General features: G+C 52.0%; 1 protein-coding gene across 1 annotated transcript; it reads left to right on the forward strand.

Annotated features, from left to right (window-relative positions):
• Positions 1–24,043: 24,043 nt before the first annotated feature.
• TRIM29 (tripartite motif containing 29) lies at positions 24,044–50,150 on the forward strand. Its single transcript, XM_079708589.1, has 9 exons — positions 24,044–25,004; positions 33,290–33,385; positions 34,152–34,385; positions 35,577–35,775; positions 38,411–38,512; positions 40,838–40,921; positions 43,091–43,186; positions 46,099–46,175; positions 48,977–50,150. The coding sequence occupies exons 1-9, from the start codon at positions 24,201–24,203 to the stop codon at positions 49,037–49,039; spliced, it is 1,755 nt and encodes a 584-aa protein (XP_079564715.1). The 5' UTR covers positions 24,044–24,200; the 3' UTR covers positions 49,040–50,150.
• Positions 50,151–70,742: the final 20,592 nt, after the last annotated feature.

Below are 70,742 nucleotides of genomic sequence, written 5' to 3' on the forward strand. Positions count from 1 at the left end.
CAGTAACAAGAACTGACACTCACCGTGCATCTCCCTTGTGCCAGCAGCTGTGTGTCCACAGTCCCTCCCAGCGACCCTACGCGGTAGATCCGTCATTTCCTCCATTTGACAGGTGAGGAAAGTGAGACACAGAGATATTAAGGAACTGGCACAGAGCCACACAGCTGGAAGACAGTGGAGCCAGGATCTGAGTGCAGGCGACTGGACTCCACAACCCACACTTGTCACCATTACACCTTCCTAAGGGGTAGGATGGTCGGGCTGGACCGAAAGTGGGGCTGCGAGGTCAGTGGGGGTAGAGTTGGAGCAGGAAAGGGGGCTCCAGATCCTGGGGGGGGGTGTGAGGGCTTAGGGAGATGGGGGCAGGCTGTGAGGAGGGGAAACCCAGCCGTGTCACTGGACCTCCCTGTGAGAGGCTGCGCATGCTTGCTCAGAAGGGCTAGAGCTTGTACAGTTCCACCTGCCCAAAAGCGGAGTTCCCATCTGTGGGCAGGGCACACTGATGTGCCAGGAATGAGTTACAGGTGTTCTAAGACAGAGATCTCCTCCATCCGATCCTCCAGATGGTCCCAGGTTCCTGGGGCATCTGCCACCCCCTCCCCCAGCTGTAGCCTCTGGCTGAAAGCAGCCCCTCACTTTACTTCAGCGGGTCATGCCATGCCATGTCGCCGTTTTTCTCATGTGCCGTGCTGTGACAAAGTTTGGGAAGCTCTGTCTCAGACAGGAGCTCACACGGCCTCTGAATCTTTCTGGGAGCTCAGAACATCAGAAGCTGCTTCAACAGCTGCTAGTACTGCTTCTCCGGGGTCAAGCAGAGAGAGCCATCCCTACACTGGAGTGCTTGGGGACCTGTTGGTGGGGTGGCATGCGCCTGGCTGCCAGGCTGGGCTCTCTGACCTGGAGCTGGCTGGGGAAAGCCCACGAAGCTCAGGGAATCTCCCGTGGGAAGCTCATTGCGTCCATCCAGTGCCTCTGTGCCTGCTTGCTTCTAGCTGCATGGTCCTGGGCAGGTGACCTCCCTGGGCCCCAGATTCCTCATCAGGAAAATGAAAATAATAAACGCCTCCTCCCCCCACCCCCCGGAGGGTGCTTGTGAGCATTAAATGAGCGCATGTGCCTATTCAGCAAGACTTTCCAGTCTTGCTCTGGGCCAGGCAGTGGTTGGTGTCAGGGATGGGAAGTGAGTTAGTACACCGCAGTGTCTCTGGGCAAAGAGAGGAGGGGACCCGGGGACAGGGAAACAGACCGAGAGACAGAAACCCAGAGACTTAATAAATGGGGCTGCGCACAGAGCCCATACGAAACGCACCACCAGTAAATCACCTGCTGGACTTCCCTTTAGAACAAGAATGATCGGCATCGTCCCGGTGACCCGCCGGACGTTGGACCTCAGAAGCGCCCTCTGCCTCCCTGCTCAGTTTGGTCCCTCCCCGCACTCACCCCAACCCCTCGGGGACCAGAGAGAATGTCCTGGAGCCCGGGTCCCTGCCACCCTCAGAGGCTCACTGGGCAGCAAACTCAGGTCCCCGATTCCCGGTCGCGGGGAACCCGTGGGCAGACACAAAACCTATTCCAGCGTTGGGCATGAAACAGGCCTTTGTGCCGGGCGGGAGCAGCCATCAAAGCCGAGCGAGCGGGCGGGGCCAGCCCGGAGCGCTGAGAGCCTGGGCGCCGCTGGTTCCCACCGCGCGTCTCCAGACACGCGTCCTCGCCCCTCTGCCTCCCGTTTCCATCCTCCCGCTTGTAACTTCAGTGATGAGGCCGCTCTTACTTGCGTTGCACGTTTACAGCTTTGGGGAGCACCTTTCACTCCAGCTGACTCATTTGCTCTGCATCCCAAACTGAGGAGGCATGAGGGTGCCACTCAGAGCTGTCAAGTGGCTCATTTGTTCAGTAAGCACCTGCTGTGTGCTAAGCTCTGAGGATACAAGGGCAGGGCTGGACTTTGCAGGACGTTGGGCCATCTTAAGGCCCGGGGTCTTATTCCTGAGAGCTGTGGGGTGCTACTGGAAGGATTTAGGTAGGGCCAGCATGTGAAGAAGGGAGGAGAAGGCAAGTTCAAAGTTATGTTTCAGAAAGACCCCCCTGGCTGCTGCATGGAGAATGCATTGAAGTGAGCCAGAGGCATTGTGGGAAGCTCCTGAGAAGGCCAGGGTGGTGATGGGGACAGGGTCACACAGTGCAGAATTCGATGAATGACAAGTGTTGTGGGATTCAGCCCTTCGTCCAGCCCCTCACACGAGATTCAGGGTAAAGCTGTTTGTAGGGTGAGAAGAGGGAGGGGTATGGAGACATTTCAGACTAGAAAGTTTCAGGGGAGGCTCCCCATCAGTCGACTGTGGTAAGACTTGGGTATTGAAGTTGATTATTAGCCACAAGACTTTGGGCCAGTCACATAATTTCTCAGTGCCTCAGTTTCCTACTGTGTGAAAAGGGATAATATAGTTCTGGCTTCTAGTAATGGAAGAATAGCTTTGTGGGACTTACCCATCCGCCCACCCCCCAAACAGTCACCGGCAACAGATAACAATTATAAAATCTGGGAAAGTATTTAAAAAAATTATTTGAAGACAATGGGGAATGACTAAAAGCAGGCTTCAAATAAATCTCTCTCTATCCATCTCTCTTTTTCTTTTTCTTTTTTTTTTTTTCTTGCAGTACACGGGCCTATCAATGCTGTGGCCTCTCCCGTTGCAGAGCACAGGCTCCGGACGCGCAGGCTCAGCGGCCACGGCTCACGGGCCCAGCCGCTCCGCGGCTTGCGGGATCTTCCTGGACCGGGGCAAGAACCCGTGTGCCCTGCATCGGCAGGCGGACTCTCAACCACTGCACCACCAGGGAAGCCCTCTCTTTTTCTTTTTACACATAAGAAAACATGGATAGATAAAGAAATATTGTTATAGATCTCCAGTAGGTTCTATTTCTATTAGGTCTCTAAGGCAGTATTTAAACACAACACATAGGAAAGCTGGAGTAACTATATTAATCTCAGACAAAATAAACTTCAAGTCAAAGATTATTACTGGAAATAAAAGGAATATTTCATAATGATAAAATGGTCAAAACATTAAGAAAGCATAATAATTATAAATCTGTACTAAGATATAATAATACTTAAAATAATTGTTTATAATCTGTACTAAATCTAGTAACAGAGCTTCAAAATACATGAAGCAAACACTAACAGAAGAAAAGAGAGAAATAGACAAATTCACAATCATAGTTGCAAATTTTATCACCCTTCTCTCAGAAAAACTGGGCAAAAATTTAGTTAGAATACAGAAGATCTGAAGGACACAATAGACTCCCTCAGTTGAATTGACATTTATAGAATACTACCCATAACAATTGCTATACACATTTTTCCCCCAAATGCCCATGGAATATTCACTAAGATGGATTATATGCTAGATAAAAAGCATCTCAATAAATTCCATAAGACTGAAATAAGATTGAGGATGTTTTCTGACCAAAATGGGATTAATTTAAAAATCAATAAGATATTTAGAAAAATTCCAAATATTTGAAAATTTAAAAATACAGCTTTAAATAACTTGTGGGTCAAAGAAAAAACTAAAAGGGAAATTTTAAAGTATTTTGAACTAAATAATAATGAAAATACAGCATATCAAAATTTGTAACATGGTATTTAGAAGAAACTTTACAGTTTTAAATTCTTCTATTAGCTAAGAATAATGGCTTAAAGTCAATCATCTAAATTTTTGCCTTCAAAAACTGGAAAGAGAGGAGAAAATTAAACTGAAAATAAGTAGAAGAAAGGAAATAATAAAGGGCAGAATCAATAAAATAGAAAACAGATGATAGAGAAAGACAATGAAACCAAAAGTTTTTTCTGGAAAAATTAATAACATTGATAAACCTCTATCAAGACTGACCAAGAAAAAGAGAGAAAATATCAAGTACCAGTATCTAGAATAATAGAGGAATATCCCCACAGATCCTATAGGACATCAAAAGGATAAAAAGGGACTATTATGAACAACTTTATGCCAATAAATTTGACCACCTAGATGGAATAGGCAAATTCTTTGGAAAAAAAGCCAACAGACCAAAATGGACATAAAAGAAACAGAAAATCAAAATAGTCCTATACCTATCCAGTACACTGAATTTGTTATATAAAACTGCTCTACAAAGGAAATTCCAAGCCCAAGTAGTTTTACTGTTGAGTTCATTACATATGTAAGGAAGAAATAGTACCTGTGGTCTTTCAGAAAATGTAGAAGAAGGAACACTTTTCAGTTCTTTTCATGGGTCCAACATAACCTTGAGCCCAAATTTGACAAAGACAAGAAAATTATAGACCAGTATCTTGCATAAACATATATACAAAAACCTTTAACAAAATATTCACAAATTGAATCCAACAATATATAAAAAGGATCATATATCTGACTATATGAGGTTTATCCATTTCATACTTGTAAATCTATTATAATCCACCTCATTTATAGAATAAAGGAGAAAATTCATATGATTATCTTAATAAATGCACAAAAAGCATTTGACAAAATTCCACTCAGTCATGATAAAAACTCTCAGAAAACTAGGAAAACAAGAGACTTTCCCAGTCTGATAAAGGACACTATATGAAACCTACAGCTAAAATCACCCTTATTAGTGAAAGACTGAACACTTTCCCTGTAAGATCAGGATGTCTACTTTTATTACTTCTACTTAACATTGTACTGAAGATCATAGTCACTGCAACAAGGCAAGAAAAAGAAATAAAAGACACAAATATTGGGAAAGAAGAAGTAAAATAATATGTTTTCACAAATGACAAGATAGTTTATGTGGATAAACACCTTACTAGAACTAATGAATGAATTTAGCAAAGGTGCTAGATACAAGGTCAATATATACACATAAACTATATTTCTACATACAAGCAGCAAACAACTTGAAAAATTCCACTTAGTATTATAAATAACAAGATACTTAGGAAAGTCTTTAACAAAAAATATGCAAGAACTGTGCACTGAAAATTACAAAATATTCCTGAGTGAAATTTAAAAACACCTAAATAAATGGAGAGTTATATAACATTTATAATTGAAAGACTCAATCTTGATAAGATGTAATTTTTGCCAAGTTAATATGGAGATTTAATGTAGTTCCATTCATAATCCTAGAAGGGTTTGCTAATAGCATTTTATACGCTATTCTGAAATATATATGCAAGTTCAAAGGACCAAAATAATCCTAAAAAGAAAAACAAAGATGAAGAGTTTATAGTAGATTATTTTAAAATTTATTATAAAGCTGCAGCAGGGACTTCCCTGGTGGTCCGGTGGTTAAGAATCTACCTTCCCATGCAGGGGACGTGGGTTACACCCCTGGTCGGGAACTAAGATTCCCACATGCCGCAGGGCAACTAAACCCGTGTGCCGCAACTACTGAGCATGTGAGCCACAACTAGAGAGAAGCCTGCGTACTGCAACAAAGAGCCAGCATGTCACAACGAAAGATCCCACATGCTGCAGCGAAGATCCCATGTGCTGCAACTAAGACCCGAAGCAGCCAAAAATTAAATAAATAAATAAATATTTTTTAAAAGCTGCGGCAATCAAGACAGTGATGTATTGACATAAGGATAGACAAATTGATCAACAAAACACCATAGAGATTCTAGAAATAGACTTGCACTCACACAGTTAATTAATTTTGAACACAGGTGTTAAAGCAGTTCTATGGAGAAAAGAAAATATTTCAACAAATGGTCCTGAAACATGTTTATCCAGAAAGAATAAGCCTTGACACCTGAACTTTATATCATATATCAAAAAATTAGAGTTGGATCATAGACCTAAATGTAGCAGCTAACACTACAAAGTGTTTTGTTAAAGCAAGCATAGGAGAAAATATTTTTGAGACCCAAAAGCAGGCAAAGAGGTCTTGAACAAGACCCAAAAGTCAATAACCAAAAAAGAAAAAAATGATAAAGTAGGCTTCATTAAAATTAAAAAAAAAAAAAACTTTTGCTCATCAATGAACACTTCTACTTTCATCATGATGGAGTAATGGGGACCAGATCTACCCTGTCAACTTAAACAAGTAGAAAATTGGAAAAAATATATGGAACAACGCTTTTCAGTTATGAGATAATAGCACAGGGCTGTGATCCTTGAGAGAATGGAAAAAATGAAGTGAGCCCTACAAATACCTTACTTTATTGCCTGGAGGCATTTTCTAGGTCACAGAACAGGGAGAGGGAAACCAAGCAGTGCCTGTTGATCTCACTGAACTGAGGAGAAAGTGACTGGAGGTCAGGGAAACCAAGGAGCAGAACTTGCAGGGCAGGGTACCAAAGAGGGGGGAGCTACAGAGGAGAGAGAGCTCTGGAGATCTTCAGAGGTGTCCCTTGAGTCTTTGACTGGCTATTGATTTACAGTGTGTGAGAGGAAATGACCCAAAGCTAAGGAAAGGATTCCCAGAAAGGAGTGAGCAAAACAATTTCTAGAGCCCACATAGAACTTGGAACTTGTGTTCTCACCAACCAGAGTTGAGAAACCTTATAATGCATGGGACATTGGGTTAAATGCTCAGAAAGGTATTGCCTTAGGAGTGGAGCTAAATCAATTCTGGTCTAAAGGTTGCTGTGGACCCACGTTAAAGAAGCTTAGACACAAGTCTTGAAAGGCTTCAACTGATTACAAATCACTTACCTGTGCATCACAATAAAGTCCAGCACTTAAAGGAATGCAACAAAATTCAGCACCCAACAGATAAAATTTACAATGCCCAGCATTTAATAAAAATTTCCAAGCATGAAATGAATTAAGAAAAACATGACTCATAATCAGGAGATAAACTGGCCAATAGAAAAACAGAGAAAATAAAATGAACAAACAAGAGTGTTAAAAGCATATTATAAATATGCTTCATAGATTTAAGAAGGTAGAGGAAAACTAACATAATGTGAGAAAAATGGATAATATAAAAAACCCAGATGGAACTTATACAGATGAAAATATAATATCTGAAATAAAATATACTTTGGAAGGAACTAAATGCAGGTTAGACACTGTGGAAAAAAGGAGTAATGAGCTTGAAGATCCAGCAATATAAATCATACAGAATGAAACACAGAGAGAAAAATATTGGGGGGAAAAAATGAACAGAGCTTCAATGATCTGCAGGATAATGGCAAGCAATCTAATATTCATGTAACTGGAATCTCATAAGGAGAGAGTAGGGCAGGGCAGAAAAAGCTCAAGCCCAATGCAAGAAATAAGAAAAATGAGAGCAGAAATTCCTGAAACAAAAAGAAAAAAATCCAAGAAACCTAAAGCTTACTCTTTGGAAAATATTTTGATTTCCCCCTATTCACCCAGTTGGTGAGACAGGGATTCTTGCCCACGAGTTAGGAAAATGGTGGAACACGTAACACCTGACACCAGACAGATGCAACAGACAGGAGTTTATTAGTCACATATACTCACAGTCGGGGGAGAAGGACACTGCATGCCATTCAGGGCTGCATAGGGGTTGCACTTGGGAACAGAGTGAACACCAGGGGCTGTTGGGAGGCAAGCTTTGCAGTACCAAGTGGTTGAGGTGCCCCATGATTCCTAGGATGTGATTGGTGTGTTTGAATAATTCCACCGGCTGTCAGGGAACTGAAAATTACTATTCAGGGACAAATAGGAACTGCACATGGTCCTCTTGATAGGGTGGGTTGTTTGGCTAGAGGACCTTATTCACAGGAACAGAGTGGGAAGGGGAAGTTGAGGTAGGGCCAGATGAGGCCCTCCTGATTTCACTAGGTGTCAAGGCAGCACATAATATTGGACCTGAATTTTAGGCCTTACACCATAGAACCATAGAAAGATCAACATAATTGATAAAACTCTAGCCTGACTGATCAGGAGAAAAGAGAGAAGACACAAATGACCAATATCAGGAGTGAAAGAGGGAAAATCTCTCTAGATTCTACAGACATTTAAAAAACCTAAGGGAATATCATGAACAACTATATGCCAATAAATTCAGCAACTTAGATGAAATGGACATATTCCTTGAAACACAAGCTACACAAGTCACACAATAAGAAATAAATAATTTGACTATCCCTATATTTATTAAATAAACTAAATTAATAGTTTAAAAAAATCCTTTCTATAAAGAAAACTCCAGGAATGGCTTCACTAGTGAATTCTACCCATTGGTGTGCTGGTAAATGTTTCACCTGTGATTTTCCAAAGGGAAAAAAATTCCCTGGTTTGTAGCATTTGCCAGTTTCCACGGTGTAAATATTCCCACCATGACCAATTTCAGGTTACCAATGTGATGTCACTGATCATGGAGCTGGGAGAGATGTGCAGTAGAACACCACATGGATAAAATAGTCATAAATGTCCTCAAGAGCACTGCTACAAATAAAATGTAGCAAAAATAATTAAGAAGTGATGCACAGTCATTCAGGATTTATTACCTTTGTTTTTAATATAATTTATTTAATTTTTAATAATGGCTGTATTTAACAACAGTTCACAAAATTCCTAAAAATTTAACAGTAGGCTATCATGAGCCAATACAAGCCAGTTCTGGTATACCGATGATTCTACTAAACATTTAAGGTAAAAATAATACCAATTCTATAAATACTTTTATAGAAAATAAAAGAGGAACGAACATTTCCAAACTTACTTTAGGAGGCCAGCGTTACCTGGATACCAAAACCATACAAAGACATTATAAGGAGAAAAAAAAAAGCTAAAACTACAAACCACCGTCACTCAAGAACATAGATACAGAAATACTTAACAAAATTTTGGCAAAGAAGTTTCAGCAATATGTAAAAAGGATAACAAATCATGACCAAATGGCCTTTTTCCCAGGAATTCAAGGTTGTTTTAATATTCAAGAGTCAATCTATGCTTTATCATATGTGATAGACAGAATATCCATTTCTTAATCCCAGAACCTGTGAATATGCTGCTTTCTGTAGCTTAAGAGATTTTGCAGATGTGATTAATTTAAGGATTTTGAGATGGAGTGGGATTCTCTCCTAGAGCCTCTAGAAGGAAGATAGCCCTGCCAACATCTTGACTTTAGCCCAGTAGGATCCATTTTGAACTTCAAACCTCCACATTGGTAAAATAATAAATCTGTATTGTTGTTAAGCCACTGTTTTTAAGCAGCAGGAGGAAACTAAGTAGAAAACTAACGCATCATTTAAACAGTCTTAAAAGAAACAACATACAATCATGTCAATTGATGCAAAGGAAGTTTTTGACAAAATTCTACATAGACCCATGATAAAACTTTAGCAAACTAGGAATAGAAGGGAACTTACACAACCTGAAAAGAAAGGATGTCTATAAAAATACCTAAATAAAGATGCTTAAAAATTTTTTTAAAAACAAAAAAAAAAACAACAAAAACAAAAAAAACACACCTACAGCTAATATCATAGTTAGTGGTGAAAGAATGAATGTTTGCCCTCTCAGATCTGAAACAAGGCAAGGAAATCTGTAAAAACTATTCCCCCCTCCAGTTTTATTGAGATATACTTAGCACATAAGATTGTACTAGTTTAAGATGTATGACATAATGATTCGATGTATATATTGCAAAATGATCACCACAATAAATTGAGTTAATTTATCCGTCACCTCACATAGTTACCTTTTTTGCTTGTGATGAGAATTTTAAGATCTATTCTCTTAGTAACTTTCAAATATACAATACATTACGGTTAACTATAATAACTATGCTGTGTATTACATCCCCAGAACTTATTAATACTATAATTGGACATCTTGGCCACCTTCACCCATTTTTCCCATGCCCACCCCCCTTTTATAAATATTTCTATTCAACAGTGTACTGAGAATCCTAGGCAATGCAATAATTCAAGAAAAAGAAATAAAAGGCTCGTTGTTTTGAAGGGAAGATTCAATATTGTCTTTGTTTACAGTCAACATGATTGTCTATCTAGAGAATCTTAAGGAATCTACAGAAAAGTTAGGGTACTAGAACTAATAAGTAAGTTTGGCAAGATTTCATGATACAAGTTCAATATACAAAATGAATTGTATTTCTATAGACTAGAAACTAACAACTGGATATTTACATTAAAAGTAACATTTATAATAGCATAAAAACATGAAACATTTAGGGGAAAATTAGCAAAATTTATACAGTACACTGAAAACTAAAAATTATTGCTGGGAGAAATTAAAGAAGATCTAAATAAACAGAGAGATAGACCATGTTCATGAACCAGAACAATTGATATTGTTAAGATCTCAATTCTGCCCCAAATTAATCTATAGATCTAATGTATTCCCACTCAAAATCCCAGCAGGATTTTTGAGAATTTCACAAGCTGATTCCAAAATTCATGTGGAAATGGAAAGGACAAGGATAGCTAGAAAAATTTTATGAAAAACAAAGAACAAGGTTGGAGGAATTACTACCTGATTTCAAGACTTACAATAAAGTTACAGTAATTAAGACAGTGTATTATGGTGTAGAATAGAGATTTGGATCAGTGGAACAGAATAGAGCATCTAGAAATACTTACACATATACAGTTAATTGACTTTTCACAAGGGTGCCAAGCTAATTCAATGGGGGAAATGGCAGTCTTTTCAACAAATGGTGCTGGAATAATTGGATGTCTATATACAAGAAAAAACAATGACCCTTGTCTCACACCATAAACAACAACTTGAAATGGTGGGGCAAAGACCTAAAATCTTTGTGATCTTGAGTTAGCCAAGATTTCTTAGATAGGACACAGAAAGCACAACCTCTCTCTAATGAGAAAAAAAAAATCAGTATTTTGGACTTCATCAAAATGAAAACCTTTTGATTTTTAAAAAAGACATTGTTTAAAAAGTGAAAAGGCAAGCCACAATGGGGGAGAAAATATTGCAAATCATATATCTAATAAAGGACTTGGATCCAGAAAATACATGGAAAACTCTTCCCACTCAGTAGAAAGACAAATAACCTGGTTAAAAAGTGAGCAAAAGATTTGGAGAGACATTTCACCAATAAAGGTAAACAGAGCAAATGAGCATGTGAAAAGAAGCTCAACATCATTTGTCACTAGATAAACACAAATTAAAATTACACTGAGATACCACTTAACAACCAGTGGAATGGCTAGGACTTCAGGAGACCGATTTTACCACGTGTTGGCAGGGTGAGGAGAAGCTGGAAGTCGTGTGAGTTGGTGGGAATGAGAAATGACACGGCAGCTTTGAAAAACATTTTGATAGTTACTTATAAAGTTAAACATCCTCTTATTACATGACTCAACAAACTCACTCCTAAGTATTTTCCCAGGGGAAATAAAAAAGAAACACATAAAGACATTTATGTAAATACTCATAGCAACTTTACAGAAACACCCAAATGTCCATCAAGTGGTAAATGGATAAATTGTAGAATGTCCATACAATGGAATACTATTCATCAATAAAAAGGAATTATTTATATAGGCAACAATGTTAATGAATCTCAAAAACATTATGCTAAGTGAAAGAAGCCAGACAGGAAAGATAACATACTGAGAGACTCAATTTATAGAAATTCTGGAACAGGTGAAACCATGGTGCCGGAAAGCATATTAGTGATTTCCAGAGCCTAGGGGGATTCACTGTAAAGGAGCACAAGGGATCTTTTCAGAATGATGATCTTTTCAGAAATTTCATAATCTATTCTAGATTATGCTTCTCATGCTGGTTATATGACCGTACACATTTGTCAGAATTCTTTGAATCGTATACTGAAAACGGGTGAATCTTATCTAAATTATGCCTTGATAAATCTGATAAGAGGACACCACTAAGAAAATTAATAGGCAGGCCACAGATTTGGAGAAAATATTCAGAAAACATATAACCGACAAAGGACTGACTACAAGAATAAACAAAGAACTCCCATGATTCTATAATGAAAAGACAAGCAAGTCCATTAAAAATGGGCAAGAGGCTTGAACAGATACTTCACAAAAGATGTAGGAATGCCAATAGCAATGCCAATAGCACATTGCTTGACATCATTAGAATAATGCAAATTACAAGCAGTACATACCAGCCAGCATGGCTAAATTTTAAAAGCCTGACAACCACCAAATGTTGACGAGACCATAGAGCAACTGGAAAACACACACGTTGCTGGTGGGAATGCAAACCAGTACAACTGCTCTGGAAAAGGGTTTGACAGTTTTTCATAAACTTAAACATACACCTGTACACCTACTCTTTGACTCCTTAATTCCCCTCGTAGGTATATATCCAAGAGAAGTGAAAACATATGCCCACAAAAACAAATGTTCATAGAAGTTTTATTCACAGTAGTCACATACTGGAAACAGCTCAAGTGCTCATCAACAGGAGAATCACTAGACAAATTCTGACACATTCCTACAGTGGAGTACTAGTCAGCAATGGAAAAGAAACCAACTACTGATGTATGCATCAAGATATATGAGTCTCAAAAATAATATACCGTGAGAAAGGAGCAAGGCACTCAGGAGTACATACAGTATGATTCCACTTATGTGAAGTTCTAGGTTAGGCAAAACTATTGTTAGCTACAAATTAGATCAGTTTGGGGTGGAGGTAGGTGGTGGGATTGACTGGGAATGGACATGGAAAACTTGCCCGTGAGATGGTAATGTCATATTATGACAGGGATGCGGGTTACTTGGATATAAACATTTATCAACATTATACAGCTATATTTGTACATGTTAATGTATGTAAATTTTCCTAAAAGTAGTCATGTCAAAAAATAATAAAAATTGAGTGGGTGAAAATATAGTGAAAGGAAGAATGGCACAGTGAGATAATTGTTACAGTGAGGCGATGTGTGCATAGGGATTTAAATTATACCATTATGTCTACTCTGTGTATTTTTGAAGTTTTCCGTAATAAAAAGTAAAATAAAATAAAAGGAAAGAACAGGATAATGATACCACCTGGAGCTGTTGTGCGTTCATTTAAGCAGTGTCGGGGAAAGGGTTTTGCAGTCTGGGAAGTATGTTTTGACACAAGCTTTCTCCAGCGGATCTGCCTCCCCCTCCCTCTCATTTACGCACTCTAGCTCTTGCTGTCTGCTGCACTCTTGTTCTGTTTTGTTCTTCTTGTCACTCTGCTTTCTTTTTCTTTTTTTTTTTTTTTACATCTTTATTGGAGTATAATTGCTTTACAATGGTGTGTTAGCTTCTGCTTTACAACGAAGTGAATCAGTTATACATATACACATGTTCCCATATCTCTTCCCTCTTGCGTCGCCCTCCGTCCCACCCTCCCTGTCCCTCCCCTCCAGGCGGTCACAAAGCACCGAGCTGATCTCCCTGTGCTATGTGGCTGCTTCCCACTAGCTATCTGTTTTACGTTCGGTAGTGTATATATGTCCATGCCACTCTCTCACTTTGTCACAGCTTACCCTTCCCCCTCCCCATATCCTCAAGTCCATTCTCTAGTAGATCTGTGTCTTTATTCCCGTCTTACCCCTAGGTTCTTCATGACATTTTTTTCCCCTTAGATTCCATATATATGTGTTAGCATATGGTATTTGTCTTTCTCTTTCTGACTTACTTCACTCTGTATGACAGACTCTAGGTCCATCCACCTCAATGCTTTCTTTTTCATTTCCCACCTGCCTAGCTCCTTCCCTTCCCCTGCCTGCCCATTGCCCTCTGTCCACTGATGCCTCCAGATCTGCCGCGTTGGGGCTCTGGTGGCTGCAGACTGAGTGAGGGCGGTGTCTTGAAGATGTGGCCGCACAGCAGCAGCCGGCTTGGGGAGGTCAGGGAAGGTGCTACTTCTTGATTTCTCCTCTTGCAGCCCGCAAGCTCGGCCACCCTGTGTCTCCCAGGCTGCTCTGCTTGCCTTGCAGCCTGAGAGCCAGCACTCTAACCAGATGGACAGGCTGCCATTGCCCTGACAACGTATCCTCTACTTGGCTTCCCTGAAGGGTGTCAGATTTGAGGGAATTTTTTTTTTTTTTTTTTTTTTTTTTTGCGGTAAGCGGGCCTCTCACTGTCGTGGCCTCTCCCGTTGCGGAGCACAGGCTCCGGACGTGCAGGCTCAGTGGCCATGGCTCACGGGCCCAGCCGCTCTGCGGCATGTGGGATCTTCCCGGACCGGGGCACGAACCCTCGTCCCCTGCATGGGCAGGCGGACTCTCAACCACTGCGCCACCAGGGAAGCCCTTGAGGGAAATTTGAGCCAGGTTCCCAAGCCCTAAACCCCAGCTCATCTCCTTTCTGGAGCCACCCTGCCCGACTCCGACCTCCACGGGGTAATTGCCTTCCGGCTGCCGTCAGCATCTCAGCCCTTGTACCCTGATCTGTTCTTGCCAAGCCTCAGCTGAGTGCCTGGCGATGCTCCGGAAACTGTGGGCTTCGGGGCAGGATCCACAAGACGCCTACAGTCTGCTCTTTCTTTTGCTCTGTTTTAATCATCCGTTAACTCAACAGATATTTATCAGGCCCCCACTGTCTGCTGGGCACCGAGTGAGACGCTGATGGCCGTAGAGCTGGCCTGGTGGTGGGAGGAACGGAAGGCTACAAGGCAGCGTGATGGGGTCAGCCACCAGGGAACTCGGAGGAGGGGGGTTGGGGGTGGGGGGGAGCGGGAAGGGAGGGGTCGCTTGGCCTGGATTGGGGTGACAGGGTGTCAAGAAGCAGTTCTTGGAGGAAATGCCAACTAAGCGAAGACCCAAAGTGGGTGGAGTGGCAAAGAAGCAGCGTGTGAAACAGCCCCAGGGTGAGTGCTCCTTGCAGGGCCTTCCGGGAGCTACAGAAAGTTCAGTCTGGTTAGACTTTGGGTGTGAGGGCGGGTCCAGCCCGCACGTGAGGCCTGGAGACCCCCCTGCTCCCCGGCCAGAGCTGCTGACCAGCCTCCCCGGGCGCCCCTCCCCGGGCAGTGGTGCTTCTGCCTGGACCAGGAGGACTCCAAGGTGGCTGGCGCCGGCCTCCCCTGAGCAGCACAGGACTTGAGTGGGACGGTGCCAAGCAGGGGCCTGGGTGCTCCTCCACTTGCTCCCCCTCTTCCTCAGCGGTCCTCCCTCCCTGAAGCCCTCAGTGACTCAGGCAGAGCTGGCCTCGCCTCCTTGCATGTGACTCACGCCTTGTGCCTCTGTGGGGTCAGGCAGCCTCCTCTGCCCTCTTTGCCTTTCAGGGAATGCTCTGGCTTCCCTTCCAGTTCCCGTTCCAATTCTTGTTCAGGTTCCAGCTCTGGTTCTGGGCTCAGCTGTACCCACAGGTGAGGCCATACACAGAAGCCAGGCCTTGCCAGGGCCAGGAGAGCCTATTCTGACCTCAGAGCCTCCTCCTGGGGAGGGGCCTCCCCCATCCCTGAGCCAGGATGGGGGCAAGGACTGCCATGGGGTGATGAGACAGACTGTGGATGGACTTCCCAGAAGTGGAGGCTGGAAAAACATGGAAGATATGGAAGGAATTTTTAGTGACATCACAAAGGTAGCCATTAGACTCTAAAATCAGTTAGCATGCTTGGCTCAGAAGAAAAAAATTTAGCAGTATAGTTTAAGGGATTAGAAGGAGAGCTCTGGAGTCAGATTATGTAGAATTCAAAACTCAGTTCTGCTACTTATTAACCTTGTGAGCTTGGGCAAGTTACTTAACCTCTCTGTGTCTCAATTTCCTCCACTGTAACATGGGAAGAATGACAGTACCCACCTGGTAAGATTATGGGAGGCCTGAATCAGGTAATTCATATTAGGGATTTAGCCTAGTGCCTGTTACATGGTGAAGGCTTCATACATAATAATAATAATAATAATAAATAATAATAATAATGCTGTTTATTGGTATTATTCTCTCCAACCCCTCTGATAGACGGGTGAGTGACTCTTGCCTGGCACCCACTGGGGGCTTCACAAGGGTTTACTCCCCCCTCCTCCCACCATGGGATGAGAGAGCGGCAGAATGGGGGTTCTGCTGGGATGTATGCCATCACTGGTTAACAGCTGAGTGACTGAGGGCAAGTTGCTCAACTTCCTGGTCTTAATGGGTCTTAATTTCCTCATCAGTGAGATGGGGATAATGCTGTCTCACTTGTGAGTAGTAAAGGTTGTACTGTATGGATGGATGGCACCGAGCTGAGTTTCAGCTCTGCTGTGTGAACTTGGGCAGGTTGCTTCACCTCTCTGGACCTCTGTTTCTTGGTACTGTGTACCAGGGAGAGTTGTGAAAGTGGGGATAATCTATGTAATGTGCCTGGCAGAGAGTATGACTTCAATAAAAAAATAGGCGCTAGTATTGTTATCCTGATGATGCAGATGGGGAAGAAATTCAGGGTTCTGGGAGGGAACTGGTTGCTTCTGGGAGGGAACTGGTTGCTTCTGGGAGGGAACTGGTTGGATCTACGTGTTCCTTGGGAGAAAGAGCTACTTATCGCAGCCTCAGAATGAGATGTGCGTCTTGTTTTCCTTCATGCCTTCCTGAGATGTTAGCATTGCCGGAACCTGGGCAGGTTCACGTTCAAGCTGTGTGGAAGGGATGGGGAAGGAAGGTGACCTTGGAGGTCTTAGGAGCAAACCCAAAGCAGAGGCTTCTCTGTGGCCGACCCCCACCTCACTTTGTGGGGCTTGTGCTGACCGAGCCCCTCATCCCCTCCAGGCCTCCCCGGCTGACAGTCCATGCAGGGCAGCGGAGTGCTGCTTGGACCAGCCCTGCCACACCCGTCCTGTCTGCTCTCCGGTGTTTGTTTGTTTGTTTTTTTCCTTTCCTCCTATCTTTCACAATTCTGGGGAAATTAGTTTCTAGAATTCAAACAGCCGGGAGAAAACCCGGAGGTTATCCAACACATTTCCTACCACAAGGCAGGTCTGCAGCAATCCCATCCCCCCATCCCCCCTCCAACCCCGCGCCCCGCCAAGTCCTCTAAAGGAGATGGTATCTTGGGCGAGGCAGACAGCCTGTGGTCTGTCTGACCTCAGTCCTTCTAGCTGGGCTGTTAGCCTGTGCCCTCTTGTTTGGCCCTCTAGAGAGCTGGAAAGAAGCTGGCCAACCTACATCCAAATAATCCTCCTGAGGTTAAGAAGGGTGTTATTAAGGCATCCCTTCTCCAGGCTAAATAATCCTAGTGCCTCTAACCCTTTCCTCTCAGGTTCTGTTTGCCAAGTCTTTAATTATTTTCATTGCCCTCTCTGTAATTTAGGATGCCACCCTATAATCATAGAATTCAGAGCTGGAAGATTCCTAGGAGAGGTGTGGAGGAGAGCCGGTTGCAGAGGGTCAGGCCTCTACTTGCCCAGTCGCCAGAATGGGAAGGAAGACCAGTAGGCTCCCCTTCACGACGCCCTTCCCCACCCCTCTTCCAGCAGGGGAGAGCCCTGCTCATTTGTCCTTGAAGCAAAAATTGACTGAGCCGTTCTGGTGGGCTGTGCGCTGTACAGGCATTTTCAAAATTGTGACTTCCTTAATCCTCCCACTGTCCTGCCAGGGAGCCTCATTTTGTAGGCAAGGGGACTGGCTCTGAGAGATTAAGTAACTTACCCAAATTCACACATGAAGAAAGTCGCAGGCCCCTCCACCCAAACTCCCTTCTCCTGCTACACTCACCCCAATCCCAGTGGTGCCCACAGAGTCAATTCCCACAGGCCTTTATGGAAGCATCTCTCTCCTGGAGAGTCTGTCAGGCTCCAGGAAGGCCAGAGCTGGGCTGTGGCAGGAATTGTCAGGATTCTCTCTCTCTCTTCATATATATATATATGTGTATATATATATATATATATACACATCTTTATATATCTATATATATTTAAATAAAGAGATTCATTTATATATCTTTATTTGTGTATGAAGAGATTTATTTCAAGGAATTGGTTCATGCAGTTGGGAGCTGGTAAGTGCAAAGTCCGGAGGACAGGCTGGCAGGTTGGAAATCAGGCGGGATTTGATGGCACAGTTTTCGAGGCAGAATTTTTTCAAGAGGAAACCTCAGTTTTTACCGTTAAAGCCTTTCCACTGATTCGAAGAGGCCCAACCACATTAAAGAGGGTAATCTCCTTCACTTAAAGTCAACTGACTGTAATGTAACCACATCTACAAAATACCTTCGCAGCAATACCTGGATTAGCATTTGATTAAATAACTGGGTATTATAGCTTAGGCAAGTTGACACATAAAGCTACCCATCACACGCTCCTTTATGGGAGTCGATGGGGAGAAGTTGGCTTGATCCAGTGGGCCTTTTCCCCAGAGTCCCAGGCAAGTGCTGGGAAGGTGCCAAGGAGGGCAGAGAGAGCCCTGTGTGGACCTCCCCATTATGAAGGTGCTAGGTCCCAGGTCAGGGTTATCCCAGCAGATCCACACCAGAACGCTTTCCCCTGGGGATGTGCTGCCTTCGTCTGCTTGAGAGCTGCATTTAAGACCCAGGGACTTTTCAGGGGGCAGAAGGCTTAGAAGGAGCAAAGGGCAATCCTCAGAGTAGGAGCAAGAGGACTGTTGCCTGAGTCCGAGGGACCAGGTAGGCCAAGAGCCCTTGAGGGTGCGGACCGTGTCTTATCTCTCTGTATCCCAGGGCTGGGACCATGGCCCACGGGAGATGTGCTACAAATGTCTGTTCCTTTCCCTTCATCAGGCTCCCCGATAGGTGCCTAAAACATTCTAGGCAGGTAGAAATCAGACCTGTTTTTAAAGTTCTTCCAATAAGAAAATTTACTGATAACAGAAATAGTATTTCCCAGTCTAGAGAGTTGTTCTCCTCCCCCTCCCCCTCCCCTTCCTCCTCCTTCTCCTCCTCCTTCTTCTTCTTCTTCTTGTCAAAGGGTATAACCTTTCCTTTTTAAAATAAATAAGTCCTGGGGATGTAAGGTACAGCATGGTGACAATAGTTAATAATACTGTATTGTGTATTTGAAAGCTGTTAAGAGAGTAGATCTTAAAAGTTCTCATCACAAGAAAAAAAATTAGAGAGTTCTTCTCAATATAAAATCAAAACCCCTCCAGTTTCAGGTCAAACTCTGTAGGACTAAGATAGCAGAAATGAGTAAATTAGACTTCAGAGATTTTATTGTTGCTCTAAAGTTTGACCCACCACAGCCTTCTGGCTGCTGTTTACAACTAGAGGCACACCAAAGGACAGAGATACCGGCAATTCAGAAGACCCATGCAAGCACTAAGATTGGACCAGAGCCCTCCTCTCACAGACACAATTGCCCCTCATCTTGTCTTTCGCAGGGCTTGAGGCTCAGATAGACTCAAAGAAGAAGTTCCTGCAGCAAACAGTCCTAAAGCTTGAAATCAAATGGCTAAGGGATCTTGTGAAGTCTTTTTCTTTGCAGGTCTTTTTTTTTTTTTTTGCGGTACGCGGGCCTCTCACTGTTGTGGCCTCTCCTGTTGCGGAGCACAGGCTCCAGACGCGCAGGCTCAGCGGCCATGGCTCACGGGCCCAGCCGCTCCGCGGCATGTGGGATCCTCCCGGACCGGGGCACGAACCCGTGTCCCCTGCATCGGCAGGCGGACTCTCACCCACTGTGCCACCAGGGAAGCCCTCTTTGCATGTCCTTTAGAGGACTTTTCTAGATATAGCATTTCGCAGAGGCAGGGAGTGGACCAGCTGGCCGCTCCCTCTCAACTCTGGGATTCCAAGGGAACAGGAGTTTTCTCCTTTTAAGGGGTTTCCTCTTTCACCTGGAGGTGGTTGGTGAGAGAATCAGGTGTTGCCAGGGCACAGTAGTGGGTGGGTGAGGCTGCCCCACCCGCTGAATCAAGGGAGACTTCCAGGAGGGGAATGGCTTGGAGATGCCTCATGAAACAAGCCTGGGAGGAGGCTTGGGGTTGGCTGATAGGTGGGTATGGGAGGAAGGGATTTGGTGGGGACTGGCTGGAAGCGCAGGCCTAGTCTGAAGAAGCAAGATTCTCCCCAGCTTCATGGGAGTCCTTCTCTGGAAGCCATACCTGTCAGCTCTTCTTACCTCCTAAACCTTGCAAGGGATGGGGTTGCAGCCAGTGACATTCCACCATCTCTTGGTACAGGGAGAAATGTTGCAGCAGGAAGGCTTTAAGCTAGACCAGAGGGAGAACTGGATAAAATGGGAGATGAGTGACTGAGGGGCTCCAGGGGCCCCTTTCTTTCAAGGTCTTTAAAAACAAAGAGGTTTCTTCTGCTCCCAGCACCCCCCTCACCTCCAAGCCACAGTGATGGCTATGACAGCCTTTGGGGGTTTTTGCCAGTTTGCACGTAACACGTAGGTTCTGTGAGCCATCAGGAAATAGTACCCTTTCGTGGAAACTGTGCAACTAGATTTGGGATTGAAGAGCAGCCAGACCCCAGCAGATAGTGTAGAGTATAGTTTTGGGGGGCACAAAGGCAGAACTGGAGTGAGGGGTTTGGGGGAGCTCTGGGAGCCATCATTCTCCCATGGATGGTCCTCAGTGTCCACACCAGACCTCAGTACTCCAGAGGGTAGAAATCCCTGCCTCTCTAGTTCAGCCCTGGGACTGGTGGGCATGGAGTCATGGGGTCCCTGGAAGGACAATTGTTTCTTTGGCTTCTTCCCTTTTTCAGCCCTTGGATTCTGGAGATTGCCAGGAGACTCCACCTAGAGTCCACCATGCCTTTGGAAGGAGCACCCACACCAAGGGAAGGCAGGGCCTGAGGCCCTTATCTGGGAGGGCCAAAACACCAGTAAACCAACACTGACACAATTCAACTGAATAAATCTGCTGAGTCAAATCAAATGCTGCCTCTGTCTGGCCAGGGAGGATGCTTCTGTGCATGGGAAGTGAGCCATGCTCAGCCTGGTTGGAGGGACCAGCCTCTCTCAGCAAGGCCTGGGCTCTCCCTCCCCTCGCTGGGCAGCCCAAAACTCTCACATGGATTTCTCTCATTCACGGACATGCCAGATTCAAATGACTGACTCACTGGTTTGTTTTCCCACTGGACTGTGAGCTCCCTAGCCACGAGATCTGGGACTCATTTATGCCCGTGTGATCAGTCTCTTGTTTAGAGCCTGGCATATGGTAGGAGGCTGGAGAAATATCAGTGTGAATGAGTGAGTAATTAACCTCATCGGGTGGTCTGAGCTAAATACCTCTGAGTAGGACAGACAGGGATGTAACAGGGTTTCAGAGGAGGGAGCCATCACTGTGGGCCTGGGTCAGAGGGAAAGCCTCGTGGAAGAGATAAAGGAGCCTTGTCTTCTGTTGCCTTAAAATCACTTGAGCCCATTTTCCTCCCTCAGGACAACTGAGAGCTGAATTCTCCAGCATCCCTTTTTCTATCCTCCTTCCTACATTAATTCGTCTACCCCAGTCACCTGCTGATCCTCCATGATGTGCCGGAGTGGCTCACAGTGGCCTGGGGGAGCTGACTGTGTTCATCTCTTCCCAGCACCCCTCAAGCTGGTAGTTTGAAACTAGCCAGGGAGGGAGAAATTGGCAAACACTATAAACCAGAGCTATTTCACCCTAGAAGAGTTAGTTGCTAAACGTTTATCAGCACATTTGCCTACCTACTACCTGTCCATCTACTACCTGTCCATCTCTTTCTTTCCTTTCTCTTCCCTCCTCTTCCCTCTCTCCTTCCCACGGATCTTCCTTCCCTTTTCCCTTCCCTTTTTTTTTTTTTTTTTTTTTTTTTTGCGGTATGCAGGCCTCTCACTGTCGTGGCCTCTCCCATTGCGGAGCACAGGCTCTGGACGCGCAGGCTCAGCGGCCATGGCTCACGGGCCCAGCCGCTCCACGGCATGTGCGATCTTCCCGGACCGGGGCACGAACCCGTGTCCCCTGCGTCGGCAGGTGGACTCCCAACCACTGCACCACCAGGGAAGCCCTCCCTTCCTTTTTTATCAATTCTTTTATCCAGTTCCCCACCTACCTACTCATCCGTCCAACCACCATCCATCCACCATCCATCCACCCATCCATCCATCCATCCATCATCCATCCATCCATCTATCCTCCATCCATCCATCCATCCATCATCCATCCATCCATCCACCATCCATCCATCAATCCACCATCCTGCCACGCACTCACCTATCATCCACACATCTACTATCCATCCACCCATCCATTTCCCACTTGGATCCATCTAACTTTTATTTCTTTTATTCATCCATCCATCCATCCATCCATCCATCCACAAATGCTTTCTGAGCATCTTCTCTGTGTCGGTCTATTCCCCAGGCTCAGAATCTTTCCCAGACTTCTGGAAGATAGGTGCGTGAAGGACTGGTCCTTAGAAGGACTAGCAGAGGTCTCCCAGTGCAGCACCCCGGGGTGAGCCAGCACTGAGGTTGGGTTCATAACCAGAGCACTTTGGTTTTCCCCTTCTGCTGCTCCTTGCCCCTCATAGCCTGTTCTCACAGGGTCCAGGAGACACGAGCAGGGGAAGGAGAGGCATGTCCCCATCTCTCACTCCCTCCACACCTCAGGCAAGAGCCCAGTGGAATTGGGCCTGACTTTGAGAAAGGGTTTCCTGCTCCCGAAGTCCCCATGAACTCCTAGACAACTTACCAGTGAGTTCAAACAAGATGGGGCTCCCCTGGGGCCTGAGAACAGAGACATGAGGTGAGAGGGAAGACCCATCATGAAGCAGCACCCTCTGCCCCCAACGCCACCCCACCCCTCCTCCTAAAGCTCTGGCTGCTCTGTGAACCAAGCTTGTCTCTCGTTCCCAGGGGCTGTTATTGCAAAGGGTTTGCTGTTCAGCCTGGTGAGCCAAAGGGGCTGCAGGGCTCCCAGAGCCCGACCTGGAGTCGAGGGGAAGGAAGCGGACCCCACTCCCCTGCCCGCAGTCCAGAACCTGCCACCTCAGCCACGCCCATCTCCTGTGCTGCCCCATCCAGCCCAGCCTGGGAGAGACACAGCCCTTTACTCTGTGCGGGGGTGTTGGATTCCCTGGACCATGGCAGAGAGTCGCAGCCCAGAGGGGACCAGGTGGCATGTCCTGGCAGGAGTGGAGGGTCCCCAGAGTTCCTGCAGGGGGTCAGAGAGAGGAAGTGGCTAGAGTTGTTTTTCTCACTTCTTCCCCTGAGGTCTGTGTTTGTATGACAGTCGTACCCAAACGTCTCACTTTTGAGAGTATCTGAGTCCACACTTCACTGGCCTCTTTTTGGAGGGTATTGCCTGTGGCCTGGAACAGAGAGGGCAGGCAGATTTTGTTCTGAGTCACACAGCATACCTACTGTGGAGACAGATGAGAGTGAAGTGTTTGGGCCCTGAGGATGCAGCCCCTTGTCCTGGCACTGCTTACATTCCTGTCCCTCACTACTATTTCTCTGTTCTTTGGATCCAAGCAGGTTATTTCTACCTGCTCTGAGAGAAATAACATAAGGCTGTATGCATCTTGTTCATGCTGCTGGGACAGACATGACTTTCCGAAGCTGTCTTCCATTGCGATAGTCAGGTGGCTGACGGGGCCTTAGCATCTCAAAGGCCTTGGGTTCAGATCTCAGCTCCATCAGGACTCAGCTGACTTAGGCCAGCAAGTTACCTTCTTAGAGCTTCAGTTTTCTCATGTATTAAATGGGGATAATTGAACAGGTTGCTGTAAGGTTTAAGTGAGCTCATACAGGTAATGTACCTAACACAGTGCCTGAAGTTGGCATGCAGGATTAAATGATCAGTAGCCACTTCACTCCAAATCCTAAAATCTAAATCCAACTGAACCCATCTTTCCCTTTAAGATGAGAAGCAACTCCATTGTCTCAGGGCGGCGGGGGATCTTCCTCTGAAACCTGGGCCCTCAAATTACAAGGTTATTTGGCTTGTGTGATCCAATTAATAGCCCTCTGTCCTGTGGGCCTCGCGGGCACCTCGCCTTCTGTCCTGGGGGCTGCTCAGCTCAGCGAAACCTGTGAGGACAGAGGCTCCCATTTCCTGATGAGAAGAAAGTGAGTCAGGAGGAAGCAGCCCAACTGGTTGCTGAGCCGTGGAAAATAGTTAAACTGGGGGAGAGAAAAAACACTTGTTTAAAAAATCAGGCTAGGTATGAATGTGCAGGGTGCGGCCCCCTGTATAATTAGCTGCTCTGCCGGCTCTGGGCGCTGCCTGCCTCTCTGGGCCCGTTGAGTCAGGCTCGCCTGCGGCCCCTGCTCTCCACTCCTCCTCCCCTCTCCCTGTAGGTGTATCTCGGGCTCTGCGGCTGTCTGTCCCACTCCAGCTGAGACGCTGCGCGAAAGGTCACCCACCGCACCTCCAGCGAGCCCGACACAGACCAGCCAGGCGACCCACAATGGAAGCTGCAGATGCCTCCAGGAGCAATGGGGCCAGCCTGGAAGCCAGGGGTGGCCGCAGCCCACTGGGCCTCAAAGGCAGCCTGGAGAATGGGGCCAAGGCCGAAGGTAAAGAGGCCAGGATCAGCAACGGGCACGGTAGGGAAGCGGCCGAGGGCAAGAGCCTGGGTGGCTCCCTGAAGCCAGGCGAGGGAAAGGGCTCCCTCCTCTTGGGCAACAAGGGGCGGTGGCCCATCATCCAATTTGTTGAGTCTGTGGATGACAAGGGCTCCAACTACTTCAGCATGGACTCTGGAGAAGGCAAGATGTCCCCCTATGCCAGGCTCCAGCTGGGGGCCCCCAAGAAGCCACCCATCACCTTTGCTGAGAAGGGGGAGCAGCGCAGGTCCATCTTCTCGGAGCCCTGCAAGCCCACGATGCCCATCACGGAGCCTGGGGACCTCCAGCGGAACAGCTGCCCCCGGGCCGCCTCGAGCAACCTCCTGCGCTCCAAGTCGGGCTCCGAGGAGGTCCTGTGCGACTCGTGCATCGGCAACAAGCAGAAGGCCGTCAAGTCCTGCCTGGTGTGCCAGGCCTCCTTCTGCGAGCTGCACCTCAAGCCCCACCTGGAGGGCGCCGCCTTCCGTGACCACCAGCTGCTCGAGCCCATCTGGGACTTCGAGGCCCGCAAGTGCCCCCTGCATGGCAAGACCATGGAACTCTTCTGCCAGACGGACCAGACCTGCATCTGCTACCTCTGCATGTTCCAGGAGCACAAGAACCACAGCACCGTGACCGTGGAAGAGGCCAAAGCCGAGAGGGAGGTAATAGCGGGCCCCTTCAGATCTCTCCTCCCCCAACGCATCCTCCCACCTCTTCTTCTCCACTGGGGGTTCCCAGGGTCTGGGGCTTAAGTCTCTGCTGTCCCTTGTCCTTTCTGAAAACAGTTCTTTCCCCTCCCACCCCCAGGCTGGGAGTCAGAGACGGTTCCCCAATCCTCTAAGGCCTCAGGAGACCAGGCATCTCCTAGATGAGCAAATGGGGGCTCAGCAAAGATGGGGGGCTTGGCCAAGGTCATAGGATAAATTCAAGTCAGGTCAGGGAATCAGCACTCAGTCCTGGGCCCTGTGTCTACCTGGGTCTTTTCCTTCTTTCTTCCTTCCTTCCTTCCCTCCCTCCCTCCCTCCTTCCTTTCTTTTCTTTTCTTTCTTTCTTTTTTCCTTAAGGGAGAGAGAATTCTTCCCACCTGAGCAGGGCTGGCTTCTGGGATGAGTCATGGGTGAGGAGAAGGGAATTTGAGGACCACTTCAAGGCCCTTTTTTCTAGCTTCAGAGTTGGCTTTTGCAGTCCAGTGGCTCCTTCTTGTTCTATCGGATCCCCCACCCAGTCTCTTGACTCTCCCAGTGGCCTCCTTTATCCTTCCCTCCGCTGGGCCCCGTGTGCTTTGTGTGTGTGGTTGTATGTGGACATACCTCTGCCTGTAGGTGGGCACTCTTGGTGAGGGTTGGAGTGGGGGGGCGGTTATTCATATGTGGATGTTTGCATATGACTGTATATGTGATACGTTAAGTATGTTTGTGTTCTGTGTACGTGATCCTGCGTGTGCTTCTGTGGGGAGGAGAGGGGGTGTGTGGAAGCCTGTGAACGTGGACACCTTACACCTGGAGAGGGTGTGCTGGACCAAAGGCTCAGCTGTGGCTGCCGCTACTGACTCCACAGATGCTGGGCTGGTGCCCCCGCGGCCACACAGCTCTGTGACGTGGGCGGTCTCCAGCCAGTGGTCAAGGCAGGGCACCTGACTTTCCGCACCCCGCAGAACGGGGCAGCACAGGACACCCTCTGGGCTCAGCCTTCCTAACCGAGAGTCTGTAGGTTGCTCTCTCCTACCCACACCCCTGGGCAGGAGAGATGAGTCAGAGATGAGAAAAGACTCAAAGATCCTTTACAGAAGCCTCATTTGGCCCAGGAAAAAGGTGATCCCAGTTTCCCTAACTCCCTGACCCCAGTCTGGCTTCAAGCTTCAGATAGGGAGATGGAGATGCGGCAGGGGCCATGGACCCCACCTCCAGGACACCTAGGAAATCAAAACAGAACGAGGGCTAATCATCCTCAGCCACCGCAACCAAGAAATTGCAGAGTCCCAGGCTGTGTTTTAGGACACCTGACTTCCAGTCCTGGTTTTTGCCTCTAACCAGCTGTGAGATGGTGGACAAGTCCCTTCCATTCTCTCAGGCTTGGTTTCCCTTCATGTGAAACTAAGGGATTGGACTAGATTGGAAGTTTTCAAAGGACCCCTGGAGCCCTAGGATTCTTGGGAATGTCTTTGAGGCATCAGGGATGAGGAGGGGGGCTGATTGATGCCAAGAAGTCAGGGAACCCCATCCCCACCCCCAGTGCAAGCAGCGCATCCTCTTATTTATCTGTAGGTTTGGCCCCAAATTTCATCTGAAACAAGGGTATCTCCACTTAAGAAAAGCCTGAGTGCCCCTGGAGGACGGGACGGTCTTGGGCAGTTTTCTCTGATGGCACCTGGGACTCGGACTTCATGTTCTAGTACTGGGACAGGACTCAAAGACACAGTTCTCACCCTTGAAGGCTCATGACGTAGGTCAAGAGGCAGAGCTCAGACTCACACACCAGTCTGGGGCGCATCCCCCCAGTTACACAGCAGTGGCTGTAAGTAAACATCAACTTGCAGAGGGCAGACTGGAGCGTCAGCAATCTCGTCAGTCTGTTCTCCACCTTGCCTGGGGACTCAGGCCCAGAGAAAGGAAGAGCACTGTCCAAGCTCAGTGTTTGAGGAAGAAGTTCCCTGAGTCCTCAACCAATGTTGGGGAGCAACTTAGGGGAAGGGTTAGGGTTCCTTTGAGGGAGATGGGATTACAGGGACCCAGGGGAAAATGTCTGATTCACTGGAGTGACTTTAGGGGTGGGAGCTTCAGACTGTATGTGTGTGTGTGTGTGTGCATGCATGTGTGTGCACCAGCAGTGTAGGTAGGCAGGGATGGGTGGTGCCGAGCAGCTGAGTGGAGATGGAGATGGAGTGGGGCACTTCATCCCGGTCTGGCTCTGCTGGAATGTCAGACGTGAGGGACGTTGGCACAGAGCAGTGTTAGATGGGCCGACAGATCAAAATGGACTGGCGTGTCAATCCTGGCATCCTTTGGAGGCAGCCCCTGCAGACTCAGACATTAGGGCCCCACACAGCTTTGTGCAAGGAGCCCTGTCCAGAACCTGTTCTGCAGCCTGGTTGGTGAGGCCCAGGTGAGGTGATCGCTGACCTATCTTGGTTACTTGCACAAAAGTGTAGACAACACCCAGGGCTGCGGTGCTATCTCTTGGGCCTCAGACCTTGCTACAGACTCCGAGCAGAGGCAGTGCTGGAGAAAGGCCCCTTGGTGTGCCAGCATGACAACCCTTCTTCTGCTGACCCAAGATCAGAAGGTCTCCCATTCCACTCCGAATGTCACAAGGGAGGTCCACAGATGTCCTGTGGTCCACCCTTCTGCCTCTGGGCATTTCCTGGGCTGGATTAGACTGATGAGATTGCAATGTACATATCCATCCTTTCTTGTGTCTTGTGGCCCTTCCTTCTGCCTATCCCGAGTGCCTTCTGCTGCATCGAGTCAGGGTGGAGGATTCCTGGCCATGGCTGCTTGCTGCAGGGCAGCCTGCCTGTCGTGGGTCCTCTTGGGTTCTGGGTTGGCAGCCTGGCAAGGTGCCGGGAGGAGTGCTCAGGCCAAGCATTGCTCTGGAGGGCGAGGTCCTAGCTCGTCAGCGTGGCTCAGATTCCGTGCGTTGGTCTTTCTCCTGACGCCATCACTTGGCTCGGTTCCTCTCTGTCACCATGGCCTGTGGCTTTGCTTCAGGTCTCATTGCCCAATTCTTCCTTGAAGGCTGAACTGCCGGGCTGCTGGGCATGGGCAGTTGCTGCTCATTGAGTTTTGGGAGCTGTGCTGGTCTGGGCTTTTGGGGCTCTTTGGGTGGACAGCCACGACCGGGGTTTGGGAAGATGAGCCAGGCAAAAGGCCTAGGGTGCTGTGGCAGGTGCTGGGACCATCCTCCCCAGAGATCCTGGGGGAAACCTTCTGCTCTGGGACAGGGTGGATGAGAAAGGAGGCGGGATGAACTCTGTGGGTGCTGGGGAGGAAAGGACAAAATAAAAGAGGTACAGAGGCAGGAGGCAGGGAAGTAGAGTGCCAGGGAGGCAGGCAGGAGACACCCCTGTCTTTATGGAGTACATCTATATGCCAGGTGCTAGCCTGAGCGTTTACATGTTTACTCCTGACGACGGTCCCACGGGGTGGGAGTAACTGCATCTATTTTATAGGTGAAGAAATGGGCTCAAAGATGCCAAGAAACTTACCCAACGTTACAGCACTGGGAGGTGGCAGAGCTGGGATTCAGATTCACTGTGGCCATAGCCCAGCCTGTTTTCTCTCCACCATTTTCAATGTTGTTTTTATAGGGTTGGCAGTGGCTCCTTGGGGTCACCTGGGAGGTTCTGATTCAGGGGTCAGGGCCTGGGATCTGTACTTTTAAGTTACCCTCAGGGATTCGAATACATAGTCAGGTTGGAAATCAGGAATCTAGTCCAGTTTTACCAGGAAGAAACCGAGGCCTGGGAGGTGGGGTAATATGTCAAGGGCCCGATGCTGGTCTGGAGACAGTCTGGGTGATGCTCTTCCCACCCCGTCTTGCCCCTGCCTCGTCCTGACACCCAAGGAAGCAGAAGGAACGGTGTGCCCCAGCTAAGCAGAGTAATACTGGGCTGTTTGACATCTGTGTGGAAATGGGGACATCTCTCCAGCATTTCAGATTCTTATCCATAACATCACCATTTGTCTGAAAGTACAAATTTGACAATTAACTGGCTCATCTGGCAAATGTCACAGCCAACGGCCTGTGTGGTTAATTCAGACCAGGGGAGGATCCCTCGGGGCCCTGTCTCCTTCTGTGGGGGCAGCGCAGGCACGTGTCCAGGTGAGTGCTCAGGTGAGTCTGCACCTGAAGGCCCCATCTGTCCCGGCCGAGACACCAACAGCCACTGGCCACCCCTATGCTCCCCCAAGGCCAGAAGTATTTCAAGGCTGTGTGGCTTACACAGGCCCGTCCCAGGCAATGGAGCCAGAGGCAATCGCCATGGAGGAATGTGGGAGAAGGGAACAAAGAAGGCATTTAGGGACAGGCCTGGGCAGGGTGTAGGGAGTGAGCTGGGGAGAAGGAGGAAGTCGGGAGGGAGGTGTAGACAGGGGTGGAGCTGAGGGGAGCTGAGGCCCTGTCAGACATCAGGAGATTTCATCAGATTTCAAGAGAGGAGGGAAAGAAGGAGAAAGCGGGGCCTCAGGGGGTGATGGAGAGGGTGTGGGGAGGAGAGGAAAAGAGGCAGAATTGATGAACTGCCCCATCTGTGAGGTGGGGGAGCTTGGGCGGGAGTGAAGGGCATGGATGATGTCCTGGAAGGTACAGAGAACAGCCCAGAGGTGGAGGCCATGTGACAGAGCTGAGCCCTGTTGCTGTGTCGTGGTCTTCCCACTTCCTCGCTGGGAGAACTCAGGCAAGCTCCTCAATGTTTCTGAGCCTCGGTTTCTGCATCTGTAAAATGGGGATAACATGGCTTGCCTCCCCAGGGGGCTTTTGCAGATGAAAGGAAAAATGCGGGCATATAGTGGATGCTCAGTAAAGCAGTTAGGGTCCTTCCTTCTAAGGTTGCAGGAGAACCCAGTATTTTGGAGCCTTCCTATGTTTTATTGTTTCCTATATCCTGCCTTTTCTGGCTTTTGTGCAACCCTGCCAGCAGGGAAAAATTGCCAAGGGCTAAACAGATGCTGGACACATCCCCAGAGGTCTCACCCCAAACCCTCTTCTCCTGACAGGGCAGCACTCATCCCAGAGGTGAGAGCAGACCCTTCTAGTAGCACAGAGTTCCCAGCCCAAGGTCCCTGGTGCCCTGCAAGTTTGGCCTTGCAAGGCCCCCTCCCAGCCGATGTTGACTTCTCTGGTGCCCCAAAGAAACCAGGAGACTGGTTTCTCCTCCGCCCTGACTGATGTTTCCGCCCACTGCTGCAGACAGGGCGGCTCCGCTTTTCTCTCACCTGTTTCCAGATCGGCTGCCTCTCCCTCCGGCCCTCCCAGGTCACTGGCCGACACCTCTGGCTCTCCTCTGTGCACCCCTGCTAGCCTCCCTCTTCCCTGCCTCTCTTGCTCAGGATGGACCCCAGGGGCTGACTCCTGCTACCCTTGGCCGAGGCTCTTCATTGTTCCAGAGCCCCTGGACTCTCCCTCCTCTGTACTCAGTGCCTTCTTCCTCCCTCTTGGCCAGTGAGTCTGTGCTCTGTGGGTAAGACCTTTCCTCGCCTTAATCCCCCATGCCCCACAGCTGCCAGCTGGTCCCCCGAGCACCTCTGCTCACTCCGCTGGTTCCTCACCTCCACCTTCTCTAGGCAAACCTTCTCCCCTCGCGCAGGGGGTTAGCCTGCCTGCACCACCCCCGTTATCCTACCTCCTTTCCGCTTTCCCCAACATCCTCCAGTCTTCAGTTCCCCACCGTCTAAGCCTCTACTTTGCATCTGCAGCCCAATGTCTTGCCCTCCTTCCCCTCACCCCTGGACGACTCACTCTGTATCCCGACTGTGAACGCACCACCCCTGGGCCCCAGCACAACGGCACACTCCATCCACAGCGCTGAACACCACCAAGACCTCAGCTGCGTGCACCTGCCCACTCCCCTCACTTACCCGTGCCTGTGGGCCTGCCCGCCACCCTGTCCTCTCCCCTCCAAGACGGCTCCTGGTCCATGGAAGGTGCCCCACCCAGCTGTGGGGAGGGGACCACTTGTCAGCGCTTTCTCCGTGCCAGGTGCTCTCTGAGAGCCTCACTTGCCTGATCCCAGTTCATCCCACACCTAGCTGGGAGATGGCCCTCATACTACTTCCATGAAAAATGGAGTGACCGAGGCACCAAGTTTGTTAACTTGTGAAGGCCACCTGCCTAGAGGTGGTGGTAACTGGATCCAAAGCCTTGGAGCCCCAGTCCTGGGCTCTGGGTGGGCTCCCTCCTGGATCCCCCAGGCTCATTTCATGGAAGAACTGCCCTGCGCCTGCGCCCCGGCCCCCCAGGCCTGGGGGTGGGAGTGAATGCACTTTTGTTCTCTGCTTTCCTTGTTCTGGGTGCTGAGGTAGAGTGAGAAGCCCCAACGCCAGCCGCTCTTTTGCTGAGCTGGTGAGGACGTCTCAGCTGCTGGGGGAGGCGGCTTCCGGCGTCCCATCCCCCTGGGGCCTTGCTTGCTGGGGGTGAGGGACTCTCCAGGGACGGGAAATTTGCCCAGCACAGACCCACTGTCCGGCCTTTAGGCTTCTTCCTCACAGCTCAGACCGACCTACCAGTCCCAGGCTTCCCAGGAACCTTCCAGGCCACCGGCTCTGCCAAGCTCGGAGTTCCGGGCCCTTGGTTCTGCCCCCTTAGAGTCTCCGCTGCCCACATGGGGTCTGGGTCCCTTGGCTCTCCAGCCTCCCACCACCGTGTCTATTGACAGCTGGCTTCTCCCAGCCTTTGTCCAGAGACCAGGCCACATCCTCATCTTCATCCGCGTCTACTCCTCCTCTTAAACATTTTCCATCCCTGGCGATGGCATTTTCCGTGTTGTGAGCTTTCCAGCACGTAGCTCGTGGGGGACATGCTTTCTGAGAAGAACTTAGAGTCTCTGGCCTGGGGAGCCCAGGGCTGTGGGCAGAGCGGGTAGGGCTGGAATCCCGGGCTAGCTGTCTGGGGGCTCTGCAGCTCCTGCTCTAGGCCTTCCCAGCTTCTCCACCAGCTTCTCGGCCCTCTGGGCACTTTTTCAAGAAAGCCAGGACTCTCTCTCCTCCATCAATCCACTTCCCTGGGTGTCCGCACAGGGACCCACCAGCAGCCCCCTGGCCTGGGAGCGTATCCAGGAGGCGTGACGTGTGCGCCCAGCTGCTCAGGACTCCTTGCCAAGAGAGCTCACGTTCCTGGTGGTTTGTGGCTTCCACATCTTGACTCTTCTTGTGGCTCCTCAAGGAGACGGCTGGAAATGGGTGGGACTCTGTGTTCAGAACCCAGTGTAGTGGGGAGACCGGTGAGCCCTCCGGGGTGTTCTCAGATGCCTTGGTCTTCCTGCCTTCAGGTGGAGATCACCCACCTGTCTTCCAAGCTGGCAGGTGGTTTGGGAGCACTCGTGGGGAACCCACAGAACAAAAGAGGTGCCTCTTGGCTGAACTGGATTGACCTTGGCTTCAAGCCTCCACTTTTGTCTCTGTTGTAGCTGCTTTTCAGAGCAGGACATTCCTCCGCTGGAAGGAAACTATTATCCATACTTTCCGTATCCATCAGAGCTCATGTCCCAGCTCATTCCTGATAGATCCTCTTCCCAACCCACCCCAGCCCCTGACAGCCCATGTTCTCTTCCTGAGCAGGGGTGCCTTGAACCTCTCCTTCTCTTCTCCCATCCACCCTCACTGCCTCACTTGCTGGCCTCTCTTCTCCCCCAGGGACCCTGAATAAAGTCCCGAACTTGCCCAAACTGCAGACGGCACTCCCTTTCCCATCAACAGGTTTCTAGCTGTGCCTGCCCAGACAGAGTCCCCGCTGGCAGCCACCCAGGCTCCTGCTTGCAACACAAGCCTCACGTCATATCATAGAAACGCTGCACACTGTGACTGCCACGGGACACTCCCTGGGCTGGGCTCTGCTGAGCTGGGCTGCGTCCCCTTTCTCCCCTAAGCTGCTCCCTGATGGCCCCAGATGCATTGAAAGGAGTGGGAACCCCGTAAATGAGCTTCCTTCCTGCTCACGTTGGGTGGAAGGCCTGGCAGAGGGTCAGCCTTATGAAGACATGGCTGGGCTGCCCAGCCCCAGAGCCCTGCGTTTACAGTGAGATGGCGTTTGACTTGTTGCTGGATCCTCGGTGACTGGCGTGGTGCCTGGCATATGCGACGGCCTGATGAGTGTTTGCTGAATGAACGGCTGAAGGGCTGAGTGGTGGACCCTGCTCGAGTTTGCCCCCTGGGTGGGCCTACTCCCGGACTCTCTGGTTCTCTTCCACCTCTTCCCCCTGACTTCTCCTCCAACCCCGGCTCCTTCCCTGCAGACAGAGCTGTCACTGCAAAAGGAGCAGCTGCAGCTCAAGATCATCGAGATCGAAGATGAAGCTGAGAAGTGGCAGAAGGAGAAGGACCACATCAAGGTAAGCCGCCCCCAGGGCTCTCCCCACCCTGTGCTGCCTGGAAGAGGCAGGCCTGTGCTCCAGCTCGACGTCTCAGGCCCACAGTTACAACCCACACTCGTTTCTTCTGGGTTCTCTTGCCCCCTTCTAAGTGTGGGCCAGGCATCCATGTTGCCCAGCACCTAATGCTCATTTTACTTTATCCCAGCAAATAAAGACCCTGGACCAACTTGTCCTCCAGTGTGGCTTCCAATGTCCACCGATGTCTGTTCTGCCCACCAGGCTACCCAGCCACCAAATGCATGCTATTTTCCCTTTACTTGTGTCAGTGTGGCTAGATGTATGTCTGCCATGGTTTGAATGCTTGTAAACTACAACCTGAAATCACTGACTCTTGACCCTGGCTACATAAACAGCTCATTAATTCACTTTCTGAATGATGTTTGGGTCTGGTTGAAGTTTCAATGGACACACCCTGAGTCATCTGGCAGCTTCTGGGCCCATGGAGTTACCCAAGGGTAGAATGATAGGTCATGTCAACCCACCAAGGGGGAGGAGCTGCTGATAGATAAGGAAAGGTGGGCTGTTAAAAAAAACCCTGGCCATCTCTATCAAGAGATGGCATCCCTCAATGATGACTTTGAATGAGATTCTTGGTTGAACAGGCTTGCAGGGTCAGCGCAGTAGAAGTGCCCTGACTCTATGTTGGGAACCTAAAGCTGCACCCTCTAGGGAGATTTTTAATTACTGAAACCATCCTTCCTCTCTCCCCTCACTCTGGATGCAGAGCTTCACCACCAGTGAGAAGGCCACCCTGGAGCAGAACTTCCGAGACCTGATGCGGGACCTGGAGAAGCAAAAGGAGGAAGTGAGGGCTGCACTGGAGCAACGGGAGCAGGATGCTGCAGACCAAATGGAGGTGATCGTTGATGCTCTTCATGAGAGGGCCAAGGTGCTGCAGGACGACAAGCAGACCAGGGAGCAGCTCCACAGCATCAGCGACTCAGTGCTGTTTCTGCAGGTAACAAGCAACTCCTCTGTCATTCAATCCCTCAATCCTTCTATCCACTTACCCAGACCCTCATCCAGCATCCATCTGTCCATCCATCCACCTATCCACCATCCATCTATCCACCATCCATCATCCATCCATCCATCCATCCATCCATCCATTCGTCCCTCTAAGCTCCATTCCATCTGTCTATTTAATTTTTCCATCCAAGCCACTTCCTTACCTACTTTAAAGATGGCACACAAATATCACCTTTTCCCAACTTCAATTGATAAGTACAAATAGTGCTCCAGGCTCAGTAGGAAACAGTTCTGTGATCGATTAGTGATGCCTGCACTGGGTATGGGTGTGTGTGACATATGAACGCTGCATATTTGTTTTCCTTCATCTTGTCTGTCTGTCAATTCCTCCATCCGTCCTTCCACCTGCTAGACTGTGTTGGGTACTGCACGCCCAGTACTCTATTAGGTGCTGTGGAGAATAGAAAGGCGTAAGACATGGTTATTGCCCTCAAGGAGCTGCAATCTGTCTGGGAAGATAAGGCACATACAATTAGAGAACAATATAGAAGAGGGTGTAATTAAGTGATAAAGCCTATGGTTCAGGAGATAAGAGCCTGTGGAAGCTCTGGGAAGGGCAAACAGGCTGGAGACAGCTTTGTGGAGGCGGTGGAATTTGAACTGGGTCTTGAAGTCCCATTAGGATTTGAGATGAAGGGATTCTCCAGTGAGAGGGAAGGGAGATGAGAAGTGCCAAAGTGTAGAGGCAGTGAGTGGGCATGTGCAGGGGGAGAAACCACCATGACTGACCCATACGCTAGTAATTCCTTGCCTTTCTTTGGTGCTTTCACGCCCAAAGACTTCACAGCTTGTGTCACACCCATAAACCCCTATGAGGTAGGCACAATGCACCCAGTTTAAGAGATAGGAACCACGGAGTCACATGTCTTGGTGCTAGTGCCATGAGGGATATTAGCATCTAGTGGATTTTAGTTGAACCCTTTCATTTTACAGAAGAATAAGAAACAAGTGCCTAGTGGGAAAAAGTGGGACTAGTTAGTAGCAGAGCTAGATCTAGAACCCAGCCCCTCTGCCTCCTGTGCTGAGTCTTCCAGCTGGACCACGAAAGCCCCGTGTAGAGAAAGGTCCCCATAGCTCCCAGAGACCCAGAAAGTTAATGGCTTCTTTCCTTTCCTGGTAGGAATATGGCGCCTTGATGAGCAGTTACTCCCTCCCCCCGTCCCTGCCCACCTATCATGTTCTCCTGGAGGGGGAGGGCCTGGGGCAGTCGCTGGGCAACTTCAAGGACGACCTGCTGAATGTGTGCATGCGCCATGTTGAGAAGATGTGCAAGGGGGACCTGAGCCGTAACTTCATCGAGAGGAACCACATGGAGAACGGTGAGTCCCCTCTTGTGTGCAGGCCCCAAGGCCGTGGATGTTTCCTCCCAGGCCAATTCCTGCTGCCTGGTGCAGGCCGACATCGAGCCAGCTGGCCCCTCACTGTTCCCAGCCACCCATCCCACTTAAGGGTGTTTGGACCAGGATTCGGGGATGGCACCCCTCTCCCTTGAAGTTGCTGCCACAGTTATGCAGCTATTACAAGGGGCCTCCAGGGCAGGAAGCATCCCAGGCACTGGCTGCACAAATGTCTTCTCTGTGGGTTGTCCATCAAACTCAGGGATTGGTTTCATTCAGCTCTGCGTCTGCTTGGCGGACCCAATCCAGCAGCTGTGTAGATGCTGCAGCTTGTAAGGGCCAGACTCCAACCTGGTGGCTTTGCTGGCTCCAGTGGACATGACCTAGAACTGCATGTGTGCTTGGAGGGAGAACTTGCCTGTCACCATGGCCGTGCTGAGCAGTGTTGAGACCAGAGGTGGACCTGGCCTGGTGGCCCGGCTGGGGATGGTTGGGCACAGCGTGTCTTGGTGACTCACCAGCTCCCCTGAAGTCAGCTTCTCTACTGAATCACTCTGTCCTCTGCAGAGGCAACTGAATCACCTCACAGCGTCCTAACATGAGAAACTGCCCCATTAAGTGCTTTTCCACCAGTCCCAGCCCAGTCCCTTTAGGGCCTGAAGCTGGACACTTTCCCCAAGCCCCACCCAGTGGCCCAGGCCTTGAGGTTGCAGCCTAACTAATGACTTCTAGCCCCAGCACCCCGAAGGCAGTGACCCTGGTCTTTGGTCTCCGAAGGGAGCATGTGATTCTTTGGGGGATGAGAAGGGGGTAATAGTGCGCAGAAAGGCTGGGACTCAAGGGGCAGCATCTGTATGTCTTGGGGATGGTGATGTCACATAGTGTCTCCGTGAGATGTGAGGGACATTCAGTCACACCTGAGGACAGATAAGCCATTTCAGCAAGACCATCATTTGGCTTCAAGTGGCACCTGGGTCCTGAAATCCTCCTAATGACCATGGCGACCATCCTGAGGGGACGGCTCACAGCGATTGGGTCCTCCCTGGACGCTGGCTTTGTGGGAACGCCTCCCTTACATTATCTTAGTCTCCCTGTGGGATGAATTGCATGTCACAGATGAGAAGGCTGAGGCTTAGAGAAGAAGCTTTTCAAAGGGCACACGGCTAAGCAGGGGGCGAGCTGGGTTTCAAACTCCGCTGTTCAACGCCTCCACCCGGTGTCCTCTCATCTGAGAAGCAGCTGCTGCTGGTGGCTGTGCAGAGGAGTTGGGAGTGTGATGATCATGACCCCTGGGGTACACACACCTGGTACGGGAGCCCCTCCGCTGAGGTCTGGTCGGACCGATGAGGACAGCCCCGACCGGGTTGGGGTGCCCACCTCCCACCTGCAGCCCACCCACTGTGCCATTTCTAGGTCGTGATAGTACTGGCCATGACCTCTGTGCAAGTGGGGCCCTGGGCCCTGTCCAAGGTGTGCCGGGAAGCGGCTACCAGAAGAGGATGGGTGCTACTGACGTCAGCAGCCCTGCACCTGTGCCTGGGGCCCCGGGCCTCCATGTTGGCGTTTTGGCACTGCTGTGTGCTTGGGAGTGTGTCTGGCTGTAGGAGGTGGGGCGTGGGTGGCCGGTGAGTCAGACCTTGGAGTGACCGTCTTCTCTCCCTTGATTGCAGTCTGCCCACCGGACAGACCAGGGACTCAATCCCCACCGTCAAAGGTGTGGGGTCTGAGACGCACCAGAGCATCTTCATCCTGGGGTTGGTGGGGACGGGACGGGGCCAACATCAAGGAGGATTTCTATTTGTCGTGAAGCGCCTACTGCGTGCCAGGCCCCTGCTTGGCACACGTGATGGAGATGAAGGATGAGCATCCTCACTCCTCCTCTTGCCCGGGAGAGAGGGAGAGGGCAGGGCAGAGGGAATGTAGGAGATGGGGAAGTAGCAGGAGAACGGACTGGGGCAGAGGGCAGCGGGGGAAAGGCAAACTTGGAGCCACAGATTTGTTTGGGTTCAAGGGGGTCTGCCAGTGGGTGTAGGGGGAGTCAGCTAGAGTTAGCTACCCCTCCTGAGTAGCTCACTCTCCCCTGCACGGCTCCGCAGCTGGATCCCTGGCCATGGAGGCCAATGCTGGGACTTCATTCCATCTCATTCCTGGGCTGCCAGCAGTGGCTGAGACACAGCCAGGAGACAGGGATGAAGGCTCGAGCCCCACACCTGCCCTTATGGGCCATGTGACATGGGGCAGTGGCTTCACTCACCTCCTGAGCCTCAGTTTCCTTATCTGTCACCTGGGCATCTTCATATCAGCCCAAGGGTTGATGCACACATCAAACAAGAAATGAAACTCAGTAGCACCTTGTAAACTGCAAAGTGGCTTGCACACGTCTTCCTCACAGGGGCCAGTCCCAGGGAGGGTGGATGGCCCACCACACAGACCCTCTCTCACCCCCCAGGAGCTCAGGGCCAGAGGGGATGCTGGGCAGGGGGCCACCTTCTCCAAGGTTGGGGACCTCGCCTCTCCCTGGGACAGAGGGGCTATGGGCTGCCTCAGCGACACCCTCAGTGGCTCAGCTCATCCTCCCCACCTGCCCCTCTGCTGACCCGACCTCTCTGCTTCCCAGAGAATGACCATCGCTACGTGAACAACTACAGTAACAGCTACACCAGCGAGTGGAATGCTCCAGACACCGTGAAGAAGTACTCCATGTACCTCACATCCAAGGGTAAGGGAAGGGAGCAGATCTTCCGCTGAGGGGATGGTCCAGGAGAGATGCAGCCAGGTTCCCCTGGGGAGTGACCCCCGCGGACAGGCCTATTTCCCGGTGTAAGTAGCAGCACCTCCTCTCGCCCTCCGTCTGGCACCTGCCCCTCAGCTTCCCTGCCCTGTGCCCACCCCTCCCACCCCCGCGCCTCCAGCCCACACCCTCCTTCTCTTTCCTTCCGGAGGGGCTCCTGGCTGCTGGCCTCAGCCACTCCCATCCACCGGGCTGAGCTGGGTTTTGCTTCTGCTGAGGTTTCCGTGGTCCTGAGGGAGGGCTGGCTTCTCCAGAGCCATCCCGCTCCTCCAGGCAGGGGGGTGACGGCTGCTCTTTTAAGTTCCTCACCCCCCACCCCATGCACGCCAGCCCCTCAGCCCTCCATCCCAGGCCCTGGCGAGGCGCCGCCTGAGGAGCGGCAGCCCAGCTGGGCGTGGGTAGAGACCAGCGCCTGGCTGGCCTTGCCCTGCTGTAGCCCGTCACATTCTTTGGCACCAGCAACAAACCACAGCGATGCCCGTGACGTAAGGGTGGTTGTGCCCGGTGGACAGAGGGGTGTGTGCATGTGTGTGTGTTGTGAGGGGCCGGGGGTCAGGACAGGAGAGGGTGTGCAGGGAAGGGGGAGAAAGGAGACGTGGGGAAGACGCCAGGGCCTGGAGCGGGGAGCCTCGAGGCCCTGGGCACTGATCCACAGGCCTCAGATGCGCACACACCGACTCGGTGGGAGGGGCCCAGGGGAGATGAGCTCAGCAGAGAGGAACCTTGGCCACCCCACCCAACTTGAAAACAACACCTGGGCTTCTGGCAAAGAAGCTGGACCTGAGTACCTGGCCCTACATTCCTGGCCGGGGGGGTGTTCCGGTCCCTTCCCTCCCCCGGGGCGCTCTCCTTTGGGTCTAGTCCTGTGAGAGGGTGAGCTGCAATAACCAGCCCCATTCCAGCATCACTGGCCCTGACCCAGACCCTTCTGGCTCCCCAGCTTCTGAGGATCAGACCCTGGGGTGGTATCAAGTCCCCCGACTGGCCCCTGCTTGGCTGGCCTGCTCTGTAGAAGGCGGAGGGGAGCGGAGCAATAATGGGGGATTGAGGAAAGAGCATGGACCCGCCCAGATGTCACCCGAGAGCCCGGGCCTGGTGACCTTGGGCCGGTCACTGCCCCCTCAGTATCCTCATCTGAGAAGGAGCTTGGACTCAGCTGTTAGGAGAGCGTCCAGCTCTGTTACCGTGAGACAGGCTGTGACATTTGTAAGGAGAAGAAACAGGTTCCTCCTCTGCGACGGGAGGGAGGAAATCTGGGAGCCCTGGGCTCAGGGTAGAGGCAGGGGCGGGGCCAAGGGAGTCAGCAAGGAGATCAGGAAGCAAGGCCACCAACGGATAGTGGCCTGAGTCTGGGAGCTTTGGGGCAGTGGGACTGGGCAGTGAGACTTCCGGGAGAGATTAGTTTCCAGGCTCCCTGCAAGAGGGGCCAGGGGCTCGGTAGAGAGGGCGTGGCTGTGATGGACAGAGGGCGCAGGGCGAGAGGGATGGACTGCAGGGGTGCGGGTTCAGAGAAGGACCAGCTGGTGCTCGGCCAGAACAGGAGTGGGGCTGGTTAGGCGGGAGGGCAGAAGCCGATGGAGGACTCTGACCCATGCAGACGCACGTGGGGAACGCGTTGTCTTCATCTGTGAAGTAGCGGTGCGGAGCCCGTTCTGTCTGCCTTCCTCCCAAGACTGTTGTGGAGCCCGAATGGGGGAGGGAGGGAAACACCTGTGCCATTTAGAGCTCGTCCCTGGGGAAAGCATCCCTGTAGTGGGGGAGGTATTTGTGGCACAAGCTCATCAGGCCCCTCCAGGTGGCAGCCCTCATTCGGTCAAGGGCCCTACACCTCTGCCCCATGGTGGCCATGGCCTAGCTTCCTCACGGGCACCCCATTTCCCAGCCTCTGGGGTCTCAGTCACACAGGGCCTGGCTCAGGAAGGCTCTGGTGACCCTCAAAGCCCCTAATTAGGGCAACCATACATCTTAGTCTATCTAGGACTCTCCAGGTTTACACCTGGTACCCTCAGCATAACTATTCATAGCACCCTTTCACGCTCAGAACCATTCTGATTGGAAAGGTAACTTACGTGGTCACCTTATCCTAGACCCAAGGGAGCTGTCTTGGTGGGGGAACAGGCCCTGGCACAGGCAGAGGCCGCTGTCTGGGGGGCAAGGAACCCTGCAGTACACCCCTCAGGTCAGAGCCACAGGCCCCCGACTGAGCCAGGTCCCCCTTTCTGCAATGACAGCCCCTCCTCGTGTGCTTCACAGGTGGGGCCAGGACGTCGTACCAGCCGGCGTCCCCCAACCGCCTCTCCAAGGAGAAGACCTTCAACAATCTGTATGGCCCCAAAGGTAGGAGGCGGCTCAGCTGGGGGGTGGGCAGGAGGGGCTGTGGGCTGGGTCATGGGCAGGGGGTCTGGGCTCCCCACGTGAGGTGAATGTGGGGAGCTGGGGTGGGGTTGGGGACCCAGAGACGGGTGACGAGGGGTCCTAGTGGGCTTAGGGCATGTGCACGTGTATGCGCGTGTACGGGCGTGTGTGTGCGTGTGTACGCATGTGTGTGATGTCGTTAGGCTGAGGAAAGGCAGCCGGGCACCTCGGCATCCCTGGAAATCCCTGAGTCCATAGGATCTTCTCCCTGAAGGCTGAGTCAGGGGGAAGTAAACACCAGGGTTAGGTGTGGGGACTTCCCTCAGCAGATGTCGGGGCAGGGGACCACAGAGGACCTCTCCTGATTTGTGTACTCCTGGGTCGGAAAGTCATACAGTGGTTAAGACAAACTAGGGGAGCAGGAAATGAGAAGTCAGGCATGCTATGAAATGGGCCGTCCCTGGAAACCCAGGAGGTATTGTTGCCAGGGAGGTGTGTGGGCGACTCATCCTTAAGACCCGGGAGGGGTGGGATGGGGGTCGAGACACGGCTTCCCCAGGGAGAGCTGCTGAGCGCAGGGTCCCCTCTGCCCACAGTGCTGAGGGCACCACTGCGCCGAGGGCAGGGCCGACCCTCGATGAGCCCAGCTTCTGGGGGCTCCTACGGGGGGGTGCCACATGCAGTGGGGGAGGGGACCAGGCCAGCTCTGCCAGAGCCCCCCTCGGACACAGCACCGAGACATCTGAAGAGACGAGGAAGGGAGTCGGGGCTCGGTAGTGAGGACCAGGCCCCCGGAGATCTGGAAGGTCGGGGCACCGTGGGCAGGGCCGTGCCCAGGCCTCTAGGTGCAGGACTGGGTTCACCACCAAGCACCGGAGACTGTGAGCTCCGCGAGGGCAGACGCTGGGTCTGCCCTGTTCCCCACTGCGACCCCAGGGTCCAGAAGAAGGCAGGGCTCAGCAAACATTTGTTGAATGAGAGGAAGAGGGCACTAATGAATGGGCGAAGGAAAGGGCAAGGCGGATGGCCCCTTGGAGCCTTGGCAGGCGTGCTCAGTGAGGGCCTTGCTGCAGAGTCTGTCCAAGATCGCTATGGGAGGGGGTCCACGACGGGGCAGGCCACCCGCCCCAACCCCATGTGACCGCTGACCCGGCTCCACCCCGCAGGCAGCAGCAGGAGAAGATCGCCAGGGCTGGTGGGCTCCGCTGTGGAGTGAGCTCAACCAAGGGGGGAGTCCCCCACGCTCCGGGCTGCTGAGAGGGTGCACTGCCCACAGGGGCTCTCGAAGGCCCTCGCGGTGCCCCTGCTGTCCCTGCCACACCGTCCCCATGGCCTCTTTTTGTCCACCTGCAAATGGACACTTGCAGCCTGTTCAACCTGGCAAACAGAATTTCAGGACTTGTATCAGCTGCTTCCGCCTCCAAGTTTTCGCCTGTGTTTGTATTTATTTGTTCCTTTACTCATTCACCCATCCATCAGCTGTACAGTGAGCACCTTCCAGGAAGCAGGCTGGGTGCCAGGCACTGGGTGTGATGCTGGGCCAGACGGGCATTCCACCTGCCCCCACAGAGCCCAGTGGGGGACGTGGACCATGAAACGTGCAGTTACAACGCCATACGGGGCGTGGGGCTGAGACACATGCAGACTTGGGGGAGGTGACACGGAAGCTGATACCTGAAGACCCGACACCTGAATTTGCTAAGCATGGGGGAGCAGATGGGCTATTCTAGGCAGAGGATCTGGGCTGTGCAAAAAGCCTGGGGCAAACGAGAGCCCGGTGTGCGTCAAGAGCTCAGAGTGCAGCCTGGTTGGAGCGTTGAGTGCTGGAGGCCCACCTGCAGGCGAAGGCAGAACGTGGAGACCGTGGGTAGGGGGGAGGGCCTCATGAAAGGGCTGAGGGCCGTGCTAAAGACTTTGTACCTTAATCTGAGGGCAGCGGGCTGTTAGGTAGGGCAAGGACCTGACAACACTTTATAGTTTAGAAGGACAGCTTGATGGCAGGAAGGATTGGCCAGAAGTGTGACGAGGGCCCAGCAGTGTCCTGGCTGGAGACGTGCGGGGGCTGGAGGGATTCACAGAAATGGCCATGTCCCGGCCTCCGTCCCCCATGCCAAGCTGTCCAGGGCTGATGCCTCTTCCTTCCCCCACCAGGTAACTACACCTCCCGGGTCTGGGAATACTCCTCCCCCGTCCAGAGCTCCGATGACCTGCCTGCCGTGCAAGGCAGCTCTTCCTTCTCCCTGAAAGGTGAGCCCACCCCATCCAGAGTGCCTTGGACTCTACTCACAAGTTCTTACCTTGTAAGAATCTGAGCCCAGCCTCCACGTCTCTGCTGTCAGGAGGGCTGGGCCACCACACGCCGGTACCTCAGGATGTGCTGTGGTACAGGCCTCGGTGTCATGGAGGTGCGGACACATGACACCCTCTACAACCCCCACCCCAGGCATCCCCAGGGTGCTTCCATCAGGCACCGAGTCTTCTTACTGCAGAAAGTTTATTTAACTCAGTCACCCAGTGACTCCCGGCCTTGGTTGACTCTAGAACCCTGGGACCACATAGCACCTGTCAGCATCCCATGGAGCCAGAGTCCTGCCGAGTCCCTGCTGGGAGAGGCAGATGAGATGATCTCTAAGGCCTCCCAAGTCTGATTCTGCCCCCCAGAGCTCTTTGACAAGGCTGAGCAGCCGATGCCTCCTGTCCCCTGGGGATGGGATCATCCTGAGGGGCAGGCCTGAGCCAGGCCCCAGCTCACAGTGGGGCCCACGGCCCTCCCATCTCTTCTGAAAGGTGCATGGGGCAGCTCTGCTGGGCTGAGGTGGGAGCAGGCCTGCCTGCCTTCTGGCTTGGAGACATCTGGCCTGGGAGACAGGATAAGCAGGCTGGGTGGGCTCAGGCGGAGGGGGTGCGAAAGGGGCAGGCGGACCTCCAGGCAGTGGCCTCGGATGGTGGCTTTATCATCCAGCATTCCCTTCCGGGCTGGATCCCAGCCTATACCCAGGGCTGGGATTCTTGGATCTACCAGCAAGGAGATATGACTAGAGGGTCCCAGCCTGCAGGACCCCCATGCCTGGGGAGTTCTGGGACTTGCCTTGGTCTGTCTGGCTTCCAACAGATCATCCCTGCTCTCTGGTCAAGCTTGGATCAAAGGCCACCCGGCAGGGAAGATGGCCACCCTTAGGTGTGATTTGGAGCTTTCACACTCCCTAGCATCTCCCCGTTGGCCTGCAGTCTCCCCAGGCGAAGGCCTTGTCCTAGGAGAGCCTCTCCTCAAAAACACCAGGACCTCAGGACACCTGTTGTCACCTTCATGCAGATCAGCTCCCCAGATCTGCTGGGAATGGCCTATATGGGGGTTCTGGGCAGGGGCTGCCTGCCTGCCTGGGAGGACTGACTCCTCCTGCTCTGGGGCGGGGGAGGCAGGGAGTACACTCAGGCTGCCAGGGAGGACTGAGCGAGGGCTTTGAGAGCGGCCGTGCCCGTGGGACGTGTGACTCCCTCTGGGCCCTCCTGGGACCAGTGCTAATGGCTCTCTCTCCCAGCAGGCACTAGAAAAGTCCCCTATCAGTTCACCACCTTGGGACAGGCTACCACAGAGTTTTCCAAACCACTGGACGGCAGTGGGCTGTTTAAATATCATCCTGGTACCTGCCTGTTTTACATCCCCCCCACCTTTTCCCTCCCACAGCAGGGCAAATGGGACACCCTATGGGGCTCTCTGCCACTTCTAGGGTGTCCTGGTCCCTCCTCCCCAGAGCCCCCTGGAAGAGGATGCATGCCCCTCGTCCCCTGCCATCCCTAGCCCACCTGCCCCTGGATGCTGCCTGCTATACAGGCTGGTCTCCTGGACCACACCCCTGCCGCATCCCCATCCCCACCTCTCTCATGGCTGGCTTGGGATTTTCTTTCTGGGAACTGAGAAGTGCGACCTGAATTCCCCCCTCTCAACCTCCCACTCAGGACCTGAGGAACCCTCTCTTTCCAAGGCTGCCCCCATCCCCAGATGCAGGGAGACAGCCAGGTTCTCTGCTCTGTTTCCAACCCCTTGCCAACCCGGGGAAGGGCCGGCCTCGCTGGCAGCCTGGCAGTGCTACAGGTGGTTTCTGGGCCTGACCAGCTCATCTGCCTTTGAGCAGGCCAGCTTGCCCAGGGCTGCCAGCCTGCAGGGCTCCAGCCTGCCCCTGCCAAGGACAGACCCTGTTTATTTCTTGAGCTCCTCCATGTCCGGGTCACAGCCTCTTCCTTGCCAGGCACCACCGCCAGTCCCTGCAGGCTGAGGGCTGACGCTGAGAGCACTTTTCACAGTTCTGTGGACTGCAGCTCCTTACAGACCCGCTGGGCTGAGGGGGAGGGGTGGGGAGGTGGGCTTGGACAGCGCTGCCCAGGACCAGCGCCTCGAGGACCCCAGGCCCAGATGGCGCCCATGTGCTCCAGCCCCCCTTGGGCTCGCTGTTTTAACCCTGGACCGCAGCCACATTGCTGCCCCTCTCTGGGCCCCAGCCTCCTGCTCGTGAAGCAGGGAAGGGGAAGCCAAACTAGGCAGACAGAACACGAGGATGGGTTTTGGAGTCCAGCAAACCTGGGTTCTAATTCTGACCATTGATTATTAGCTGTGCAGCTCAGGGCAACAGAAACAGGGAAGACCTATGCGAGTCCCAGCACAGTGTCTGGCACGAGTGGAGCCAATACATGGGGATCCTCGTCCACACAGTTGGCGGGCAGGGCTGGGGGCGGGGGGCAGTTGGGATGAGTGCCTAATGGTGGAAATCCTGGCAGGTCGTGCTCATAAAGTGGCTTCCCTGGGCTTTGGGGAGGCGAGGGGTCTGTGGGGTGAGCCTTCAGGGTGGGTGGGGGAAATCCCAGCAAGTGGTGTAATCCTGACCTGGATTTGGGGTGACACTCCCCTGCCGCTTGGCCCAGCCCACCTGGCCCGTTCCTCCTCCTTCTGTCTGCCTTGGGGCCCCCTCCCTTTGGCCCACCTCCTCAGGATTTTCCATTGCAACCCTCCTGGCTCCTGCATGCCTCCTCAGGGTTGGCTGCACTTGGTCATGGGCTGGATGGAGCTTGGCAGTCACTTTGGAGATGGCGTCTGTGCTGCTCCGGCCCTGGGCCCCTGACTGCCAGCCCGTGCTCCCTCTGACCAGAGCCTCTTGTCTCCCCAGGCTATCCTTCCCTCCTCAGGAACCAGAGCCCCAAGGCCCAGGCCCAGACTTGGAAATCCAGCAAGCAGAATTATCTGGTGAGTGAGGAGAGCCTGCCTGGGCATGAGCATGTGCAGAATGGGCACTGAATGGGGCTCCCAGGAGCAACTGGTCAGGGCCTGTGGGAGGATGGTGACGTCTCTGAGCCATGGGATGGAGGTGGCAGTGGCCTGAATACCTGCGTACAGCAAAGGGTAGTAAAGAAAGGCCCAGGGCTAATAGGCAGGGGGCCTGGGTAAAGCTATACTTTTTGGGCCTCAGTTTTCTAATCTGTAAAGTGGGCAGCCCAGGATGTTTTTTTATGTGCAAATGGTTGTTTGCTGCCTATGCTTGTTGAATGATGGTCAAAATGCTGAGTCCAGGGGACGGGCATCCTAGAGATGAGTGTCGCTTCCCTGGGGGCCAGCTCTGACAGCATAGAAGCCATTTGGATGATAGCGTGGGTAAAGCAGAGGCTGCAAAGTTAGGAATAGATATATTTAGGGTTCGATAGCTAATGACCCTGAGCTGGGGCATCAAAGAGCAGCACGAGAGGAAGCATGGTCTTGGGATCCAGCCACCTGCTGACCGTGGGGTCCTGAGTGAGTCAGAGCCCTCTCCGGGACTCTATAATGCGGTGCTGAGATGGGGTTGAACTCTAATACCTGTAGACCTGACATGCCTGAGCCCTGCCTGAGACCTCAGCGATCAGGGGTTGTCCTTCATGTGCTGTGCCTTCACTTCCCCGCATGGGCCTTCTCCTCCAAGGCCCATGCCAGGCCCTGCTGAAGGAGTCAGCCAGCTGCCTTGGGATGGGGGTGGCATCTGCTGGGCCCAGGGGCTGGAACCCCCGGCTCCCTTCTGTCTTTGCATTTGGAGGTCAGAGCATGGAGGGGTGATTTGCTTCAGGTCACAAAGAGTGACTGGGGCTGGATTAATTGGAGAGAATCTTTAATTTGCTGGCGATGGAGCTAAGTGATGGTGTGTGTAATCTGAGCCAGGCCCAGGGCCACGGCAACAGCAGGGCTGCAAAAAGCAGATATGGAGAGAAAAAGGAAGCTTTCTCTTCCTGGACTCGGTCCTTCTCCTCCCTCCCGCTATTTTTCCTCCCTCCCAGAGCCCTGATCCCAGCAGAGGAGGCTCATCATCACCTTGAGATGCCTGGCAGGGCAGGGTTCTGGGGTCCCCAGCTGGCACCCAGCACTGGGGGAATGGAGGCAGGTGCTAGTGTAGGAAGAGGCTGGCCTGGGGTCTGGCCCCAGTCCTCTCACCAGCTTGCCATGCGAGTCATTCTTCCCCTGTGCCTCAGTCTCCACATCTGTAACATAAGGCAGATGGCCTGGATGCTTTCATAGCTCTTCCAACTTTCATGTGCTGTCACCCTGAGCCAGGGAGGGAACGGGGCAGGGGATAGGGGTGTGTGTGTGCAGGGAGCACCCTGCCCAGGTACTCTGCTTGTGCCCGCCTACCACCCTGGACTCTTGACAAGACAGCGCCATTCACTGACCTGTGATCCATTTGACTGACCCAACTTTCCTGTAAGAAAGGCTTCAGCCATTTCTGGGTCTATTCACTTTGCCTTACTGACTCCTTTGGGGTCCAGGCTGGTACCTGGGGATTAGGAGACCTGGTCCAGGCCCTGCTCTGCCACTGAGTAACTTTGGCTATGTCTTTCCCCGCCCTGGGTCTCCATCTCTTCCGTTGTTTAATAAGTGTTTTAACCAAGGCCTGAGCTAAGTTCCCTCAGCCCCCGCATTCCACAGGCCCCCAGTCCTGCTGTGGACCAGATGTAGGCAAGGAGCTACTGTAGATACAGGTTTCCAGGCAGGCAGGGCCAGGGCAGGGGCTGGGATCACCCTTGGTGTCTCCTGTACTGGGGTCATTGGGGTGTGAGGCGGGCCCAGGCTCTGACCCAGCTCAAGGGTGAAGCCACTTCTGGAGGCCCTCTAGGGGCCAAGGGTGCTCGCAGGGGCAAGCAGCGGCTAAAATGTGCTCTTCATTGCAGGCTGGAGGGCGATTTCTCAGGGCCCTGATGAAGTGATTGGGAAGAGAAGGGAGTGCTGATTTTGTGAAATTGCTGCGGGATGTAATACACAGGCTGGCAAGAAAGTTGTCTCCGGCTCTGTCCTGAGAGATGCTCCCTGAATCCCTATGAGGGTTCTGGGATGAGAGAGGCAGAAGGTCTGGGATGGGAGGCTCCCAGTCTGTGTTGGGCTGGGGCGGTGGTTTGCCCTCTCTGCACCCCTTCTGTCGGGGAGAATTATGCAGAGAGATCAGAGACCAAGTCTTGAGACTCAGAAGAGGTGCATTGACATGAGTGGGGCTGGGGGTTGAGCCCTGGAGCCGGGTTGCCGGGTCTCGAATCCCAGCTCCTCTGCTTGCCAGCTGGGTGACCTTGGGCAAGTTGCTTAGCCTCTCTGTGCCTCGGTTTGTTCATGTATAAAATGGGTATGATAAGAGTAACCCACTTAATTGGGTAGTTGTGAAAATTCAGTGAGTCCGTCTGTGGAAAGCCCTCGTCCCAGTTCTGTAGAGTAGAGAACACCGTATTAATGGGAGCTACGCTGGTGCTGGGAGGGGCTTCCTGGGCGTGGAGAGACCGGTTGACAAGGCTGAAGTTCAAGCTCACCAGTCGACTGATGGAGTGAATTCTAATTAGGATGTGAACCCAGAGACTCTGATAATACTGGGGCCCAACTCCAATCCCAGGGTAGATGGAGCTTGCGGGTTAGGCCACAGGCCCCTAGAATTATTGGGGTTCAGACCACTGCTGCTTCCTGGCGGAGGTTAGGGGGTGGGCGTCTGGCTGGTAAGCTCGAGTGCCCTCCGACCTCCCTGACTACTCTTGTTTCCCCTGCAGTCGAACTACCGGCCCTTCTGCGTCAACAAAGGCAACGGGATCAGGTCCAGCGAGGCCCCGTGAGTGCCAGGCAGGCAGGAATGAGGCACCGCCACCCCTGCCCTCCCCCACCAGCACTGCTGTTTTTGTTGCTCTTCTCATCTGGGTGGGAGGGGTCCTGGCCCTCCCCCCACCCCGCCCTCCCCTGCTCTCTCAGGGCCGCCTGGCCTCCCTCCGCTCCCCATCAGCCACGCCCCATCCAAGCCCCCTCCTGCTTTGTGACTAAGGGTCACCATCTTTCCTGTGCTCAGAGGCCAACCCTCATGCGGGTGAGAGATAAGGCTTTTCTCCCCTAACACGCCACGTTCCCCCTTTTGGGTGGGATCCTTGGGGCCGGTAGAGGGTGCCCACACGGTACCAGCCTGCTTCCCCCGCCCAGGCCCCTGCTGTCTTCAGGCCTGTTGGCCATTTCTCTCCAAGGCCCCTTACCCCGTGATGCTGTCAGTAGGTGTCTGGCCATGACAGCGGCCCATGTCCCCCACACACGGGCCCACTTCTTCCCAGCAGCCTAGCCCCCTAGGAGAAGACTGGCTCCATGTGCCCTGCTCTGGTCCTACCTACCCAGGCTCAGCCTGGCGGGGCCTGCAGCCCTTGGCCACCACAGAGGGAAATCTCTCAGTGTCTTGGCATCACCCTGGCCGGCCTTGGGTCTCCCCACATCCACCGCGCATCTGTGGTCCCTGAGGACGGGCTCTCCTGGCTGGCAGGATGATCTTCACCAAGATATTCCTTTCTCCTACCTGCTGAGATAAGCGAGTCCCTTGATGTGATATACTCCACCCATGAAAATAGCTACCGGCCCAGCTGCTCCGAGGGAAATGTTTCATTGGTTTCATAATTGTGTTTCTCCCTGACAATGGGAAGCGAGCAGGCTGGTGAAAGTGTGGCTGGGCTGGTAGCCACGGGTGCTTAGTTACAATGTGCCTTATACCCTGCCCGCACCCCCATCTACTGCCCCCACTAGAGTCTCCCTCTTCCCTCTGACTACCCTCCACGTTACATGTTGTCATGGGGCCCAGGGCCTGGAGAGGCGCTCACACCAGCAGCACCAAGGTGGGGTCATCCCTCCTCTCGCCGTCCCCCTCCCAAGGGCCTGTGGGGGCTACGGGGAGAGGGGCCAGCTGTCAGGGGTGGGAGAGGGAGGGAGGGAGGGAGGGAGGGAGGGAGGCATTCGGCTTGGGCTTTCCCGTCCTGAATAAACCATTGATCACTCGCTTCTTTGTATTGAACAAGCGTTTCCCTGAGGGTCACCAGAGGGGCTGGCTGCAGTTCTTCTGAACACACTTTTTCCACCTCTGATGAGTATGTGGTCGTCTCCCCTCTTTCCTCCAGAAGACGTGGTTCCTTTGGGTCTCCCTCCCACCCCTCCCCACGTCCACCTGAGTCACTGGTGGGCAGTGCAGGACGCTGGACCTTCCTGAAGCGGCCTTGGTTAGCAGTGAGCAGAAGGGAGGATGGTGCAGGTGGGGCCCGGGGGTCACCTGAACACCCCGAGGGCTGTGAGAGCTCAGAGCCCCCGGCCAGCCTACCCCAGAGTCCCCAGAGGGGAGCCAGGCCCAGGAATGGCTACCCACAGGCTGGGGTGGAGGCCAAGCAGAGGCTTCAGACCTGAGAGCCTTCTTAGTAGGGGGAGGGCTTCCTGGGCAGGGGAGCCCACAGCCGCGGCCAGGCAGGGGAGCCCCGCTCCCGCGGGCAGCGCCATCCTGAATTTGGGCTATAGGGAAAGGAGATGAGGCCTTGCAGTCCCTGGGAACCCAGAGAGGCCTGGAGAGGCAGTCAGGGAAGGCTCCCTGGAAGAGGCAAGCAAAACAGAAGGAAGCATGACTTGGGAGGGAGAGAAAGAGGGTGCAAGAAAATTACACCCCTGCCCCGGTGTGGCTGGGACGCGCCCCCCCGAGGCCCCTCCATTCTCATGTCCTTCTTTGCTCCCCACCAGGGGCCAAATGATCCCAGGGGAGCAGCCCCACGCACCTCAGTAAAAGAACCTCAGTGAGCTCACTGCTGGTCCATCGTCGAGGGGCAACACCCTCCTCTTCCCCTCCCTGCCCTGCTGGGCCGGGAAGCTGTGGGATGCCAGCCAGCAGCCAGACTTCCCAGAAGGGGGCTCCTTGGAATCAGGAGAGATGGATAAGAGGATGACCGGGAGGAAAGAGGGGAAGGAAGGAAGGGAAGGTGAAGGGAGAAGCTTCTGCCGTCATCAGGAAGCAGAGTCGACTGCGCGTGGGACGCTCTGCCACCTTGGTGCCCTCCCTTGAGGTCTGGGAGCAGTGTCCTCGGCCTTGGCTGCGGCTCCCCGCAGCCCCGGGTGCTGGTTCCATGAGCAATGTCCTCTGAGGAGTGTTCCCCTCCCAGCAGGCCCATCTCAGTGACACCCAGTGCCCCGTGGCCTCCCCCACCTTCTTTAGGACCTGCAGTCTCTGTGGCTGTCATGGTGAAGAGGGCCACCACCCCCGCCCCCGGGCTCCAGGGGCACCCAGATGCTCTGAGAAAGGGCCTGTCTGCCCACATTTTGGGCCCTTCCCCAAGCCCGCCAGCTTGAGGAGGGGAAATGGACCCCGGTCCTGCTGAATTCTCTGGGCTGAGAGCCATGGGGGCAGCTGGGCCCCTGCCTGTCTGAGGCCTGGGCCTCCCCAGGAGCGGCCACCTGCAGCCTGGAGGTCCTGGGCCCTCTGCTGGGACCTGGGTGGGGACGTCCCCCAAGCACGGTGCTCCCACATCCATCCCCACCAGTTCCATTACCGCCAGAGCTGTGATTATAAAACAATCAAGGGAATCCTTTCTTCCCACTTCTTAGAAAGCCTCCCTCCTCAGTGTGAATGAAAACATTGGGACTATCGCAGGCCCCAAATGGCTCAGGGAATGAGAGGGGAGATGTCCCTCCCCAGAACGGGAGAGAAAGGAGAGAAGCAAGACTCCATTTCTATTCTAGTTTCCCTCAGATCCATGCTCCCCTGTGCCTTGTCCTCACCAGCTCTGTGCCTTAGGCGATTCCGGGGGTGCTGTGGGTAGCCTGCCGGCACAGGGCTGGAGGAGGCAGCGCAGCAGAGCTGGGGCTCAGCAGGGAGCTGGGCCAGGGAGTTGGGATTTCTTTTCCTGACTCCATCACTTTGGGCTGTGTGATCTGCTTGCCCTCTCTGGTCCCGAACTTCCCCATCTAAAAAATGAGGTGTTTTCACTGGATCATTCCTGGGGTCCTTTCCCAGCTCTGTGCAGCAAAGATCATAGCGTGAGTGGTTGGAAGGGACTGAAGAATGGAGCTTGGTACCAGGTTAGGGCTTTGATCAGGATCTGGTCGAGAGCCAGGTGGACGGGACTCCTGACTCCCCGCGCCTCCCCGTACCCACCCAGCTGCCCCACCTCACCTTTAGACCCCGACAGTGTGGGACTTGGGCCTCCCCTGAGGAGATGGCTTTCCTGGTCAGGAGTGGGGAGGCGGGGGCCTCAGAAGCGTGGAGCTCTGCTCTGGACCTGGATCTTCAGGACCCACTGGAATATGGACTCTGTGGTATCAGGGGTTACTCTGTTTTGTTCTCCTAGAGGAAAGTGGGCATGTGGACAGGACTTACAGGCTGAGAAGCATTTATCTGGGGGGAGGCAGTGGCAGCGGGGAGATGAAAGAAAAAAAAAGGGGAGTTGGGGAGAGGTCCAGTGAGGGGCTATCTGGGACATTCCACTGGGTGGGGAACCGAAACGTGGGCTTCGGAGTTTGGAGTACAGAGTCTGGAGCCAGACTGCCTGAGCGAGCCCCGACTGTACTCAGCAGCTGTGTGACCTTGGTGAGCTCCCTGGCCTATAGGAGGGTAAATTCCGTAAAGGCATCATACGGGATTGTTGGGAATGTGTGAAAAGCACCTGGCACAGCAAGCGCCCATTAATTGATACATGATAATATGACTGTTGTGAAATCAACATCCAAACCTGAGAGCAAGCTCGGTTTTCTGGTCCTTTCAACCTTCTGCAATTGGACAGGGGGTACTGGCAGGCTGCTGCTGGGCAGTTTCTGGTCTCCTGACCAGCCCCAGGGCTCCCTGCAGTTCTGAGATATGGCCAGGAGGTGACAGCATTTCACCACAGTTAATGGGCACTAAGCCTCCCTCCCCTAGCCCTGCAGTCAGGAACAGCCCCTCAAAGGGAGCCCCTTTCTTCCCTCTTTCTACATTAGCTAAATAGACCCTGAGGTCCTAGGCTGTGCAATGCATCACGACAGCTGAGCAGGAAGGAGGGGCTTGCTGTTCACCCCATGAAACCCTGTCCAGCCTGGCATGAAGGTTGCAGCGTGGTGCATGCGGAGGGTCCCCTCCACGTGGGCACTGCTGCCCTTGCACTGTTTTTGTGGGCCTGAGGAAGGGGGCTGGGTGGGCTGGTCAGGGTCACTTCTGCAGTCCCCGAAGGCGGGACTCTGTACAAGGCAGACCCCCAAGTGAAGTGCGAGATGGAAAGTCAGAGCCCTTGAAATCCAAAGTGAGAAAAAACCGAGGGGCTGCAAACTGCAGAGCCCATTGATGTCTGTCATCCTCAGATCTCCTGCCCACATGGAATGGGGGGATCTTGTACATTCTTCCTGATCAACTATGTGGGGAGGGCAGAGGCCTCAGGAATAACTCTGGGGAGGGGTGGGGGCTTGGAGGCAAAGACGCGGGCTGAGCTCCTACCCTGTCCTCGTCTTCCCACCAAACCCTCACGTCACCTCCCAGGAGTGACCCAGGCAGGTTTACCTTTCTGAGTGTTGACTGTTAAGTTTGAAAATGAACTATTGTCCAGCCACACGATCAAGAGAGATAAATGCTAATTGCTGGATGGATGTGCTAACTCCTGGCTCCTAATTCGTCACCTTGCCTAGGCTGAGGCTGAGAGGCAAGGGAAGAAGGAGGCGCTGGGGCCAGGACCCTGGGAGCCACTAGACCCTCTTGCAAGAGGATGTGGCAGTGGGTGGGTGAGCCAGGACCCCCTCCCCAGGGGACGAGAAAGATGCCCTGGGTCCCTGAGTCTCTCCAGGGAGGACAAGGAGCCAGGTGAGGAAGGATGGGGAGGTCTTCGGCTAGCTCATGCTTATTAAGAAATTAATCCCAAGTAGACTGATAATTTGTTTCCCCACTGGCCTTGCGGTTGGCCTTGGGGAGCAAACTATTTCTCTGAGGTTGGTTGCATCCTCATGTTAAGATGCTCAGTGGACTGCAAAACCCATGACTGATTGGCAACTTGCTGAAGGCAGATCTGGAAGTGGAAGGTGTGGGACTCACGATTATTCCTCGAGAGGTGAGGTTGTGGGTCTTTGGTGGCTTAGGTGGGGACGTGCCTAGAGTAGGATCTGGACTAGATGACCTGGTGCAGATCCAGGTGAGAGCAGAGGGGCGGGAACGGGGATTCATGTGGCAGCAGGACTGGTGGGAGCTCCTTCGCTCATTCCCAGGATTCGTGGCATCTCAAGATCCTGACCCTCAGTTTTCTCATCTGCAAAATGGGGGTAGTAATCGCAACCACCTGTGTGTTTTGTGAGACTTAAATGAAAGGAAGTAAGTAAAGTGTTGCCACAGTCCCTGGCACCTTATCACTCGAGAAATAAATGTTCGGTGAGTGGGTGTCGGGCTTCGCTGTTCTCTTCTGACCCTGCTTTTGCCGCTGGTGGTGGCAGAATCCAACCTCACCATTCCAGGAGAAGGCCTGCCCATCCCTTAAGACCACCCACTCTGGTTTCTAGGGACGAGATGAGTCTGGGCCCCTCCTTCCCCACCTGGGCATGCAGCCATGGGTCCTCTGGCTGCATCTGGCAGGGGAGGCAACCGCGCACGGGAAGGATGGAGGCTAGTGCGTCTCCTCCCAGCATGCAGGGCCGGCCTCTACATGCATGAGTGGCCGGGGTAATTAATTTACACATTTCATCCTGCTTAAACTAATAAGCTTCTATATCCTTCTTCTCCACTGAGCCTGAGCCTGAGCCTTCATGCCGGGCTGTCATCCTGGCCCCAGGGAAGCTGTCACATTCCCCACTGCCGTCCCGTGGGCTGGGCCCAAGGCTTGGAGGCCCTGTGTCTATGCTTCTGAGTGTGCTGGTCCAGGTCAGCCTCAGAGGCCGTCTCAAGGTGCCCAAGCAACCTCAGACCTGTCTGGGAGTGAAGGGAGAACTGGGAGTCCATCCTTGCAGCCCCCAGCCCCGCAGGTTCCCGTTCCTGAAGCTGCGGGATCTGGTACAAAGATGACTGGGGACATGAAGACATCCTCTGGGCAAGGATAAGAAATAGCCTCCAAGAAAGGTGGTGAAGTGAAGATAGAGTAGGGAGGATAACGTGTATCCTATCCTGTTCTGTTAAGAAAGGGAGAGAAGCATGTGCGTGTTTGCTTGCAGGATAAAGCCTGGATGGGTACACAGGAGACTGGCTGCCCCCCGGGAGGAGCTGGGCTGCGAGGCAGGCGGAGGGAGACTTTCTCCCTTATCCTTCTGTACCGCTTGAGTCTTGAGCACTGTGAATGCATCACATATTCAAAAAGCGTCAGCTGTTCAACAACAAATACAAATGTAATGTAAAAACCCCGTTTGTATCCAGCATGTTTGTTGGATACTCCGGTGTGCCTGGTGGTGAGGCTGCAGGAGGGTAAGTCATGACGCTCCCTTCAAAGATGGGGTGGGGAGCAAGGAAAGTCCTGGGTGATAATGACCGTGGTGAATGGAATGCCTGAAAGCCCTTGGGCTCACGGACGAACCCCAGTGGGTAGTTCAGGAGCTGCCTGGAGGAGGGGGTCTTGGGCCATTTTGAAGGTAGTGTAGGAGTCCACCAGATGGAGAGGAGAGAGAAGGGCTGGACGGGCTTGAAGTGTGAGTTCCTATTTTGACGGCAAAACCCTGGGGTGCATTCGGGCCCTAGCGTTCCCATCAGTAACATGGGAAGAATCCACTCAGGGAGCCAGTAAGGAAAGCGATTCCAGCCCCTAGAACTTCAGTGATCACCAACGCCTCGTGGTCCTGGAGTGGAGGCTGTAGGATCCGGTCTGTGCTTCACAGAGGGTCTTTCTCCTTAGCTGAGGAAGGCGGTCCAGCTCCTTCTGGCGGCTTCCTCCTACTTAACGGATTCCACTTGTACGCTCCGATTCCAAATCCTGAAGGATTTAATATCCACTCTGTAATCTACTAGCACCAACAGGCATTATGTAACTGAACCTTAAATTGAAAATGTTAGGCTTCCATTTTCCCCACGCTGCCGGGAGAAGTCGGGGCTCTGCTCGTCCGACGTGATTGACTCTTGCACTAATTAAAGTGCTGTCCGTGCAGGCACACAGCTTGCTCCTGGCACACCCCACAACACAGCCTGGGGTGACTAGCGAAGGTAGGGTACTGGGCCGGCCATCCTAGTGGCTGCAAGATTGGCCCTGTGTCTACCCCAAATATCACTTGCTTTTGTGTGTGTGTGTGTGTGGTACGTGGGCCTCTCACTGTTGTGGCCTCTCCCATTGCAGAGCACAGGCTCTGGACACGCAGGCTCAGCGGCCATGGCTCACGGGCCCAGCTGCTCCACGGCATGTGGGATCTTCCCGGACCGGGGCACGAACCCGTGTCCCCTGCATCGGCAGGTGGACTCTCAACCACTGCGCCACCAGGGAAGCCCAAAATATCACTTGCTTTAAGCCCATTTCATTTCCAGCTCACTGGCTGTAATGGCCATTCACTCATTCACTCACTCACTCATGCATTTATTACGCACTCATGGCAGGCACGGAAGTAAAAGATGCTAACACATAGTCAGGCTCTTCTCACCTCCTTCCCTCTTTTGCTGTGACAGCTTCATATAATGCCAATTCCCAGGCCATACCAGTTCACAGAGGAACCCAGGGGAACGGAGAGCAAGAATAGCTAATGTTATAGATGCTATTCTTCTACAGATATCTTCTTCATGAGATAACTCTCTTTTCAAAAAAGTAAACTTTTAATTTTGAGATGCCTGTAGTTTCACATGCACTTGTAAGAAATAACACAGAGAGAGCCCGTGTATCCTGTGTCCAGTTCCCCCCATCTTGCACAACCTTAGTACAGTATATCACACCCGGGATACTGACAGGGATACGGGCAACCTACAGAGCATTTCCATCAGCAAAAGGGTCTTTTCTGTTGCCCTTTATAGGCACCCTAACCTCCCCCTTCCTCCCTCTTTCCTGGTCCCTGCCAACCACTGATCTGTTCTCCATTTCTATCATTTTGGTATCAAGAAGGCCAAATGAATAGAATCGTAGGGTGTGTAATCTTGTGGGATGGGCTTGAAGGACTCATTTAATCCTCACAACACCTCAGCAAAGTAAGCATCCCTATCCCCATTTCATAGAAATGCAAGCTGAGGCCAGGGAAGTAACTTGCAGAGGCACAATTCAAGCTTGGGTCATCCTGACCCCCAAGCCAGCCTCTCAGCTAACACGGAGCTGCAGGAATTGTTGGAAACAATAGCCCTGGGGTCTGCCCATGTCAGGGGAGCTCCCTCCGCATCCAGGACACAGCTAGAGGTCCTGGCCCTGGATTGCTGGGGGTTATGGTCCTAGCCTGTCTAGCGCAGCCTGAATTCTCAAGAGCAGGCATAAGGGAACCCCACCCCAGGACCCCTGCTGTGGTGAAGAGACAGAGGTGGGGCTCCCGCCTTGTCTGGAGGGGCTGACAGAGGGGCTCAGGTACGCTGTCCCGACTGACGGCACGACAGGCTGATTGCGCTCCTCGGGGGATTGTTGCAGGGTGGGGGGGCTCCTGCACTGAAGTCCACCCCTGCTGCCCCCCAGGCCTCCCAGCCCAAGACTGGGTCTCACAGCCCACTGGTTGGGTCAGCCTTGGGGCCACAACAGGTCAGCTCCGAAGCAACGTCACTTGCAGAGCTAACCAAGCATGGGATTGCTCAGATTGCTGGAATGAGCAGCTCCCCGTGTACACCCCTCCCACCAGCCAGCCACAGGCTCCTCCGGCCCTCGCCTGGCTCTCGCTCCTGCCTTCCCCCAACCTGGTCTCAAAGCCACATGGCTCCCACATCACAGTTGACAAGGGCCTCATTTCCCTGTGGAGGTTCCTGGGGAGGGGAATCTGGCGCTCTCTGTATCCAGTGGGAGGGCCGGATGGGCCAGTGGGAGTGGTCACTCCCCAGACTCCACCCTGGAGCGTGGTCGGCAGGGCAGGGCTGGGGCTCGTGCATGAATGTGGGACAGAGGGGACCTCTTCTGGACCAGGGTTGGAGTTAGCAGCCGTGATCCAAGCCCCTGAACATCAGGAGTCTGCTAGAGGGCAGAGCCAGGGCCAGTGGGAGAGGTTATGATGAGGGAGGCAAGCTTTGCTCAAGGAAGGAAAGAATTTGCAGTAACTAGGAATGTCCGAAAGTAGAGCAGACGACTTGGTGAGTGGTGAGGTCCCCGTCAGTGAAGGCACGCATTCACTCATTCATTTAACCCCTGTCGATTGTCTGCCTTGGGAATGCAATACACCGCTGTGGCTCTCAGCACTAGAGTCCCCCAGACGTGGGGTCTCCCCGCTCCGCCACTCCACAGTCTTTAGCAAGTTCTCTGTGCCTGTGTTGCCTCCCCTGCAAAACAGGAATAATAACAGTTCCTTACCTATCTCAGCGGGAGAACTGTAAAGGCTCTCAGCCCACGCCTAGCACCAGCTAAACACGAGCAGAGCGTGTTATTTCCCAGGTGCCGTTACCACTATTCTACAGATGAGTTCGATAAATTCTCTGTGACTCAGTGCCTGAGTGGGGATTTGAACCCCAGCTGGTCTCATTTCAGAGCCCATGGTCCTCCCCCTCGACCATAAGCCTATGCCAGTAGGTAGGTGTTAAAATCTGAGACTAAGGGACTTATAGCGAGAGTATATAAAGAACACTTACAACTCCATGATAAAAAGACAACCCAATTAAAAAGCGGACAAAGTATCAGAATACATATTTCTCCAAGGAATTACACAGGCCAATAAGCACAGGAAAAGATGCTCAACACCGTTCGTCATCGGGGAAACGCAAATCAAAACCGCAGTGAGGGGCTTCCCTGGTGGTGCAGTGGTTGAGAGTCCACCTGCCGATGCAGGGGACGCGGGTTCATGCCCTGGTCTGGGAGGATCCCACGTGCCGCGGAGTGGCTGGGCCCGTGAGCCATGGCCTCTGAGCCTGCACATCCGGAGCTTGTGCTCCACAACGGGAGAGGCCACAACAGTGAGAGGCCCGCATACCGGAAAAAAAAAAAAAACGACGATGAGATACTACTTCACATCCAGTAGGTTGGTGATAATCGAGAAGACAGATAATAGCAAGTGTTGTCAAGGATGTGGAGAAATTAGAACCTCATACACTGCTGGTAAGAGTGTGAAATGGTGCAGCCACTTTGGAAACCAGTCTGGCAGTTCCTCAAATGGTTAAACATAGTTACCGTATAACCCAGCACGTCCACTCTTAGGTATATACTCAGGAGAATAGAAAACACACATCCACACAGAACCTTGTATGCCAACGTTTATAGCAGCTTTCTTCATTATAGCCAAAAGGTACAAACAAGCCAGTTGTTCACCAAGTGATGAATGGGTGACCAAAATATGTGTATCCACACAATATCATCCAGCCGTGAAAGGAATGGAATCCTGACACATGCTACCATGTGGATGAACATCGAAAACCTTAGGTGGAAGAAGTCAGTCCCAGAAGTCCACCTAGTATGCAATTCTGTTCCTACAGAAGTCCAGAATGAGCAAATCTGTGGGGACAGAAAGTGGGTTAATGGTTGCTTAGGGACTTGAGTGGGGCTGGGGGGATGGAGGGGTGATGGCTGAAAGGTATGGGGTTTTTTTTAGAGATGATGAAAATGTGCTAAAGCGAACTGTGGTGGTGCTTGCACACGTTTGTGAATAAACTAAAAATCTTTCAATTGTAGACTTTAAATAGGTGAATTATAGGGTATTTGGGTTGTATCTCAATGAAGCTGTTCAAAAAAGAGAAATAAGTTCATAGAAAAATACTGAGACTGAGGGGCGAGGTATGGGTGGAGACAGAGGCTGGGGATTTGCTAATGGAGAGCTTGGTGGTGGGGGGATGACCTTGCTCAGGAAGCATTTCCCAAGGGATGGGTGATGGACCCTGAGGGAATGCCTTCCTGGAGGAAGAGGTGTCACTCAGGCGGGTGAACCCCTGGGAAGTGCCGGGGCAGGCAGAGGGCTGAACCGGTGACCTCTGGCGGCCCTCAAACCCTCCAGCAGGAGAGGGCTGGTCGGTATTGGGTAGGGGAGCTGGGGTTCTGATGAGGTGCCTGCAGCTCCAAGGAACAGTGGCCCTGCCCACCCATCTGCCTCCAGCTGGAGGTCATCACACCACTGATGTGACCTTGTGCAGAGGGAAAGAACTTGACCCAGTCAGTGTCCCCACGGGTGAAGCTCAAATGATGGGAGCTTGAGTTTGGAGGCAGAGGACCTCTCTGACCTCAGGCTCCTTGTCAGTAGTCTGGGGTGGTCATTTCCCCCTCCATGGGTTGCCCTGCATGAAATTAGATGCTGTGTTGAAAGCACCTGGTAGGAGTTCCAGTGATGGGTGAAAACTGATCTCAGTTGGTCTTGGCATCAACCCTGTGAGTAGATGGGGCGGGTATTACACGAGGTATCACAGAGGTCCCATGTCTTGGTGACTCGTCGAAGGACACATTGCCGAGAGGGAGAACAGAACTGGACCCTGCCTCTGGGATGTCTTGCACCTGACAACGCAGCAGGGCTGACATCTCGCAAAGCACTGTGGGCAAATACTCTCATTTCACCTTCAAGAAAAGCTTCTGTGTAAGTAGGATGGGTATCACTAGCCCCGTCTTACAGGTGAGAAAAATGAGAGTCAGGGATGTGTCTCCAAACATTATTCAGAGCACCCGGACTCCTGCTGGCTTTAGAGCAATCACAGCCATGATTCTGGAGGCTTCTAGACTCTAAGATGCAGTGGATTAAAGGCCTTGCAATGAAGGTGGAGCCGGGGGGAGGTGCTGAGGATGGAAGAGGCCGAGAGGTGGGTCTGTGCTAGGCCAAGTGTGGGTAGCTCTGGCAGCCCCTTCCGTGGACCTGTCCGCCTCTCCCTGTTCTGGCGGGAGGGAGGAGACAGGAGGCTTCTGTGCACAGGGAAGGTGGCTGCATGTTCAACGGGAATCACACAAGCACTCTTGATAAACAGCAGGTAGCCCCGCTCCCGCTCCTAACAGGATTAATCTAAATGCACACAGACGCAGCTGGGCAAAATCAAAACACAGAACCCAAGCTAAATTACACCACTTAGTGGCGGGGCCCTCAGAGCCTCCGAACGTGTCACCTGACTCACTCACCTGCGGCAGGAAGAGGCCACGTGTGATGCTCATGTGCGGCACAGGCATCAGGTGGACCCTGGAGGAGGGCCGGGGACCAGGGCGCTCAGGCAGGGCCGTCTCCGAGGGTCCATAGCCTCAGGTGGGTGGTACATCCTGGAAGGCTGGGGCAGCTGCCAGGCCTGAAGAAAATGGAGAGGCCAGGATGCTCCTGTGACCAGCATCCCACCTGCTGGTCCTGCCTGATGAGAGTCCTGCCTCCCAGGGAACCTGACCCCAGGATGTCCACACAGAGAGTGTCGGGTAGCTCTGCCCAGTGGTCTGGCATCCTAGGCTTTATTCTGGCCTCCACAGTGAGGGAAGGGAGAGGGAGGGGAACTCAACCATGGTAACCACATTCAATCCCCACTATGGCTATTATAACCCCACTTTACAGATAAAGAAACTGAGGCAGAGTTAGGTTTCAGATCTGTTAGGATCCAGAGCCCATGCTCTCGCACTGCCCCAAGCTTCTTCCCCAGTCAGAGCTTTGATGAAGGACAAATCTACCCGGGGTCTGCCTTGGGCTCAGGTGGGCTCCAAGCCCAAGGTCAGGGCAGAAGCTGCTTAACTCCCCAGGGTCTGGAGCCCTGTTTCCTTCGCTTTAGCTTAGGACACCTTGGTAATGTCCTCTGGCTGTGGGCATCTAAGCCCTAAAAGCTGCACAGGGAGGGGACTCTAGGGGAAAATGAGAAAGGCCGTGAAAATGACTCTCTGGGCCCCTCCCCCTGGGAGAGAACTGGGGGGTCATTATGTCCACCTCTTGGCCAATGAGTGGCAGGCAGACCAGCAGGGCAAACCCCCCTTCCCTTAAATCTTAGGAATGATAAATCCATTGCTCACGTCAATTGAGCACGTACTCTCTGCTAGGAGCTTTGCTAAGCCCTTGAATCCATTCTCTCTCCTAATGCGCCCAGCAACCCTAGGGTGTGGGTATTATCTTCATTATAACAAGGAAGTGGCACAGACACCAACGTCCTGTGATCTCTCTCCTTCCCAGGATTCGGTCACCTTAACCGGGTTCTCCCCTGTGACCCACAGAAAGGGCAAGGTTGGGGTGTAGTTCCTGCTCCCCGCAGCTACCTGGTTCCATGGCCCCGGGCAGCTCAGGGCTTCTTTGAACTGGGAATTCCTGGCTTGTGAAACAAGGAGAAACGCCCTCCACCCTACCTGCATTCCTACCTTATTGTGGGAATCACAGGAGAGAAATACACCCTGGTTTTCATGCTGTGAGGTGCTACATAAACATTAGTTATTGTTCCACACCCCAGAGCAGGCCTGTCCCAGAGCTCCGCATGAGGTTGTTTTTTTTTAAAATTAATACTGTTAGGAATGAGAATTACTACTAATAAGCCCATTGCTTGTCCACGTACCTCTGCGTGGGGACCTCGATGTCCCCAGGACACAGTCTCTGCCCAGGGTCTAAGAGGAGGGGATCGTGCTCCCCATTCTGCAGTGGGGTAAACGGACGCCCCCGGCAAGAACAAAGGGCGGCCCCCGGTGCCCAGGCCTCCAGGGGAATGGAGATTTCACTCGGGATCTGGGATTTCCGGTCTTCTCCCTCCCGCTGTGAGGGCTCCCAGGCCTCTCCGAGAGTGATTTGTGGCAGCAATGCGCACAGCCAGTGCTGCGTCAACGCCTCCCTCCCCTCCTGCCTCCCACTCTGGTCTTCCCCAACCCGCATTTCAGCTTCTCACCTGTTTCTCCCAATGCTGCCTCTCACCTCTCACTGGTTCTCCCCTCCCTGAGTGAGTTGCCCGAGGCTGAACTGGGCCTACTTTCAACTCCTTTCTGGGCTGAGCTGTCCTTAGCGGCTGAGAGATCTGAGGGTGGGGGAAGTGCTAATGAGGAGCTCCCCCTGCCCTGCCCCACCCCACCCGTGGTCCCAGAAGAGCTGCCCTGAGGCCCTTGGTGGAAAAGGAGGGAAGGGGGCCTGGAGCCTTCGGTTCCTGTCACCTGTTCAGTGACAGGACCAGCTCTGAGCCTCCGTCTGTGGGACTCCAAGGCTTACGTTTTCCCCATCTCCAGGGCTGAAAAAGCCTGGACACTGGGACTGGGGGCATAGCTGTCCCCTCAAGGCCATGCAGACCCCTGTGCGGAGGTCCTGGTGTTTTGCCACCAATTGCAAGGCACTGGCTGCCGCAATGCAGATTCTAGATCCTGTGGGGAAGGAAAATCCAGGGGGAGTGAGCTTCTAGACTGAGGAGTCAGGGGATGAGGCTAGAAGCAGACACTGAATCCTTCTTTCCACGCTCTTATCAGAGCTAGTGAAGCAGGAGACCAAGGGCTTCTGGGAAGGCAAACAGGGCTCATGAGGGGGTACTGCCCAGAAAAACATCCAGATCATTAAATAGTTAAAAACAATAGAACATTTATGAAAACCCGGAATTTAGTGTATTGTTAACTCATTTTCTAACATGGAGAAAATGGAAACTCAGAGAGGTTCTTTAACTTGCCCAAGGTCACACAGCTAATGGATTCAGAAATTACAGCTCTAGGCTGGTGGGTTCTCCGTCCTGTGCACAGAAGCTAGGGTGTGGACCAAGCTCTGGCCAGTCCCTGGCTACACTCTCCCTGCTGCCCTTGCTCCTTCCAGCATCCCCAACTTCAGGAGGCCTGCTTTGCCCTCAGCTTCTGAGCTGGGTCAAATTCAGAGTGACCCCACCAAAGGCCTCCCTGGGGTTTAGGACTACACACTGCTCCTCCCTCCATGTCCAGGACCTGGGTGGGCCTGGGGAGGCTGGGGAGGGCCTGGCCTTGCTATCATAACTCTCACTTCTGGGACCCAGAGGGTCAAGTAGGCATTTTGGAGGCAGTGATTGGTAGGGAAGGAACAAAAAGAGGATGCTGATGACTTAAGGGGGTAAAGGGGGCTGTCCTCCCAGGCGCAGCTGGTATCTTTGGGGGCTAGCTCCTGCCTCTCAACCCCTCCCTTGGCCCCTAGCTCATTTCTGGGAAACACTAGTGCATTGGGCCAGGGGGCCAGACACTCCACCTAATTCCCTTTGGCCTGATCCCCACATGCTGACTTCATGACGAGCCCAACCAAAGAGGCTGGCCCTGTCACATCTTCCATCCTGTGGACAAACTTGTTATTTACGTTGATTGGTGCATGATTAACAGCTAATTTGTTAATCAACCATAGCCTATGCAACTTAGGTGTGGCTGTCTCTCCATGGAGATCCACCAAGGTCCCACGCTGAGAGGCTAGCCTGGCAGCTGGGGGAGCAGGTGGTGGCAATGGGGGTGTGGGCTTGAGGGTCCCTCCCATCCACAGCCTCTATCGACCCTCCCTGCCCTTGTATGAAACTTCTTCTGGCTCTCTGGGGTTTCCACCATCCTCCCCTCACCTCATACCAGACACCCAAGGCCACCCTCGCTCAAGGCCATCAGCTTCCAGGTGCCTTGGGCAAATCACCTCACCCCTCTGAGCCTCAGTTTCCCCATTTCTGGTCTCCCAGTTGAGAAGATGGGTGATTTCTGTGAAAGCACCATACAGTCAGTAGGGTGCCAGAGCTGGCTGGTATCGACTCACAAGGGTCAGTTGTTAAACTTCCAGTGATTTTTGCCAGCTGGTTGATAAACATGGCCATTATTAAAAATTAAACTATATAAACTTACAATTCAATAAGTTACGTTAAACACAAAGGTAATAAATACTCAAAACTCATGACTTCCTAATTACTTTACTATTATCTGTGCTCTTGAGGTTATTTACGTCCCTTGTATCTGTATGTTGGAAATGCTGGGTAATGACTCACTGCTAAGCATCTCTTTCCAACTCCACATTCAATGACATCACCTTGGTAGCTTGAAATCAGCCAGAGTAGAGGCATTCGCAACATGGAAATTGGCAAATGCCGTGAAGTCAGGACTTCATTTGTTGTTTTGTTATTTGTTTAGACTTAAAAACAGTGATGGAGAAAATCTTAATGATGCAGATTAAACCTAAAAGTATGTGGTGTGTGTAGCTATTACATTGTAAATAGCACAAAAAAATTGAGGAAATATTCTTGCAGTAATTGAAAACTATTATCTGATGCAGCAAAGAAGTCACATCATTGAAGAAGGAGGTTCCCACAAATGTCTTTGTCATTTCACTTTCTTTTTACCCATTAATGTAAATGCAAATACTAACCAACATTCATGTGAGAACTACACTCGTTTGTCAGTTGCAGACATAGGTTGGCTACGGATAGAAGAGTTCTGCAAAAATCAGCAGAAGCATTCTGTGAAAACCAATTGGATATGTGGAATTTACAATAAAGAGTGTTGTATATTTTATTATTTTTGTAAAATATATGCAATGCACCCTTTATATCAGTAAAATCACAAACACCCACTTTCACACACTTTTCTTTTTTCCTGGAGAGCCGGTTGTTAAACCTTTACCAGCACACCACTGACTGTACTTATGGGAGAGAGCCTCATCCCCTTCCTATATGCCCCTCAGTCTGGCTCTAGGACTTGTATGGTGTCATCAGCCTTTAATGGCTGCACCAGATGTGGAGGAAGGGGCGAGAACTTGGCTGTCTCATCCTCCTCCACAGCCCCTTCCAAAGAAGGTGGATTCCTAGTTGTGCCCCAGGAGAGAAGATGTCCTTGGGACGCATCCCTGGGCAGAGAGCGGAAGGACCCAAGACCCTGGAACTTGCCTGCTCTGCTTTCAGGGGTGTCTCCACCTGTTGGCTGACTCCATCCAGAATCAGACCTCTGACACTACCTTGGGAGGGGCCACCATCATCTTTGTCTGGATTTTGACAAGAGCCTCCTAACTGGTCTCCCCATTTCTATCCTTGCCCCCTTTACAGTCTGTTCTCAACAGACAGCCAGAGGGATCTTGTTAAAAAACAAAATCAGATCATGTCCTCCTCTACCAGAAGCCCTGCCGTGGCTTCCCTTCCAATCTCTACAACAGCCCTGCATGACCCAGCCTCCTGCCACCTCGTCCCTGTCTCCTGCCGCTCTGCCCTTCTTTACTCTCTCTCCGAGGCAGCCGAGCTAGCCTCTTTGCGGTTCCTTGTGCCCACCAGGCAACTCGCCTCTTAGGGACTTCACACTGGCTGTTTCCTGTTTGGAATGCTCTTCCTTCAAACATCTGCTTGGCTTGTTCCTTCACCTCCTTCAGATCCACTCCAATCTCACCTCCCCATCAAGGCCATCCTTGATTCAACACTCTCGCTCCCACTCCAATGCACCTGATCCCCCTCCCCTTGATCAATTTTTAATTTTTTCATAGTGTTTCCCACCTTGTAATATACTAATTTCCTGATTACATCTGCAATGGAAACTGAGTGTCACGAGGGCAGGGATCTTTGCTTCATTCACTGACATACTCACACTCCCTAAACAGTGCCTGCCACAAGGCAGGGGTAAGTAAATATTTTTGAAGAAATTCTTTGTGGGAGGGAGGGCAGCTTCTCAAAGGAGTCTGTGCAAGAGCAGACAACCCTTCCTTTCTCGATTGAAGTGGGGATGGGAGGCCTCCTGCCTCAGTCCAGCCCAGTTTTCCAGCTCATCTCCTAAATCAGAGCCTGTCTGAAAGCAGTCAGATTCTCCAGAGAAACAGAACCAAAAGATACAGGCATAGCTATAGCTATAGAGATACAGAAGGAGAGTTATTATAAGTAATTGGCTCATGTGATTATGGAGGCTGACAAGTCCCAAGACCTGCAGTCAGCAAGCTGGGGACCCAGGGGAGCTGGTGGTGCAGTTCCAGTCTGAAAGCCAGCAGGCTTAAGACCTAGGAAGAGCCGATGTTTCCATTCAAGTTCAGAGGCAGGAAAAAAATGAATGTCCCTGTTCAACAGCCATGCAGCAGGGGTTCCCTCTTACTCAGCCTTTTTGTTCTATTCAGGTCTTCATCTGATTAGATGAGGCCCACCCACACCAGGGAGGGCAATCTGCTTTATTCAGTCTGCAGGTTCAGATGTTCATCTCATCCAGAAACACCCTCACAGACACACCCATAATAATCTTCGGCCAAATATCTGGGCACTCCATGGCCCAGTCAAGTTGACCCATAAAATTAACCATCACAGGCCCTTCATCTCACAGAGCAGAGGAGAACAGGATGCAGCAGGCTGAGTAACACACAACCTTCTACCAGCTGGGCAGTGCTGCAATTAACATGGCCTGTTAGTACCACCATTTCTCTTCTCCTGCTCTCCAGGGACCTAGAACCTGGGTAATGAGGAGAGGAAAGGAGGCTTAGAGCAACATTTGTGGCCTCGGCCTAGCCTCTGTTTTCTCATCTGTAATATGGACTTATACTGTATTACGCATCTCACAGCTGTAAGGCTCAAATGAGAAAACGCTGTGTCAAATATAAAGCCTTTTGCAAGCCCAAGGTATTCATTTTGCAAACTCACTCCTACTCATCTCTGACAAGTCCCTATCCCTGTCAAGGGAAGGCTTAAGCCCGCCTTTTTTTTTTAATTGTTTCTCGTGTCCTAAGAGGAAAGTGCACGGGACAAGGCATAAGTAGGGCCAGGGTCTTTGGAAACAGCAGCAGTAACAGCACATGTATTTGAGAGGCTAAGTTGAGAATTGGTGCTTTCTCCATCCTGTGGCAGGAGAGAATCATCAGACTGTTGGTTTTCTCCACTCCTGTGCCACTGCCCATTGGGAAGGACTGCAGTTCTGAATGTGGCTGATGAGACATGTTATCAGAGGAGCTTTCTGTCTGGGGGCCGTGGAGGAACAGGTCTGTCCTGGGTGAGTTGTGTGCAGGCAAGCCTGGCAGCAAGGGGATGAATGGGAGATCTGAGTTCCTATCTGCCCAAAGAATGTCTCCTCTTATTGGTGTTTCCCCACCACCATTAGCACATCCCTTTCCCTTGGTCCTATATGGTTGGGAATCAGGCATGAGAAGGCACTTTCCTTTGCCTAGATCTCCATTCAGTCACTGGCAGAGCCAAAGTTCAGGTAGAAACTTGTCTGGCTGCATTGCCAAGATTGCCGCAGCCATCCACTGCCTGGCTCTGACAGCTGTTTGGCAAGATGGAACATGGATGCCAGTGCTATGGTAATGGGTGCTGAGTGGCACAGGGTATTCCCAGCACAGGGGTCTATCAGGGAGACATGTGCCTGATGGGAAACTCTCATTGGGATGGGATAAAGTAAATATCCAGGAGACAGGAAGGCAGGCAGTCTTTGCTCTCCTGTCCCCTGCTGACAGCAGAGAACATGGGCATACCTCACCCTTGCCCTCTGGGAGTGCCATGCCCCGATGCCCACCACTGGATACTCTCTATGTTTGGGGCTTCAGGTCAGGAGGTGGATATGGAGCTGATTGGTTTCATGACACAGTTACGGTGGAGCTGATTCATTCATTCATTCAACCATTCACTTATTCAATAGATATTTATTGAGAGCCTCTTCTCTGCCTGTATGCTGGCACTGTTTTATTTTTTTGTTTTATTTATTTATTTTTTAAAATATTTATTTTCTTTATTTTTTTGGCTGCGTCAGGTCTTACTTCTGGCATGTGGGATCTTTCGTTGCAGCGCGGGTTCTTCATTGTGGCACACGGGCTTCTCTCTGGTTGGGGTGTGCGGGTTTTCTCTCTCTAGTTATGGTGCACAGGCTCCAGAGCGCGTGGGCTCTGTAGTTTGCGGCACGTGGGCTCTTTCGGTGAAGCATGCGAGTTCAGTAGTTGTGGTGTGCGGCCTTAGTTGCCCCAAGGCTTGTGGGATCTTAATTCCCCGACCAGGGATCAAACCTGCATCCCCTGCATTGGAAGGCGGATTCTTTACCACTGGACCACCAGGGAAAGCCTCTGGCACTGTTTTAGATGTGAGAATCGAGGTCCCTTGTGTCATGGAGCTTACAATCTAGTTGGAGAGGCAAGGACATACATATGAACAAGTGTAAAGAGGAAAACTGGATAGATCTGGGTCTGAGCCTTGGACGTGTCAAATACTAGCTGTGTGACCTTGGGCAAGTTACTTAACTGTGTTGAACTGCAGTTTTCTCATCTTTAGAGTCAAGATGATGATAATACTGATTTCATAGGGCTGTGAAGATGACTTGAAAGAAAGTATATGAAGTACGCAATGGAGTACTGATTCATGGTGGATGTACCCATGTATGCATTATTGTTATTGTTATTGTGAATATTACACATTTAGAAATAGAAGCAGGAAACCTTTCTTTCAGCAAAGTGACACCCTGGAAGAGGTGATTCCAAAGCTGTATCTGTACTGCGTCACAACATTTAGTTGGTAAAAGATCAATTCAGTCAACTCCTTGAGTGTTTGGTCAACAAAGGCTCTAACAACTGACATTTATTTTTTTCATTGGTGGGAACAGGTGGTTGTTTGAATTGAAGTAACCAATTGGTTGTTCTAATTGGATGAATCAATTCATTGTTCCGGCATCCTGGTGACCCAATCTAAGAATGGTCGTGATTTTATCCAAGGCCCTGGGTGCTTTCTCTTTCACAAGTGAACTTTTGGCCTGATTTTGTCTTCATTTTATAACTGTTAAAAACATGTGATTGAGCGTGAAGACACATATACAGACACACAGAAGCCAAGCCAGCTCATGATTATTCCTGCTGAGCTGGGACCAAGAGAACCCGAACTTTATGTTTTGCCAACAGCTTTTACCTCTTCTCAGCCAGTTCTTTTCCACAGCAGACGCCAAAGAGCCAAATGGCATAGTCTGAGCTTGGTCCCTTTCCTGCCAGTCATTGGGCAAGGCTCTGGCTGTTGGCACTCTACTCTGCTGTCCATTGTGAGGTCTCATCCACTCCACCTGGCACGGGAAGGGGAGAGCTGGCATTGTCCAGCAGGTAGGTGCTTGAGGCAGGAGGCCGAGGAGGCTGGTTCCTGGCAGGCAAACCTATTGCCACTAAAACTTGGCATGTCTGGGCGGCTTTAGCAGTCCAGACAGAGAATTAGCACAGAGGAAGTGCCTGTTCCTCAATGCCGGTCTGGCTCCTTGGTACTCCCCGTGGAAAGCACCCATGGTGCTACCCATGCTCTCTTCCTTGGTCGCAAATTTATGTGAAGTGGGGTAAAGAGAATCCCAGCATGACTATGACCCCAATCATCTGGGAGTTTCCTCCTGAGACATTTTGCCGAGTGCGTGGGGATCCTACACTTTTCTGAGCTTTTCCAGCAGAGGTAATGAATGCCATTTCTGAACTTTTGGAAATTGGCGAGCTGGTGATGCCTTAAGGATGTTTCTTGCCTTCTCCAGGAGTACTGTCTCCCATTGTCACCCCAAGCCCTTGATGGAGTCCTTGGCTGGGACACAGACTGCTCAGCCAGGTGCCTTTCTTTCTACCTGCTGACAGATGGAGGGCACTGCGTGTGGAGCCAGGAGACAGGCATCCCAGGGCAGCACTGCCTGGCACAAACCGTGTGGAATGTGGACAAGCTGCTTAACTTCCCCGGGCCTCAGT

Source organism: Hyperoodon ampullatus (genome assembly GCF_949752795.1).
Source record: "Hyperoodon ampullatus genome assembly, chromosome: 7".
Classification (NCBI taxonomy): domain Eukaryota; kingdom Metazoa; phylum Chordata; class Mammalia; order Artiodactyla; family Ziphiidae; genus Hyperoodon; species Hyperoodon ampullatus.

Excerpts from the sequence above, each read along its gene's own strand:
- TRIM29 (XM_079708589.1), top strand. The coding sequence starts at position 24,201 with ATGGAAGCTGCAGATGCCTCCAGGAGCAATGGGGCCAGCCTGGAAGCC. Across the intron at positions 43,187-46,098 it reads CTCTTCCTTCTCCCTGAAAG|GCTATCCTTCCCTCCTCAGG; the intron begins GTGAGCCCACCC and ends TTGTCTCCCCAG. Across the intron at positions 46,176-48,976 it reads CCAGCAAGCAGAATTATCTG|TCGAACTACCGGCCCTTCTG; the intron begins GTGAGTGAGGAG and ends TTTCCCCTGCAG.